General features: G+C 43.1%; 1 protein-coding gene across 1 annotated transcript; it reads left to right on the forward strand.

Annotated features, from left to right (window-relative positions):
* The first annotated feature begins 32,132 nt into the window (after positions 1-32,132).
* Positions 32,133-57,675, forward strand: PXDC1 (PX domain containing 1). Its single transcript, XM_039549347.1, has 5 exons — positions 32,133-32,786; positions 45,612-45,703; positions 45,991-46,108; positions 49,845-49,956; positions 56,041-57,675. The coding sequence occupies exons 1-5, from the start codon at positions 32,531-32,533 to the stop codon at positions 56,156-56,158; spliced, it is 696 nt and encodes a 231-aa protein (XP_039405281.1). The 5' UTR covers positions 32,133-32,530; the 3' UTR covers positions 56,159-57,675.
* The last annotated feature ends 3,273 nt before the right edge of the window (positions 57,676-60,948 follow it).

Below are 60,948 nucleotides of genomic sequence, written 5' to 3' on the forward strand. Positions count from 1 at the left end.
GGAAGGCAAGAGGGTGGAAGCAGGCAGTGATAATCATAGAACAGGTGGAAAAAGCTCAGCAGCAGGAAGGTGCAAGTGTCCCAGCCTGCTGGGAGATGCATGTTTTGGGGTGAGGCTGTGACAGCTGGTGGATAGCATGCAGCAGCCGTGGTTTGCTAAAGCAAGCTTCCCTGGCAGCTGTGGTGGGCAGCAGGGCTCTGGTCATTGCCTGCAAAAGGTTCTTTAGGAAGCTGGTTGGTGCTGAGCACCTTCTGCAGGTGTTCTTACAGAAGAAAACCCCAATGGGGAAGTCACTGTTTTCTTCTTTTCCTCCCACAGTTCCCTCACAGACAAACACTGGTTTCTGGAGGAGCTTTTTTCCAGAGAGCAGCCCCTGTGGTGTATTCAAAGCCACGGCCAAGAGACTCTCTCTGCTTGGTTCCAGCCAGCAGCACCAGGCACTGCATTTCCTTCGTTCACCTTCAAGATATGGTTCAGCAAGAGAAAAAGGGTGGCACAAAGACATTATTGAATGTCATCTCTTTTGGAGGAGAGGTGACAATCCCCATTAATCCCTTTCCTACTAGCAGCTTCAGTGCCACTGCAGCAGGCATGGTTGGCAAGGGAAGGAAAATAAACTCATGAAGCACTGGGAGGAACTCTCAGGAATGAGAGTTTAAAGTGTTTAAAACCAGCTTAATTAAAGCCTTATCTTCTGTCACTGTAGGCACATGTTCAGATTACAACAGTAATGTTACTGCAAGTATAAGGCTGAGGAGGGAAATGCTGTAGCGATGGAGGGCTTTCTGTAGGGGTGGGAAGTTGTATTTTCCCTTGGGAGTTCAGAGAGTTAGCAGCGGGAGCAAGTGAGCACTGTCATTGCAGCAGCAGCCAGTCAGAAACCACTAGACCTTATGTGGGTTAGTCATGTCAAGTCACAAGATGTGACATTGACTGGTGACTCCAGAACACACTGCAAATTGCTTATTTTCATATGCTGAAAGCACAAATAGAAGCAATTAATTTCCCTTTTTCTTGGTAAAATAAACTGAGAAAACAAAACTGTTTTGACTGGATAAAATATTTTGGCAGAAAACAAGTTTTGTTAAGGCATTTACATTTCTTCAAAACTCATTTAATTCCTTTCAAAAATTATATTTAGAAAATTTCAAAAATATAAAAAAACCCGGACATTTGAGGATGTAAACATAATTGTTTTGGCTATCCTAGTTCTTCCCCCATTGGATTTAACTTCAACTGTCCTATGATCTTGTTCCAAATTTGTAGGTCACTTCCTCCTTCCACAAAAGTTCGTTTTCCAGTGAAGTTTTATATTATATTATATTACATTTATTTATCTTAATACACTTTGGCTATTTTAGCCCCGAAGCACGCCCAGATCCAGTGTGACCAAGCAGCATTGTTATTCCTCTGCTTTAGTCACTCTTTCCCAAATAGGAATTCAGACTGCTATACATGCCTTTATGCGTAATTTGTCTTTACCAAAATCACCCACTTTGAAATTCTCAGGAACACCTGTCTCACTTCTTAATTTTAAAAGTTTGACACTTTGCCCATGGGTGGGTGTCCACAGTCCCAAGCCCTTTTTCTTCTCCATGAAGCATAGTAAATAAGGCTATTTCTAATAAAGTCTGTGAGTTGGCACTGATGCCAAATTTGGATCTGTCTGCAAAATCTGTTTCAAAGGAAGCCCTTCAAAAGCAGAGTGATGCCAATTATTGTTGCTATAAAATTCATATGAATGCTTTGTTTTTACATGAATTGAAGGTCCAACCTGCATTTAAGACCACGGGGTGGTGTTGATTCTGGACATTTTGAGTGGTGTTACATGATACAGCTTTAAGGGATTTGTCTAACAGCACTTTGTAGGGAGAGCCATAACTACCGGGGGAAAAAAGAGAAGCAAATAGTTATTTTGCATTTGAATCCTGCCATCCAAAAGGAACTGGATTTTGCCTTGAATGCATACATTATTGGAGGAAGTCTGCTCTGAGTTAAAAGAATAAAATGTCTTATGAAAACTGAAGAACATGTAGAAGTTTCTTGTATACCACAGTGTGAAAGAGAAGGATGGAAATTGAATAGTTCCTGTGTTTTCAGGCAGGGTCCTAATAGCTCAGAAAATAAATGACTGATTTAGTGAAGGTGAAGTTGGTTGCAATGGGAGAATAATTGTAATTACCAGTAGAATACAGAGCTTTCACACAAGGCCAATTAGAGATGTCTCATAGCACCACAGCTATTTTTAATTAGCCATGTATGTGGGAGAGAGAAAAAAAATCTTCTATTTAGGTACATTGTCTGGCAGCAAAAATTCAAGAAGCATGAGCTACATGGCCTTTAAGCCAGAGGAGTAGTTTTGATCCTTTCCCTCAGACAGCAGTAGGTGGCTGTAATTAATTTCCTCTGGTCTGGGTTTTTCTTTGTAAAGGCATTATTGATTTTTTTTGTTGGTGTCAGCTACAGGTAGCTTCATTTTCATCCCAAAATGTCCACGTCCTTTAGACATCCTCTATGTTCCTAAAAAGCCCATACTTGCTTCTGATGGATGACGCGCAGCATCTGGCTGAACCCAGAATGTGGACAACCAGCTCAGACACCCCAGACCTAAGATTCTTCTCTCTAATGAAAATGCCCATGCGAGAACCTGGGGAAATTTTGTATGGGTGATCACTCAGAGGTATTTTTCTTCCTCATTTCATTGGTTCATTCTGCTTCCACAACCTGTTCCGGGAATATTCAGAGAGCAATTTTACTGCCTTGAGTGCCCATGCTGTAATGCTGTCAACAGAAACAATCAGGCCCATGAATTAAAATCATAGAGTAATATGGATGTCTCAAGAGCTTTGCCTGAAACAGTGGCCATTTAATGGTCTAGATGAAGATCTACCCACTACCTTTCATCTGTCTTGACCAACTTGAATTCATGTATGCATTCATTCTGAACAGCTATACGAATATAGAGAAAGTTATTAAGAGTGTTTGAAGTCATGTTATAGGACAACAATTCCCAAGAAGTGAAAAGATGAATGCAATAAAAAAATACTCCAACCATTCTACTTCCAAAGTATTTCATAAACACTAGCCTGTTCTCAAAACACTTTGGTCAATTAGAGAAACTTCATCCACAGTTTACAAAAGACAGATCTGAATAGCAATGAGCTGGAAATTTCAATGAAGCTCCCACATATTTTCCTTGGCTCAATACAATTTACTTTCCTTCCAGGCACCTAAATGTTTGATGCTTCCTGTAAAAACTACACTGTAGGCCTTTTGAGTGCATAAAACTGGTGTCTCCAATGCAACCTTGGCTATTATAAACATACTGACCTTTTATCGGGTCTTGACAGCTGCTTAAGAAATTTTTTTTCTCCAGGTGGTGGTGCTTGATAGGCTGTCTGCAAAGAAGAAATCTGTCTTCTTTTCCATGTTGCAGATTCCCCAGAACCTTTGTGCCAGCTGCAGAAATAACCTCCACATGGGCAGAGGCTTCCTAGGCTGACTATCTCCATCCCTTCTTGCCCAGCAGTGTGTTGCTCACGATTCCCACTGCAGATCTGACTTTCCCTTGCATGCACTGGTATCCTTCAGCCTGTAACCATAAGTGTCTTGTGAAGAGAAAATGCATTTGATTCAAGTTACTGACATGTTTGGAGTTGGATCTATGTTGTGAGTCCGTCTAGAAATGCGTGGAGTTTGCAATGTGGTATGCCTATATGGGAAAGTAGACGCCCAGATTAATTTTGCCAGCATTTTTTCAGGACCAGAGCAAAGTTGTGTGACTGCTTCTTTTGGTCTGGCCCGTGTGCCATATGGAAAATAGCTGCTGTGGGGCTGGGAAAGTACCTGGAATCTTCTAAACATTCATAAAAAGTTCATTTCCCGGGGAAATAAAATATATGCTGGCAGCTTCAGATTTTCTGGGTATTGTTTGGTTTTTGTTATCAATTTCCTGATAAAATTACTCCTTTCCCAAAGCATACAGTACCTTTCTCATGTCACTGCCATTACCAGGGTCTGCATCATTGCAGCAAGTGGCCTTTATTCAGGGCTTCGGGCATGTGCTTAAAGCAGCAGGGTGCTTTGAAAAGGACCTGAGCCTTTATACCTGAAACCAAAGCCAAATTATATTGCCTGGCTCTTGTACTTCTCTGCAGGCCTGCACTGTGTGTGTCCCCACCTACGGCTCCCTCCCATTCCCTGTTGCATGCTCTTGGTTGGGGTGTTCCTCTTCAGCAACAGCCTGCATCTCTCAGGGACTGACCTTTTGCAAAGGATCTCTGTTCTAGCAGGGGTTTCATACAGAATGCTTTCAGGGAGTCTGGCCTGGAAAACTGTGCAGTTCTCCAACATTTCATAGCACTGTTGGGAATCTCAAGGAATCATTTTATCTTACCTCTTGCTCCTTATACATGACCCACAGTAGAAAAGCCATGAAACTGCAACTCTCATGAAAGCACTGCCTCTGAAAACCAGGACCAAATACCTCCACATAGGTAGCAAATTTTCTGCAGTCTGAGGTTTTCAAGGAGATTCTTTCTCAAAACAGTTTAAAGATTCTTTTACTAGAAATCTCATGCTTTGATCATATTTTGATGTTCCTATGACTATTTTTTTTAAATCTATGAACACTTTCTTAAAAGAGGCATACTTTACGTTGCAGAGCTCTCCTAACATTCCTGAGGAGTTCATGTTCTATTGAATAACCTTATTGCCTGAGTGATTGTGTTATTTCTTGTGTACCTCATTTTTTCTTTGATCCAGACACATAAAGGAATGACCTCCAAGGGGCTTTTGGAGATGACAGGGATATTTGAAGATATTTAAAGGATATACAAAAATAAATTGCATTTCCTTCCCAAACAGTTGCAGCTCCAAGGTAAATACTTTGTATCATTACCATTTGCTCATTATCTGAAAAGACTACTCTGCCTTTGTGTTTTGAAACAAACTGGATTTGGTGGATCATTGGACAAATAGCAACAGTTTATCTGAAGTACTGTCTGTACCCTCCTGCACTTAATCAGCTCTTTGCTCCCTCTGCTATGGAAGAATAAAGGGGTGAATCCCTTAGAAAAAAAATAAAATGCAGATTGCTAAGTTTAATAGTGCTGGCATTGAACAGGAGCCCAGCCTCAGATTTTACAGGTTGTTGTGTGTCCTCTCACTATTTGCATGTCCTGTGTGTTATGGAGATCTGAAATTCACCTCAGGCTGTGACTCGGCTGAAAGCCCCTTACAAATCATTGAGAGTTTGCTTCACAGACATAAGTTACTTTTGGAAATTACTTTTACTGCTTTCAGTGCCATGGAAATATCACGTCATTACCTTTAAAAATTTGAAGTGTGCTGCTTTTCTCTGCTTTGTGCTCAGTCCTCCCTCCTGTAACTGGATCCACTAGAAGTTAATTAAGTTCTCTGTGTAAGTTATGAAGCTACCTCAAAGTTTGTATTAGGCTAGCAAATAGCAGCTGGAGTAGGTAACATTTATTGATGACTCCTTTCTGCCAGAGGGGAAGATGTGTTTACTACCTTCTGGGAAGGCAGCTGAACCCCTCCAGGAGGTACTGTCACTCAGCACTGCTCACCAAACTTGGCTCTCCCACCTCTCCTGAGCAATCCCTGTGGTTACCTGTGCAGGCTCTCACTGTGTGCTTGCTTTGATGCTAAAAGACAGTGATAATTGCAGCATTGTGAAATACTCAGAAGATTGGCTTGGCTGAAGGACATAAATCTAGGAGGGTAAATGCTGGGATGATGAATGAATTCACAGACCAAAGGATTCCCATGTTGACGTGATAGGAATAAAACTTCTTAACTCCGAGCACTGCAATCTCAAGTGAAAGGAAATCTTGGCAGTCTTCCATGAATGACGTGTTCAGACCTTGTTGTTTTCCCTTTGCTTTGTGATCCGTGCGGAGGACGGAGACCGGGACTAACCCTCTTCCACATGAGTCAAAACAAGAGCTTGCGTGGTGGCTAAACCTGTGAGATCACGGAAGGGTGCAGGAGCAGCTTGGGGTTATAATTTCATCCAGCTGGCAGTTGCCATAAAGATCACACGATACAATTATCTCAGCCTCCAGGAAAGAAGCAGACACTGACTGCCCACTCTTGACTGTGTAGCAGAAACACTGGAGACAGTCTTCTCTAATTTCTTTTTTTTATTCCTAATAATTATGGTGTGAGTTCTGCATCCTGATGAAACTTTTGGACTAATTACTTGACACTGAGTTACTGAAGTCGATTGAAAACAGTGGGTAGAGAAACAGAGAACAGAAGATGTTCTTCTTAACTTGACAGCTGCTTCCCAAACTAGAGTAGCATGGTCATGAAGTTTTCTGCTCGCCTGCAAGCCTCAAGTGAGGTTTGAGGTTCTTTGAAACTTACATGAACTGCTGATGAGAGACAAAGCACCAAAAAAGTCACAGAGAAGATTTTAAGTGATCAGACTAAAAAAATTGACTGTACATCATGTGGGTTTTCCAGCAGCTGTTAGCAGTGTAGCTTACATCATAGGATCATAGAATTGTTTGGAAGGGACCTCAAAGATCATCCAGTTCCATGCCCTCTGCCACAGGCAGGGACACCTTCCACTAGACCAGGTTGCTCAGGGCCCCACCCAACCTGGCCTTGAACACTTCCAGGGATGAGGCAGACAGAGCTTCTCTGGGCAACCTGTGCCAGTGCCTCACCGCCCTCAGAGTAAAGAATTTCTTCCTAATATCTAATCTAAACCCACCCTCTTTCAGGGTAAAAAACAACATCACCCCATGTCCTATCATTACACGTCCTTGTAAAAAGTCTCCATCTCTCTTGTAGGCTCCCTATAGGTACTTCTGGGCAATGTGTAGAGAAGTTAAACCCAAGTACACCTCATAATTCTTCCTGGAGTGTATTCTGAAGTCTTTATAAGTTGCAAAATTCAGCCTAGCTAATCCAGGAGTCTGTGCTCCCAGTTTTTATTATAGTTGTCCCTGGTGACTCTTTCAATTACAGGATTGCTGTTGCTACTCTAGCATTATATTTATCACCATCATAGGGTGCTCCCTAGATGTTGCACTAAATAATATAATGGTAGCCAACAAACTCCTTTCTCAGAGGGTTAGTGGTTTTGAATAAATAATTTAACCAAAGTGGGGAAAAAAAACAGCATATATAAATATTTAGCCAAGGCAACAGTCCCAAACATAGACATTTCTCTCCTTTCCTGTAGAGCAAACAAGCAATTCACAGGTCTTCTGAGAAGGTGCAGGGTACAATTAATCATGTATTTTGTGTATGAGATAACAATTCATATTAATGAACCATTCAAGTAAAGAAAGTGGCTTTGAAACTCTTTCTATGCTGGTGTGACTGATTTAAGAAGCTATGGGTGACAAAATGAGAGGCTTCTTTTAGGTTTCATTTAATTTGAGAAAAATTTTGGATGCTATTTGTTCTTGGTACCCTTGAGTAGTAGTCAAAGTATTAATATAGACTATTATTTTCCTCCCCTGTGGAAACACTGATTGATCTGTGTTGGAAAGGCAATGTTCAGGCTCTTGCAAACCATTCAGGAGCAGGGAGTAGTTGTTAGTTTTTCTATAAAGAAAGCATGTGATTTTGTGCTTGAATCCAGAGCTGCACAGGAAGGGTTCTCAGAAGTTAAAGATGCTAAAAGCAGAGAAACAATAAAAATTGGGGGCTGCCACACCTCACTTTTCCCCTGTAAAGATCACTCACAATGGAGAGCACAGTTCAAAACCAGTGTGGCTGTACAGAGCTGTGACTACGTAGGACGTCACTGCCAGCCCTACCCTGTGGGGTTCACTTTGGGCTGAGTCACTGCTGAAACTACAGTGGCCTCTGGACTGCTGGAGGAAGCACCTGCCTCCCATAGCCCATGCTGGCTCTGCAAAACAGAAAAAACTATGAGGCTGGAGGGCAGGAGTCCAGGGTGAGAATATTTCCATGAATTAAGAAAGAGTTTTGAAACCACACAGATCAGGAGAGAAAGCAGAGAACAATACAAGGGAAGAAAAAATGAAATCAAGGTTTTGCCAGAGTTTAGTTCTCAAGTATCTATTTCATGATTATTTTTTTTAATGTCATGTGAACTTCTTTACACAAATTTGTATTACCTGAATGTTAACTGTATTGATTTGAATGTGCTTATAAATAAATCATGAAGATGTGAGCAGGCTGGTGTCTGGCTCTCATGGAGGAGTCCACAAGAGAGGAACCACCTCAGCAGGCCCACAGCAAACAATCTGAGAAGGGTATAATCTTGACTGCCTGATCAGAGGTTCATGACAGAGGGCGTATGCCAAAGGCTGCTGACTGTGTGATGAATGTTTCTTTTGGCTTTCTCTGTGGAACTTGATGAAGAGATGTGTTGTAGCTCTTGATCCAAGAGTTGATAATAGTGAAATTTGTGGAAATACTCACAGATTTTTACCAGCTAGGCTCGTAGTTCAATGCCTTAGAAAGCCTTGGGCAGCCTAGAGAGGTAGCACGGGCAATCCAGCATTTCAGTAGCTCTGAAAGCGGCAAAAGGTAACAGCAAAGCTGATACCACCAGTAGAAGCAAAGAGGGAGAAATATAGCCTTCGGTTTGCCTAATTCCTGCAATTAGAAGCTTTCAAACAGAGACAGAGACAGATGTTCGCAGAAGGGGTGCAAAGACAAATAGGGCAGGCCCCCTCTCGGGTCCTTCTTTTATTCAGGGAAGGGTGAAGGGGCGGACTGGGGGCAGACCCGGGGTGACCGGCCAATCAGACACTGCTGAAGAGTTTGAGTTACATTTGATTTTGCCTGCGCTTGGAACAAAGGGGTTCAGAGCACATGGCAGAGGCAAATCCTGGCTTGTCTTGGGGAGGGGGAAGGGAAGCTCAGGACAGGCAGCAACAGAAATTATCCAAGTCAACTGGCTGCAAACCAGAGGAGGAGGGGAAGGGAAAGTATCCTGTTGTGATGTAAAACTTGGTTCTGGTTTTGCCTGGGGTAGAGTTAATTTTCTCCCTACTGGCTGGTACAGTGCTGTGGCTTGGATTTAGGATGAGAATAATGTTAACACACTGATGTTTTAGTTGTTGGTAAGCATAATTTACAGTAAGTCAAGGACTCTTCAGCTTCTCACCTAACTCACACTGGCCAAAGAGATATTCCACACCATACAGTGTTGTGCTTGGTATATAAAAACAGAGAAAAGCCAGTACAACATAGACAAGCGCTGTTTCAGAGGCTTCAAACCAAGATTTTAAACGAATGTGGGAGTTTATCTTTCCTTTTCTGCCTCAGTGCAGGAAAGCTCCAGGGGAGCTATGCAAGAAATGTTTTTCTGATGGAGGTTTATTCAAGAGATTACATTGCCTGGGGTGGGATGAAAGACCCCTAAAATAAAGATATTTTAGACCATGGAGGACCAAAGTGAAATTGACTCTGGAGACAAAGGGAAGGCTTCTTGTGGACTTTGCAGGTTGTCTTGAAAGACAACCCTTTTGGGCTGGAGATATGAAGACATATGAAGACAAAATCATGGCTGACTTTCTCAAAAGAGAGTAAGCAAGCAGCTCAGGAGAAAAAAGGAGTACCTCCTGAGGATGAGGAGGCACAGCAGAAAAGAGAGTTTCAGAAGGGCTGCTTCCTTTTCTGTGAGATTCCTTCCTGCAGTATAACGAATAAGACATAAGAGATGTTTGGAAATCAATCTTTAACAGAGACCTGAGATTTCCAGGTAACACGTTGCAGCAGAAACAAACTCTATGAGGGACTGCTAACACAAGCGAGACATCCACTGAGGTTATCAAGCCAAAGTTAACCGTGGTGTGAAGACTGTTCCAGCAGATGCAGGGGAAGTCACACAAAGGCTGTTATTTACCCTGGCATATGCAGAGTCCTCATTGTGCCTTATTCAGGAAACTTAAAATGTCTCAAGGGAGAGGAAAGGCAGGAAGTTCCACGCTTTCCTTTGCAGCTCAAGGAAATTACCAGAGCTTGCCCTAAAGAAACCTGCAGCGAAGGCTTGGCTGCACTGAAATTAGTGGCAAAACTCATACAATTTTGTGCTGCTTCACATCTGGTGGTTTTTTCCTGGCAATTAACTTCTTTGACTACTTCTGTCACACCTTGAATCTTGCTCATGACTGCATGTCTATTGCTGCCAAACTGGAAAGTGCTTCTCGTGGGCCAATAGATTCTTTGCAACCACCTCCTTCCTATTTCTTACTTATTCTTCTTGCCTCCTGTTATTTCCTTTTCCCCAGAGTGAAGTTACAGTTGCATATTGTGCTTTTCCCATGTTGCATATGTGTGTATGCTTTCCGGGTGTCAATCCCCAGGTGCACATGGTAGTTCTAGGTGGGATCTGAAACTCTAAGAAGGTGGCCCACCTCTTATTGGAGTTGGGGTCTGACCTAAAAGAAGCCTTGTGACAGCTCTGGGAGCTGTTGCGCAGTGACTGTTGCTGTCATGGAAGAATTTTCTGGAAGTTTTTGTAAAAGATGATCTAGAACCATATTCAGATTTACTCCTTGGTTTCCAGCTCTACAGCTCTGTGGCCTTTGTGAGATGAGATGGAGTGCAAAGGCTCACCCGAAAAGCCTGTTAATCTAAACCTCATCTGAAACAAATGCATTATTTCGAAAAGGCTTGTCATTTTATATCCAGTCACTGGGGCTGGCTCTTCCTTCACACAAAACTGTCTCATCTTGTTATGCATGCATATGTACATTTAAGAGGTCACCTACTAAGAACTGGCATAATTTGGTTTTTCATTTGACCAACACGCTTTGTTGATCCCATAGGCTGTATTTCCTGGGATTCAGGAGGAATTTTGCAATGAAGTACTTATTGCAACTACAAACTTTCTGTGTGTCTTACCATCCTCCTTTCCTGAATGCCTGTCCCGCAGCTGCCTGGCAGGTGCTGCCCTTTGCCCTGCAGCAGTCTTCTGTCTGCTCTCACTTGAGGGGAGCCTGTGTCTCACTGCTCTTTTCCTCTCTTCCCTCTTCATTTTGCCGGGGGGATCTGATGTGCCCCAAACTGTCCAGTTCTCCCCTATTCCATTTGGCCTTTAAGGGTGTTTTTAAGGGATGTCAGGAGACAAGCAGAATTCAGGTAGGTAGGGGAGGAGAGACGTGGCAGACTGGAGTACTAATGCCTGCCACTGTGTGATCTGCACAACTGCAGAGGTGGCCCAGGCTGCCAAAAAGGTACTGGCCTTTCTTTATGTCACTGTCTTGTTGGGAGAGGACATCAAACCCATTCCAACTCAAACCAATAGATGTCTCTGGATTTTCTTACTGTGTTTGAACTCATCATACTCAGCAGTGATGGAAGTAACAGAGTGCCCAAGAACATCAGCTTGTTCATAGGAAAATTGCTTCTGTGAGTCCTTCTGCCTCAGTAGCTCTCAGTCAGTCCCCATTACTTAAGGTATCCAGGGCCTTCCCAGAGACCCTTTTGGTTTTAAAGCAGCAGTAAGAACTGAAAGCATACGGATGATAGGTCTCAAAAGAACACGCTGGATGTATTACAATAAATGCTTTCTGTTAACAAAGTTTTCAGAGAAGGCATTCCTATGGTCTTCCTCTTGTATCCTACAACTAGACTGTCCTATTTATGTTTGCAACAAAAGTGTAGAATGTTCAGGTACCAAGAATGCCTTTTCATTGGCTTTGTTAACCTTTCATGTCGCATTTCTAGGAATCATCTTTTTCTTACATTGTAAGCTCTGATGCTCGCTTGCATTATTAAATTCACCAGGGCCGAGTTTACAGTTGATGGGTTTGCAGTTTTGCAGGTTGCAGAACTCCCCAAAATCAGTTGGCCAATATACAGCGGTACAAAGAGATTTTTCTTATCTTTCTTCCTTGTTCCAATTCCCAAAAGTACCCACCAGCAAGCCCAGTGCACATTGTCTGGTATTTTCTAATAAAAAACAGCTTAAGCTTATAACTGAAAATGATCTTTACATGATGGTGTAGTCATGGTGTCCCCTTACGTGATAGTATAGTGGTTATGTCTCCTACCATTAGACTTAGACTTTCAAAAGAGCTGACCTGTAAATAAGCTCTTTTTGGATGAAGTGTCCAGAGCTGAAAGCTAAGTCTGCCACTGATGCAAGCCCCAGAGCACCAACTGTCTTTGGTGGCAGCAAGCTCAAGTTGAAATACTAAAAGGTTGTTCTTAAAAACTTAAAACTTTCCACGTTATTTTATTGTTATGCTGGTTTAAATTGTATGTTATGTGATGGCTGTCTAGGAATTATCTGAGTTGTGAGTATGAGTTTGTCAAAACACATCAATTCATATTTTGCTAGACAAGAAGGAAGTGACATAGCAGCTATCAAAAAAACTCCCAAACCTGTCCGTGCAGAGTGTCCTCAGAAGAACCCTTCTCAAAATACAAAAATGTGATTTGTATACATGTGAAGAATTTCCTTTTCCTTTCCTCCTCACAGAGGTGTTTACTATGTTTCAGCATGCCGAGGTTGGTTCTGTGCTGGGCTCATCTTGTACCCAAATACCTCTCTTGTCTCCAGTAACCAAGATTCAATTTGAGAGTATTTTTATTGATGTACGAGGACAAAATCCCGTCACCCAACATGGGATGTTAATGCAATTAGAGGGATACGTGGCTTTCCTCTGGATTTGCATTCATGAACTAAAGGCTGAGCTTGACTTTGAAGATACTCCAGATTCGTTTCTGATGGCAATCGTCACGCTTGGCGGGAGTGAAATTACCTCCTTTTTGGTGAAGGCAGAAGTCACCCACAAATCTTGACTGAACACACACCAACCCATGAAATGTGAACTCTTCAGTTAATTTTATTCAAGAAAGAAGCAATGGGCAAAGTTTAATCTTTCTTTTCTTATGGGTCTGCTTACAGAAGAGGGCTGCACTGTGACTGAGAATGCTGTGTCTGTCTCCTGTGAACAGGAGCAATTTCTCATAAGATGTTCTGCCAAGCAATCTCTTAAAATGCTTTTGCACTTATACAGTGCTGTCTGAAAATAGACTTAATTTTCTGCAAACATGAATAAAATCATGAAAGGAAATGAATAGGATAGTAAAATGATCTTGAATGTCCCAGATTTCTAATGGAGAAGATAGAAGAGTAAGTGTATATATGGGTATAAAGAGAACATGAAGAGACCATTATTTCATCTTTATTCTTTTTTTTACATCTATTACTTTTTATGCTCTTTTTTCTGGAAAATATTTTGGATATGGAATTGAGGAGAAAAAGCTTTTAACTGGTTTCAGAACAACCAGCCAAACTGAGAAACTTGTTTTTCTGCTTCTTTTTGTAACATATCTCAAAATGAAAATGTAAGCAAATGAAAGTGAGAAGAGTTTAAACAAAAATTAATTTTAAAATATTTTTCTTTGGACCTGCAAAGAGAGGGGAGGCTGCTTCTCTGTGAGGAAAATGCTGCTTTTATCCTCCTTTCAGCTTTTGAAGGGGAAGGTCTTTGTAGTATTTACCACACAGGAGGGATTTATTGCCCAAAGCTCAGCACAACTGAGAAAATAATTTTGACCTGATACATAGAAGTAATGTCTAGACAGAGAGCATTGAAGTGCTCAAGGGGAAACTCAGAGTAGGAACCAGTTATGACAAACTGAGCTTTTGAAGTGACAAATAGAAGCAAACATGTAAAAACTGAAGATCTCATAAAGTAAGTGTGAGATTTGCTGCTGACCTAAATGAAACTGGACCAGCTAAATTAGAGTGTATTTGTTTCTGCTGCCCTCCTCTTCCAAACAGGAGCCAGAGCAATTGCTGGTGGGGCCATGCTATGCAACCAGAAAGGTGAAACCACCTTTTTCATTTGAGATGGGTTTCTGAACAAAGCCAAAGCTTCCTTCTTTTACCTGGTCCGGTTGGAAATCTGGATTGATCTTAAGAATCATTAGGATGACCTAGAGGTTAATGAACTGCTTTGTGTGGGAAAGTAATGTATTAAACTAGGCTGAGCTCTGCAGGCAGCTGAAGGGAGCTGTATTTGTGGAGTCCTGAGTATGCCATTTTTGGGGGCATTTTGCCTTAGCAAATCTAAACACTTATTTGATGGTATTATGGGTTGTAAAGACACCAAGTTAAGTATCACCTGCTTCTGCAGGAATTGAACTGAAGAGTGATTTCACACTATCTGTGCTTCTGAAATGTTACAAGTGAAAATCTGTTATTTGGACGAGAATTTTGATGATTACAGAATAGAATTATCAAAGGCAAAGACCTATAGCCAATTGTCATTTGCACCCCCACAAAATATCCTGAGTTCTTGATCTGTATCAAAGCATTCAGCCTTTCTCTCTGCTAATCCACTGAAGAGCCTGTGCCACTGAAATTGACTCCAGAATCACAAACTAAGGAAAGTTACTGAAATACTGGAGTTTCTTTGACTAGAGAAAAAAAAAGATGAGGAAGGAGCAGGGAGGTTGTTTATCTTCAAATAAGCACAGCTAATAGGAACTTTCTTTTCTATCTTTGTTTAGGCTCTGATGGTTTTGGGGTTTTTTTTGATTTTTTACTAGAACATCTAAATGTTTACTAAGACAAATAATAAATCCTCATGATCTTAAGTAAAATGGCAACAAGAAGCATGCAATATATGCTTCTCAAATTTCTTTCAGACCATGTTTTTCCTGCTGCTGCATGGTATAACAACTATTTAATTTTGAACAGCAGTAAATTATTGAAGTTCTTGAGTTCTGATGCATTTTCAGATATCAGCTTTAAGACTATGTGGATGTATTCTACACGGTGGAATATCTTGCGCCTAAGCTTTTTGATGCCTTTACTTCAGAGGGAACTAGAGCAGCAAAGGGAGTGCATGAGTCTGGAAGTGTTAGGTGATCCAGCGCAACATCCTGTAATAATATCCTATTATGCTTGTCTGAAATGATTTGATCTCTCTTTTTTTTTTTTTTTTTTTTGGGGGGGGGGTTGGGAGAGGAGGTGGGGGAGTGAAATAGATGTCAAGAAACTATCTTCTTTCATTTATTAGGCCAAATGACTCTAGAAGAGTTAATTTAGTCCAAAACCAGGATTGACTGACACTTGAATGACTGCTTTGTTACTCACAATCAATGACCATAAGAGTTACACATCACTTGAAGCATGACAATAGTTTTAACAGAACATGTTTCCGGCTCATACTGTCTCATGCTGACTTTCAAGAGAATGACTCCATCATGTATCACATGACAAGAAATGACCATAAACATGGCAGAAGAGAAGATGATGATATTGCAGGCTTTCATATTTCTGGTATGTTTAGTTTTGTCTGCAAAAAGGACATTTTAGGTTTAATCCATTAAAGTAGGTTTGTAGAAAGTAGAAAATGGAGGTAACTTATGGGGCATGAGAACCGCGCAAGGAGAATGTCTGAGAATAAATCTAAAATGGAAATGTTTGCAATGTCTTGCTTAGGGCACAATCAACATAATAAGAACATAATATTGCCTGTTGCAAGAGTATGTAAATTACTTGGCAAGTGCAATGCACTGTATTGATGTATTGGTGCTCTTGGGTTGTGCTAGAGTACTGTATCAGAAGTGATGAGAGATAAGAAGGAATGGCCTGAGATACTTCTGAAAAAGCTTTTCTAAAAGTGTGTTATTTTTGGACAGGTCTTGGTAACAATCCATGGCAGAGGATCTGATCCAACCAGAATTACAGGGTTACAGGCATGATAAAAACACAATTTGCAAGCAAGGTATGAATGCCTAACAAAATATATGTGATAAGACTTGATAGCAGTAGCATTAAAGTATGCTTCCTTTTGAACCAAGTGGTAAATATTTATCACGTCTGAGCTGTATCAGTGATCTCTAGTGTATCACAGAGGATGCCCACACAGCCTGACACATGATGCTACGTAGGCATGACAATACGTTGTCAGGAGGCATTGCTCAGGAGAGTGTTCACTTCAAGTACAATGAAAGTGAAATTGCTCCTAAATGCAGTTGTGAGCAGCTATTGCATCAACTCTATGGACTGTGTGCAAGGGGTTGCCAGCAAATACACTGTAGGTTTTCTGCTTCCCACCACGACAAGGAAACCATCTCTTTCTTTTTTGATTTCCTTTGTCTTCCTTTACATGCAGTATGGGGGGGTTTTGCAGAGAAACAAGATTTTACTTTTTAAATGTTTCATTTTGTTTTGTTTTTTTCTGTTGCTGGTTGTTAGTAGGAACACCAAAAATTCACACTGGAAACATTACAAGAAAGGGAAAAATTAAATCCTTCAAGTGCTAATAGTTCCTTCTTACATTTGTGAGGATGTATATACAATGTAAAAATACTGTTTTTCATTTTTGTCTTAGACAATTGTTTGTGATCATTTGCCTTCTTTCCCATTATAAACACTAGATTTCTTTCTGGCACATCTTTCCCTGTCTGGAAGGATATGTTTGAGACACACAGCACTCTCCTGAAAAGCATGCAGGCCATACATATAATAAGTTCTTCCTTAGCCCCGTTTATAACTTCGGTTATAGTGAATGATATCACATTTGCTCTGAAGTAAAAAGTTAAATTATCCTTCTGTTTTACAAGGAAAACCTCTTGTAATTACAGGCTGCTAAATATTATCTAGCATTGAAATTTATTCTACTTGAACACACAAAAAATTATTTTCTCTTTATTGAAAATTCCTGAATTATTTACTTAACTAAAGACTTGAATGCTTCTTTAAGTATGAGTGAAACAAAGGAAAAGAAGACTTTTTCATCCAGAGATTTTCCTTTTAAATGTGGGAATTGTGTATAATTGCACACCAACATTAAAACGAAGCCTACACTAGAATAAAGCCAGGTTCAAGCCCATGGAGTAGAATTTTAAGTGTGAAACCTTGTGGTAGAGCCCTTGATAAATTTAGCAAAGCTTAAATCTTATCCTAAGGCTTCACCATCTCCTTCATGGTCATGACCATTTCAACTTTAAAACTCATAGGAGCTTGAGCTTTTTATTCCCCCTTATTTTGAATGCTGGAGCATAATTACAGTCCCTGTGCTCCACATTCAATTTTTTCTATTTTGCAAAAGTGCTAAGACTTCAAAGCAGAAAAGACTCATGGGCAGGGCTTTCTACCACAGAACTGCTGAAGAAAATGCCATTTTTTGAATGGCTGGTTTCTGAGAAGGCATTATAATACTTTAATATTTTATTCTTTGTGTTGTAGTTAAAGCTCTAATCGTCCTACAAATTCCCCAAGGCATTTTTCTTGCAGGGTGGAGGGGGTTCATTTTGGAATGCTTTCTAAAATACAGATGTGTATGAAGGAGTATTTAAACTTGCATGACCCAAGCAGGAATGGGAGTTAATTTGAAAACAGAGTGTAGCATTTCAAAGCATGGAATGAGGTAAGTTTTCAGCACTGAGCTTGCTCATCAACCCTGTAAGTTGCCATATAAATGGTCTTTCCAAATCCAAAACCTTTCAGTACACCCCGGATCTAGCTAAAAATGCCTCTTATGTGGAAACTGATCCTGCACATCTTTCTTGAGTTGGTCATCAGCAATCTAGGCCATTAGGAAGAATAAAGCCAGGCCCGTGGGTTTGGATGTTGAAGGAGCTAATGGAACAGCATGAGCTGCAAGTGGTTTCTGACTCTGTTCGTTTAGGTGAGAAGGCAGTACCATATCTGGCTCTTTGAAGGGACATGCAATAAGCACTCCAGACATCTAATGCACATCCCCATACAGCTGAGAGGACTTCACAAGTCCTTGTGCAGATGGTGGAGAGCAGCCTTCCCTGCTCAGGTTTCAAAGCCCCCTTTGGTCACCTTATGGGACACATAAATTTAGGAGCTGAGAGTGTTATGAAGCTTCCTACCTATGCCAACAAAGAGTGATATGCACTACCTGTTTTCTTTTGATGCCTTTTCATTCTTTGTCAGCCATACCTAAGTTGATTGCTTGTTTTCCCCGTACAGTTGTTTACACTGCGATTCAGCTGGGCACGCATTTCTCAATCCTTACGGTGTAGATTCAGAGGAATTTCTTTCTTGGGGAGTTTTTCGAACTTGGGCCAGTGTAAACAAGGTTAAGAATCTCCCTGGATGACACTAGTGGATTTAGTCTGGTTTATGTTTGTAGAGCAGATATTTTCTTGGAAGAAACCGGCAGAAGTTCTATTTCAAAAGTTTCAACAGCAGTTAAGCTTTGATAATACACTCCCTTCTTTGCTTTGCTATGAATACTGGCTGGAAGAAAGGAAAGGGTTTCTTTCTTCTAAATCCCAAGTACATTAATCTCTGAAGTGACTGATCAGGACAAAGTTGTAGTGTCAGATAATGACATCTGAAGTAGATTTTAGTGTAATTGCTCAATATTGCATGTCGTTGGGGAAGATGGGGGAGGGTTGGTTTTGTTTTTATACATTGCGTATGAAAAATCCTGCTTCCTAAAACTTTTCAGTTCTTCTGTGGCAAGGGGTGGTCTGGGGTTTTTTAAATTTTTTGGGTACACGTCTTGCAAATTTTATTGCTTATTAATTTGTTGCAAAGCGATTTAGGTTAGAAGGGACCTCAGAAGGTCTGTAGTTCAACCTCCTGCCCAAAGCAGGTTTAGCAATGAGATCAAACCAAGTTGCTCAGGGCTTTATGCAGCCAGGTCCTGAAATCCCCCGAGGGCTGAGATTGCACAACTTCTTGGCAACCGAGCCACTGCCTGACTGTCCCAGTGGGGGATTTCCCCCTTCTATCCCTGTTTCAATTAGTGGCCATTGTCTCTTTGCTGTGTACCTCCCTTCTTATCTCTTCTCAAAAGTGCAGGATGTCTACTCTCAGATACCCAAAGCCACCCCTTCTCAAGCCTGAACAAGCCACAGTCCACCAATGTCTCCTCACAGACCTGTGTGACAACTCCTGGCCCTTCTGGACTTGTGTTTTCACCCTGGGGCCAGAACTGGGTGCCGTGCTCTAGGTGCAGTCTCATGAATGCCAAGTAGAAGGAAAAAATTGCTGATCTGTTGCCCATGATGCTGCTGGCCACCTTGGCTACCAGGCAGGCTGTGGCTGGTGCCCAGGTCACTGTTCACCACCACCCTGAGGTCCTTCTCAGCAGCACTGCTCCTCAGCCAGCACTGAAATCAGAGATTTTTACTCAGACTATTCCTCCCTGGTGCAGAAGCAAGCCCTTGAACTTTCTGAAGCCTATTTCTTTATGAGTCAAAAGCTCAGGGACCCTTTCTGAGCACAAGACACCTGTGACCTAATAACTGTGATGAATTCCTTCCCGTGGTCTTTCCTCTCCTTGGGAGCAGAAAGTTGGTGATGATGCTTCTGTTAAACACATGCACTCCAGTATTGATCTCTGTGGGAGACCGATATGCACAACAAGGGTTTCTACTCCACACTATGTTTCTTGAATCCTATTAGGGAAAGCAAAGCAAAGCACTACTTCTATTTCTAAAATTGTAATTAGTTGTTAAAGCCACTGTCACTTTTCAGAAATACCATGGTGCTATTAACAGGGCAAAATGTTCGGCAAAAAATGCCCTTTAATTAGTTATGCAGAGATGAACTCTTGATTCTGTAACTGCTGTCTGTGCTTTATTTTGAAGGAGCAGGAAGGCTGCCTGAGAAGGAATGAAGAAGAAAGAAAGTCTGAATTCTGAGCTCAGTTATGCCAGCTAGTATGCAGGGCAACTTGGAGCCAAATCTGTTTTAGGAAGGACTTTAAGATTTAGCTTGTTAAATCTGTACAAAATGAATTACTGCAACAAAGGAAGAAAGCAAGCCTTGTGGTGATAGGACAAAAAGGGTTTTATTCCTGTTTCTTCACAGAATTTCCTTGGTGATCTTGACATTTTTAGGCTGTGTGACTTGGTCAAGCTTGAGCGCCTGTGGGTAGGCACCAGACATGCATGTGCAGGGATGCTTCCAGTAAGCAGCCTGATTTTTTAGAGGGTTTGATCATCAAACCTTGCAGTTCTCAACAGGATAGAGGATGTGCTCTGCTTAGCCTCTCAATTTATCTGATGTGCTGTGGTCTGACTGGATGTCCCCAAATAAGCAGCTGATGCTTACACAACCACATCTGTTCTTCATGTTTTCTTGCAGGAAAGAAGGACTGATTCAATGCATGGTTCTGCCTTAAATCCAGGATTCGGGCCTCCAGTCCTGTTCGCTGTTTTCCGAATTGGTTTTTCCAGTTTCTGCATCAGTGGACACAGCTGATAATTTGGATTATCCAAGTCCTGAGTGGGAGAATCAACTGAGTGTCAGCAATCTGAGAGAAAAATAAAAGATGACACTTTATATTTTCAAAGAGGTCAGCCTCAAATCTACTGATTTTTTTTTATGTCCCTTGGCATCAGAGGAAATTGAGCATGATTTGAAGAGGAAGACATTTATAGGGAAGGTCTTACCACATGAATCGGAGCAATCTGGAAAGCATTATGTATTTTTAATAGTTTTATACTGACAATGGTGGGAAGTAAACTGGAGGCAATGGCAACTTTGTATGTTTTATGTATTCTGATATTTATTTCCCTCAGTCATGTGCCTTCAGTCTCTTGTCTGGTAGTGGCAATCATGTGCAGGGGTAGCTACTCAGGCTCAGTCTTTCATGCTGGACAACTTTTTCATTGCTCCAGCAGGCAAAGAGGGGATGCTTTTTCTGGGAAAATTAAGCCAACTCATTTGAGTACCGAATGGCTTTGGAAAACTACTGTGGGATAGGTAGGTTTTGGGCTTACACTGGAAGAAACTGCTTATCAGTTTTGAAGGTTGTGATATAGCATTGAGAGGGTTGTTAAGAATAATTACTCTAGGGCCAGCCAGTTTTGCCCTCTTGGGTGTTACGGCATCACCAATCCTTGGAACTAAAAGGAGGATGAAAAAATACATTGTTGGAGAAAAATGAGCTCTTCTATTTTAAAACACACTGTTCTTGAGCTGTACTGTGGTAAATTTCTTTGCAGACCTTCCACCCATCTGGTTTTCTTTTAAAGGGAGATAAATCTTGCTAGCAATTGTCAGAGAAGCTAGAAGATAAATTAGTGTGTGATTTTCAGCACTTAGCATTACGAATACTTCTCTGCTGTAACTGTTATGTGTGGCTGTTACATACTGGCACCTCTCAGCAGAAGACAGCAATGCAAACTCGTATTTTAACAAGTCTCTGCTGCAGCACCATTGATTGTAGCCAGCTATTGTCCTCCTGAATCCTGCCTCAGACAGGGAGAGAGAAGTTGCCTGGGATTTTAGGCCCAGACCTTTTTGACGGGAAGCCGGGGATAAATTAGGAGGCATTGAATCTCTTCCCCCCCACACATACACTTTTTTAAAATTGTAAACTGTGGAGATGGGGAAGTCAAAAGAGTTTCCCTTGTTTTACTTTGCTGCTGTGCAAGGGGCTGGCTATATATACCATAGTTATGTTCTGAAATGCTTTGTAGACAGGGGTTTTTTTGGCATGGGGTGGTATCAAGCCACTCTAAAGGGAGAAGTTGCTCAACTTCTCACTCAAAAGAAGGTGACATTTGTGACCTGTGGCAAGGCAGGAACAAAAGCTTGCTGATGCCTCACCTGCCATGACAGGCTTGCATCCGTCTGTCACCTATCGGAAACCACAGGACTGGCAGCTCCCCACAAGCAGATGGCTGACACTTATGCTGTTTTGCCTTTGTGCTCTTTCCTTCCTGTCAGGACTGGTGCATACAAGGCCCTAATATTGATTTTTCTGTGCAGCTAAAAAGACATGAAAGCTGCTGTGCTTTTGAGGGCTTAGACTGTCAGTTTTCTTATTCCCTGTAGGTCTTCCCAAGATCTCTCATCTCTTTTTCATCTCTGCAGATGCCTCTGTCTTCTCTAGATCCTTCCTGGTGACTCCTTTTAGGGAGGACTAGAAAGCTGAAATTCTGGTCCCATTAAAACATTTTGCTATAAAGCTCCAATTCTGCGCTTAATTCTGCATGGGCTTAATTGGCATCTGTGTTTAATTGTGCTGACACATAGTTATACATGGGAGTGATCACAGCTCCCCAGTGATTTGCACCAATGAATCTGTGCTTATGGAGCTACATCACTCCAAAATATTCAGAAAAACATTCAAGTTCATGGGGAATATCTTTGGGGATGAGTGAGAAGGTGTCCCCCATTGTCTTTAGTCCTCACAAAGACTGTTACCCCTCTATTCCCATCTAGCCCCCCAAGCTGAATTGTAAGAAATTTCTTGGACCAACTAATGAATCTTGCTTTGCATTTGGGACCCTGTCAACAGCCAGTATCCTTATAATATTAATATTGCCTTTAATTCCAGATGTTTTTGTTCATTGCACAAGCAGCATTTTGAGGTTTTGATCACAAATGTTAAGAGAAAGCAACTTAAAAGCAAAAAAAACCCAAAACAAATCCTCACAAAGCCACCACCTGTTTTATTTTTTAATAAACAGAACATGCACTGGCAATATACACTGGCAAATGAGTTTCCAAAAGTAAATATGATTCAAAGAAAACCTCACGTAATAGTGGTATTTAACTAACTGTATATACCTCTCATTTAATCTGAACTTATTTTTAGTAGCTCAAGCTGCAGTAGTTACTATGAGATGACATAGGACTGGGATTTAGGTCTGGACCTTTTTTGACAGGAAGCATAGGATCCCCATAACATAGGAAGTTCACCAAAGATTAGGCAAAAAAGAAAAAATAATACTAGTTTAGCAGCTACAAGTAACCATTCTAGGCAGTTTTTGTCATCTCAGCTTGAGTTAGAGTAATAGGAAATAAGAAAACTGAGAAACCTAAGTGGTAGGAGTGGAAAAACAAGCCTTAATATTTGGCAGGCAACAACAGAAGAGAAGCAGCTCGATCAACAAGCTAGCCCATAGATGCATTTTTTACCATATGTTTAAGATAAGATTGTATTATCCTATCTCTTTGACTTATATAATTAAATCATTTGATGTTAGTGATGGCACTGTTAGGTCTGGCATAAAAGAAGAATTTGGCACCAAGATGGTGTTCCCACAAAGAACTCGTTGTTCATGCAGAGGTTCCTATCTGCAGAATTTGTGAAAATGTCTGATAATTAGGCCCTGAATTGAAGTAAAGTAAGGTTTTCAACCCTCATTGGTAAATTCCCTACTAAAGTTCTTCAGAACCTTTTTCTTTTATATTTAGATTCTTAAGATTTCTTCTTCTGGTAACTTTTTCTTCCAGTCAGACAATATGCATTTTCCATCAGAAGTCTGTATTTCATAATTTGTTGCTTACTCATTGTATTGAATCTATTTTATTTAAGTCAAATTGTTTTTAACTACTCCCATTAAAACCTAGTTCCTCTCTGGGAGGGCTCCTTGAACTCTCTTAATGGCCACTTGTTTTCTGGGGTCACTGATTGTATGTACAGCTGCCAACTTCTAATGCTATTAATTTCTATTTGTTGTAGTTTCACTGAAGCAGCAGAAGAGATGGCCTTGGACTAAGGACTGTGTTGGATCATATAGTGATGACAAGGGGTAAATCTTTGCTGGGCAGGCCTAAAGAAAACATGCATTGCATTTACAGTAATCCTGTGGTAGGATATTGCAGCAATTCCTTTTGCATAGCCTTCGCTTTCAGCAGAAATTGAGGATTTGTACTTCTGACATTGACTGTAAAGACCCTCCCTCTTTCACAAGATGAGTTGGATTGGTGCCCCATGTTGCAGTGTTTGTTGGCTCTGACCCATGGGATATGACAGCATTGTGTGCTGAAAACTGGAGTCCTCTGTAGATTTTTTTAGCTGGTCTAATTTGGACCTCACTGAACTTGAAAATTAAGGTGGTGTCCAGGGAGATTAGCACTGGAATACAATGAGCTTTCACCTGCATGGTATGGAAACAAGAACAGACACTGGCTTTGCATCCCATCTTCTCCCAAATAAAACAAACAATAAATCATTAATGCTGAACCTAATAGGTTTTTGTACTTGAAGCATCTGTGCAATGTCCAGAGGATTTTTAACATGGGTAGAGGTTGTTTTTCCAACAATTTACACTACAACCTCTGTATGTCTTTTGCTTCATTCTTCATGATTATCTGAGGCTTCACAGTGTTTTCAGTTGAGAGTCCTTGGTTGATGTTCCAGAAAAACCATCACTGTCCTATGCAAACACAAAAATTTAGTAGGTTTTTTCATTAACCTCATTACATTGAAAGTGACAAGAGTTGTCCATCAGAACTTGTCTTTATAAGGAGAAGGTGCTGTGCTACCTTTTGTGACCTTTTTCAGTGCGTGTTAAGTGTACGTGAACCCAAACCACATGAATGTTTAAGGTCTCTGGCCTCTATAATGTGACAAATCATAATAAGGACTTTAGGGAAAATACTTATCATATGTCTGCTTGGAAGGGAAAAAACCCCATAAGGCCAACACAGTAATTGACTTAGAATGTTATAAAGGGAAGTATCTTTTCTCATAGAGAAAAAAGGCCTCAATTCACACATGAGCTGTGCCAAGTAGAACTGATGAATGTAGCACGATAATCTTAACAGATTCACTACAGGCCTCGTCCTGAATAACGAGAAAAAGAAACAAAGATGAAGGAGGCAGGGAAATGGTTACCTTCTTGCTCTTGGGAAGAGTTAAAAAATAGAATGCTAAGCAATATAGGGAAAAAAGGAAAAATAGTCACATATTATTCATGCTTCACTTGTGTTTGCTACATTCACACAGGCATATTAAGCATGAAAAGAACTCTGAAATGTAAATAGAGACATTCATTGTGTGGTTTTACTTTATTTTTTAAGGAGGAAGGGAATAGAACGAATGGACTCCCCACTCTGCTCTTTATCAAAAGAAATCTCTTCTGAAGCCATTCTGATGAAAGCATAATTAACCTTGTTTTCATTAATGGGTCTTTCCTTTGTGGAAAGAATGGGGGAGAGCATGGGCCACCCTTGGCAATCAAGGAAACATCATAAAAATTTAGGATGAGGTTGTTGTACACAAACTGAACTATCAAAGGTATGATGGGCTTGAATTCAATTCCCGCAGTTATACTAATGATGCAGAACGTAGCCAGGCCAAAATAACTCAGGTAATTACTTAGCATATTGCTCTAGTTTCTGCAGTGGCAGTCATTGTTTACATCTCTAATTATGCCGTGTAGACACATCAAATCACTCACGCTTGTTTTGACTTGAAGCATTTGAAGCAGCAAACACCGATGAGCTGTATCTCAGGGATGCTGCTATGTGAATGAATGCAGTTGTTATCAGGCTCAGGGTCCAACTCTGCGTGTCTGTCATACTCAGAATTCCTGTTGCTGTGACTCCCTTATGTATTTCATTGAGAACTTCTCCTTGCCTTAAGCAGATGTTGAAGGGCTCCTTATTCACATAGCTGAGCACTTTGTGTGCCCTTAATTTTAAGAGCATGAATAGACCTACTGCAGGTCAGCAGGACTGCTCAAATGTTTTACGGAAGAGTTACTGCTGGTTAGGATACTCTCAGAGTTTCAAGCATCTAAAATAAGAGCAATTTCTTCTCCTGGGGTAGTGGAGCAAGAGCAAAGGAAGAACTCATTTCAATTAACTAACAACAGCAGAAAAAAATACCCCGTTTGAGTTTGTTACCCACCACCTACCACTTTTAAACCGAGTGATTTTTCTCCACAGGAATGAGGGGGGGGCGGGGGGGAAATGGAAGAACATTGGAACAGTTTACCCTTAAAAAACAAAGGAAAAAGATTTGTTAGTGTGTGCACATGGCTCTGGTTGGGCATTTACACCTCTAGTGGTTATGCAATGTCATTGGTTTCTTTCCCCCGGAAAACAGTATGTTCTCTAAGGGCTGTATACAAGTTCTCATGCCAAATGCTACAAATACTTCTAACTTTAGGACGACCTGTTTCTGCACTCTTAAGCAAGCTGCCTTCTCTGCTCTGTGTCTCAGTCTCCCCTTCTGCAGACACGGAATAATAATGCTCATCTATTTTAACACTTTAGGACTTCCTATTTCAAAATGCAATGCAAATTTGCAGTCTTAGACCACTCAAAGGATCATTACACACCATACTGAAGGCCAGCATTGTGGACATTTTTATTGCCCAGATGGCTGATTGCACTAGGCTAAGAGTCCAAAAACACAGATAAATTTTGTCTTGCTTATTTTTATGCAAATGGTTTTCTTAGCAACCTGTAGGTATATTTACTTTATTTTGCTCTGCTGGAAACATAGTGAAGATATACTTTCTATGTTGTCTCCGAGAAAAAGGCTCATAAAGGGTAAATTGTTCTACTAGAAATACTCTCCTATTAGATGAAGTTAGTTTACCCTTTGGCAGGAATATACCTAGCTTTCAACTGCAGTTACAGCTCCTTGAGCATTTATAATACACATTTTAATGGAAGGAATTTCAGGCTCTACTATTAAATGCAATTTAATGTCAACTCTGAGGGAGAAGAAGGGGTCTTTCAAGCATTTTTTTACCCAGAAAGCATGTTACAGATTCTAAAAATAGGCTGTGCATACATTAATGGCTGTATTATGAGGTAGCCAAAACTGGAAAGATGTTGAGCACTTTTTAAACTCCCATTGGCTCCAGGAGGGCTCAGTACTTCACAGAATCCGCCTGAGGGAGAGGGAAGGAGAACAAAGTGAGAATACACAGTCCCAGCAGTGCTCTGGCTATGCATGCAAACCTTTTGCAGTCAAAATGCCCCACAGGAGCATGAAAGGATGTTTCAGTCTGTAGCTCATTTAATCAAGGACTCCCCCTAACCAGAGGTGTTCAGAAGGAATGGATCTTGTCATGTGAACTAAAGACTAAAACAGGAGAGGTTGCTTTGACTTTGGATTGTACATTGAAAAAAACCTTTTAGCAGAATAGTGCATGTTGCGGGAGAACAGAAAAAACCCCCATGGCCACCCCATGTTGTTTGCAGGTATTACAGAGGAGAGGGCTGCTTTTAAAGCCCATTATTTCCTTCCACTTCTTGAGTAAGTGTACAAAGCTTCAATCCCTCTTGCTTTACAAATTATTTTGTTGAGCAGCAGACGAAGGTTTTAGTTACTCCAACACTGCACTGGTAACAGAGCCAAACGAGCTAACTGAGCTTCTTTGCAAAGACTCTGGTCTCCTGTGTTTCCAAATCTGGTAGCTGAGGATGGAAACGTTACCCTATTCTTCAGCGGAGTGTCTGGGACATCCATGTTCTCATGGCAGGAAGATTTTAAAAAGCACCAGACAAGAGCTGATGGATGACTCCAGTTGTGGTGGCCTTTTGACTTAAGTGACTTCGGGTGTTGAATAGTAAGGACCAATTTTTAATGAAGCCAGGTACCTTGGACACAACTTTTTCTTCCTTGTGCAAAGGAAGCCTTGCACAACCAGAGAGCCTCTTAGCCCATGGCAGGCATTGTCACTCTCCTGCCCCTCCTGGACACTTTCCAGGGGGATGCACCAAAGCTATTCAGACTGATTTTTAAGATCAGTTTTTTCCAACTCTTGAGTTTTGGTGGCAGTATCAGGTAAGGGAAGTACTCCCTTGTCTGCCCCTGTCTGGTTATTCTTACTCTGTACCTTAGTACTGTGGTTTTAAGCCTGATCACATGGCAGGGGTAATCACTGTGGTGCAGAAAATATCACTCTGACAGTGCTGCCAAAGCCAGGCTGCCTGCAGATCATAGCCAGCCTCCATCCTTGAGTTTCAACTTGGCTCTTCCATGAGAAGCCTCACCTTTAGGTGTCCCTGCCCCAGAGACACTCACCATGGTTTCAGGTGGAAATGCATGTTGGCTGGCTAGTGACTGCTACTGTTTCAACAATCTATTTCCTTTAAAGAGGTCAAAGATCTAAACTGAAGTAGTGAAACCTGCCAGCTTCACTGGTCATGCTCAAAAAATATACGTTTCATTTATTCCTTATGGTGAAAATTTCCTTTATCCCCTGTTTGCAGTGGTGGATACTCCTTATTACTCAGCATAAAGCCTACTGCCAAAAATGAGGACTTAAATTATGAAAATAGTAGAAAAGCCTCTTCCTCTCTTGAGAAGTAAATAGTTCCTGGATGTGGACAGAAAGTGGGTGAATCATCCTGCCTCTGTGCTAAGGGTGTTGAAGCCACAATGGTTAAAAGGAGCCCAAAATTACTTTGAAACCATGACAGGGAGAGATCTTCTTAGATATTTAGATGACATTCCTCCTAAATGTAGATACAGTCTGGGAGACAGTAATTCTTGAGGACTGTAACTGGTGAGGGCAGAAGAAAATGCTGCAGTGGACTGTAAGCTGTAGGATGTGGAGAAAAATGTAGGTAGTACAGAAATAGCCTTTAGAATTCTTCATAGCCTACTTCTATATGACAGAATGCAAGTATCCCTATAACTTCCACTACACTGATGAAGAAACCTGAAAAAGCAGGGCTGACATGTCACAGCACAAGGTTAGAGCTACAAGCTCATTTGACTTCATTTGTGTTTCTAGCCATGGTTCATACCACAAATATAAGAGCCAAGAGTTACCTGCCCTTGAGCTTCTTAAGCACCGTGATTTGGCCCTGGCCTCTTTTCAAATCCAGGCAATTTTGCTGCATCACCTCGATTGTGTTTGCATCGGTTGAAGATCTGAGGATTTTCTTTGGCCAGAGCAACCTTTACAGGGCCTGAATCCTTTCAGCAAGCTTATTAACAGTATGTGGTAGGTACCCTGCATGTATTTTAAATGAATGAAATAGTTTACAAGTTTGTGAAAGTAAAATGCAAGACCATAAAATTGATAGGTTAAAATCAATCTAATAAATGGCCAAGCAAATACATGCATTCCCATAACCTTTTATGACTCCAGTGAGACAGTAAGATGACAAAAATGCAAGTGGATAAAACATAGGCTGTTGGCATCTTTATTCTCTAAAGTGCAATTGCCAGTAATGACTCTCAAAACTTAAATATGGAAAATAGTAAAACTGCATGTCATGCAAGAAGGAATAAAATGTGTTTTAATAAAGCACATCTTTCTACTTTATTTAAAGTCAAATACATGTTCCTATTTTCTGCTGAAGAGGAATCGTGGCACAGTGCCTGCATACACGTAAAAAAACTTGTCAAGTGTAAAGGCCCAGCCTCTCAGTATTTTTAAAAGTGCACCAGAGATACAATTTATGCTCTGACAATAAAAAGAACTAATAATAAAAGATATTTTCACCTGGAAGATGTCTATGTCCTTTGGGACTATCTGGCCTTCCTGCACATCCATTTTACATTCCATGAAGCAGATAAGCTTGTGAATTCCACCATCCTCCTCAGCACACCACTAGTCTAATGTGAACTCTTTTTTCCTGTGTGTAAGCATTTTCCAGGAAAATTTTTCTGGAGCCACACAGTAACAGATGTTTATTACTAACCCAACTTTAATGAATAGCAATTGTGCCCAGATTTAATGTCTGGTCAACATTACACTGCTGTAATAGGGGCACTCCTGACCCAGGAGGGGAGAGGACATGTATATGCATGTCCTGCCACCTGAGCTGAGAATGAGATTAGATTGTGGGGGGCTACCAACTTGGCCCCAGGCAATGAGTGCCAGAAGTGCTCAGTGGCAGGATTTAGAGCTGTGCACAGTTCTACTTTTCACGGCAAAAGGGGATGTTGTACTTTTGGACTTACTGGATTAAGGGTTTTCTGAAACAGGATCATACTCACAGGGGAATAACAAACTGACCCTGCATGTTCAGCCTTACGCATAGGAGTACTTCTACCTTTCATACTCATAAAATTCAGCAGGATCTGCCATCAGGATGACTTTTTCAAGCCCTTTAGGTATAGAATTTCCAGCTTGGGCTCAATTCCCATGAGCATGAAGTGACAAGCACACAGGGGTGTGCATGATTTGAATATTTTAAGTAAGTTGGAAGCATGGCACCTGTCAGACTAAAAGAGAAAAATAGGACTAAATATTTAATGCTTAAACCTACAGGATGGCACATGCCAACTTTGGCCTAAGTTGAGAACCCCCAGGCAAGGCCTTGCAGAGTCCAGCTGAGGCCAGTCCTACACAGTGCTGGGAGCCTCAGAGGTTTATTGAGTGACACACAGGTCGTGGGAAGGCCAACAACAACAACGATCATTCTATTGCAAAGGCAGAAAATACCAGTCAGAATGAGCAGAAGTCAAGTTCTTTCATTGCTTAAACAGACGCAGTGCAAGGCTGACATCTTTGAAAAAGGGGGGGTTACTCTCGCGGTTCTCTTCCTAGAAGTTTCACTTCCTTAGGGTATGTGGTTATTTTGAGTCAGCACAGCAAGTGCCAGAAGAGAACGCATTTTGTTTTCTTGTTTTATTTTTATATTGAAGATCAGGCAAGACCACCATGTACTGGAACAAAAGGAGGGATTACAGAAGCCAACCCTGAGAAAAAGGAGCTGTGTGGGTATCTTCCAACAGTACAAAGTTTCACGGTAATTCCTTTCCTGTGAAGCCACACTGGGCTCTCTGAACAGCTAATATGCGGTACCTGGGACATGTCTAGCCCAGCAGTGATGTGAAAACTCTTTTTGTGGTAATCCAAGGTGAAGTGTGTGGGCCTCTGCCACATGCTTTGCTCTGTGAAGGGCTACACACCTCTGTATGGGAAGTGAGTGCCTTCAGGTTGTTTGCCTCGTCTGTTTTGTATCACTATGTGCCTGGCACTGTTCTCTAAGAAGTCGGTTTGGTAGGAATAGGATCTGCTCTGTCATCTTGAGTATCACCCACCTGTTTTCAAAACCACAGATTTCTCAAAAGAAATGTCTGCAGGTGTTATAGAACAAGGCTGCAGCACACAGGCACATGCCTTTCTGTTGGGAGAGATGGGGCTCAGTTGTTTGCATTCTTTATACATGACTGTGCTTCAGAGAGAGCTAAACACAGTTTTGTTATGTAGAAGCAAAACAGAGAAAATATACAATTGGGACATCATTGCATTTGTTGGAGTTGCTTTAACATAGAGGCTGCTGGCACTGAATGATGTAGGCAGCTACTTGTAATGTTATCTATTGAAAAGAGCATGATTTAGTTATTTAATTACGCATTTTAGAGAAAAGTATTACATATCTTTCACCTTTGTGCCACCCCATCATGCTTATTTGTGCTACCCTAAGCTGATCCAGCTGTGATGCTCCCCAAGCACTGGTTTTTGGCTGATCCTTGTAACAGTGGTCTTGCCTGTGGGCTCTGCTGGTTTTTCTGAAAGGTTAAACAGCACCTGAATTGTTACCATGGGAATTCCTGGCCTCCTGAGCCACAGATGTCACTCTGGCAGAAACTGGCTTAAATTTTACAATACATAGTGTGAATGTAATGACGTCTGACCTCCCCAAATTATACAAACAGGAAGGGTCTCCTGCCCTGGGCCATGGCATGACCCAGGGAAGTCACTCACCACCTGCCTTGGCCCTGCCGAGCCACCCTGCCTCAGAAAGCCTGGTGCCGGAGGCCACTGCCTTCCAGCAGGATCTAGTCCTGGATGATGCATCCTACATCACAGCACTGTCATTTGCTTCACCTTCAGTGTCTACATCTTAACCCTGCAGCTTGAAGGCATTTGCAGGTATCCAGGCATCTCCCACACACTTCCTTGCTCTACAGTGCAGCTCCGGTTTTGCCAGATGCCTGCTGCGGCCCCCACCAGCTCTCCCCGTGCCCCGCTCTCTGGGCGTTCGGGCAGTGCATGGCGTGGGGTCCCGGTGGGAATGAGGGACTATATTTGCAGCACAGACCTCCCCATCTCTCTCCGGTATGGGATGCTGCTGGAGGCTCCTTCAGGGATGCCATCCGGCCCGACTATTATCAAAATGCCGAAGGAGTTCCAGGCACCGGCTATGTACTCCCTTCCTCCTGTTTTTCCTCTCTGTGCTGGCCGCCCTCCCCGCCGGAGGTGCAGGCTCGGTTGCCGGGGGCTCCATCGAAGTTTCCCGGGCACAACAGGGGCTCTGGTCCGCCCTGTGCACTGCTGGCTGCTGACAGCCTGGCAGTCTCCCTCTTCCTCCCTCAGCTGGCCGGGACGGAGGCTTAAAGAAAAAAAATAAAAACAGAAAAAAACCTTCGGGGTTACTGGGAGGGGAAAATAATTCCTCGTCATGTCTGCGGTGTCTACGAAAACGTCCCGAGAAGGAAGAGGACGATCCCGCCCCCCAGGCTTCGGCGGAGGGGGTGGGCGCTGGCTCCGGGGCCGGGACCGGGAGTATCCCCCCGCCTTGGACGGGAGGGACCCTGCCTTCCTTCTGCGAGGAAGAAGGGGCCGAGCCACCCTGCTCCCCGCCCCGGAGGGGGTGAGAGCCGTCCTGCTCGGCGCCGGGGGCTCGGCGGGGCAGGGTGCCCGGGCCGTCCCCTCGCTGCGGCCGCCGTCTATGGGGCACTAGCGAGCCGCCCTCCAGCGCCGGGAGACGACGCAGCCCCGGCGGGCAGGGCTGGGCCGGGGGGGCCGTGCGGCGGGTGGCACCCCCCTTCTCTCTTCCTCCTCCTCCTCCTCTTCTTCCTCCTCCTCCTCTTAACTTGGCCACGGCGGCGCGGGGCGGTGCGCTTCGCCCTGCGCCGGCGGCGGGGGATGTGCGGGCGGCGCCGGGATGGCTTCGGCCGTGTTTGAGGGCACCTCGCTGGTAAACATGTACGTGCGGGGCTGCTGGGTGAACGGCATCCGGCGGCTCATCATCAGCCGGCAGGGCGACGAGGAGGAGTTCTACGAGATCCGCACCGAGTGGTCGGACCGCAACATCCTCTACCTGCACCGCAGCTACTCCGACCTCGGCCGCCTCTTCAAGCGACTCCTCGACTCCTTCCCTGAGGACCGGCCCGAGCTGTCCCGCTCCCCCTTGCTCCAAGGTTTGAGCAGCCTCCGCGGGCCTGGCACTCGCTGCTCCGCGGGCGGGCGGGTTTCGGCCGCCGCTGCTTCCCCGGGGTGGCGGTGGCAGGGGAGGACGGGCGGGCGAGCGGTCCCTCTCGGCAGAGGGAAGCGGGGTGAGGAGCTGGAGCCGCTGAGAACCGGACGGGGTGGGGGGGCCGAAAAACTGCGGGGGCGTTTTGCGGTCGGAAACTCCTCCCGGGATGTTGAGTTGTGTTTCTCCTTTTTTTTTTTTTTTTTTTTTTTTTTTTTTTTTTTTTTTTTTTGACTGTACGGCTGGAGCCGAGGGCTCCCGCAGGAAGGAGACTTCAGTATCGCTGCTGCTGTCTCCGGCTGCGCGGCTCCGGGTTAGGTTGGGCTCGGGGAGCAGAGGGGTCCCCGTTCGCGCTGCTCCTCTGCGGTGCCTCTGGGCTCCCCGAGGAAGGGCTGGGGGGTGGTTGTCAGGAAAAAGGGTGTAGCTGAAAAATCTCCGCATGTTGGTATGTTGTTTGCCACAAGGAGAGGGGAAAAAAAAAAAAAAAAAAGGGCTGCGGCGCTTGCCAGGGGAAGGAGCAACTCTGGGAGCTGGCATAATTCCTCGCATAACTTCTGTGAAACGGGAATTGCACCAGCGGTTGTAGAGACCGTTCTCTTCCAGTTTCTGAAGCGGATTAACCAACTCGAGGGATGTTGCCCATGCTCAGGCCTTGCTGTGCAGAAGCAGGATGTACCCAAGCTGTCTTGGGGGTTTGGTTTAATTTGTTTAATGTTTGGGATATTTTTTAGATAGAGTTACGTGTTCTACTCTGAGGTATTTCAAGTATGTAGAGTGGTGAGGAGCATCCAGTCATCTGAAAATGGGTGTATGCCTGGCACTTCCAGTCTTCCCACTTGTTTGAGTTACCACGTAAATGGTTTGATTGAACAGGAGCGGGGGAAAGCCGATATTCTTTCTGTGCCTGGTTTTTTTCTGTGAGAGGATGGGGAAGTTTTCCCCAGCTCTCACTTAGCCTCTCACCTTGCTAGTGGGATCCCCCTGCAGAGGGTCTGCTTTTTGCTGTTCTCGGAACTGGGTCTGCACCGCTCATACTGGTGTAAACCCACCGAACTTCATTCCTGGGCCGTCCCTGGGTGACAGCGGGCTCTGTTCCCTGCCGGTGGCGATCTCTCCCGGGCTCACTCCCCAAGGATGTTTTCTGACAGGTGTTTATAGCGAGGCAGGTCTTTTTCCATGGTCCTGCCAGATCCCTAACCTCTGGTGATGGGCTAGGTCTGGGTTTTTTATATGCCTCGCATGAAAAAGCTCGTACCTTTCCCTCTCCCACGCTTCCTTGTGTCGCGGGAGCCGCAGTCCGCTCCTGGCCTGTGTCGCCCGGCGCTGGGCTTTCCCGTCCCGCCGCCGGGAGGTGGCAGCTCGGCCCCGCCGGCCCCGGGAGCTCCGCAGCCACTCGCAGGCCCCGAGTGCCCTCTGCAGACGGCGGGGATGGGCGCAAGGGAGCCGGGGCGGCCGCAGCCCCGCAGCCCTGGTCGCCCCCGGGTGCGAGCGGGAGAGGCTTGCAGGGCTGGGTGCCGGAGGGGGGCTGTCTCCTCCCGCTTGGGTGCAGGCTGGGAATGGGGCTGTTCCTGAGGATGCCGGACTCCACCTCTCAGCCCTGGTGTGTGCCGGCACAAACAGTGCCTCATGAATTTCTGTTGCTGACCAGGGATCTGAAGTACTGCAAAAGCTTGTTACCCACCGAGTGTGTCCAACCCAAAGTACTGCAAGTGTGACTTTTAGTAGTGCTGAGTGGCAGTAAATTCTAAGCAACATGGCCTTCAAGTGTATGTGGCACCTGGGCCACGGCTTTTGAGGATATTTGGGTAGGTTTGGAGCGAGCCTGCCTGTAGTGTGCAGGGCACAGCACCTGCCAGAGTCACCGTGACTTAAAATTGACCTCCCAGGGTGCCGGTAGTCCTTCTTGTTGGCTTTATTGGGCTCTGAAGAGTAGCTTGGCAGCTGGGCTGGGGTGTGTGCTGTGTCTGGCTGCAAACAGACTCGATCCTTGGCCTCCTGCCCCTCCCAGTGCTCCTTCCCCATGTACAGGAGCCACTCCTTATCCTAAAGCCCATCTCATTCCTCAGCGCCTCTCTCAAACAAGCATGGTTCCTCTCCTGTCTCAAGGTCTGCCAGAGCTTTTGCGAAGTGTTAAACTCTTTTCACTTCTCTGCAAAGCATTATTTGTGCAGTTTGAGCCAGATGGGATTATAGTCCCTTGCACTGGCTTTACTTGACAGTCCCAGGTAGATACACCATTCATGCATGAACAACTGAAAAAGATTAACCATCCTCAGCCTGTCCAGCTCAATCCCTGCCTAAAACCTAGACCCAGCAACCTTGACTTACCTTTATCTCAGGAACAGGTGCACTGACTTCAGTAGAATTGGGAATGACCAAAGCATCAGTCCAGGATTTGAAAAATCAAAAGCTAATATAAGCAGATTATGATCTGTTTAGCTTGTTGAGGGGGTGGGGGTTAACTTTGCAACAGAGACAGAATAAAAATCAGGAGTAGTTTCTAAGCAATTACAGCGTGCGTCACAATTTCAGCAATACACTATTTAAAATTATGCTGCTCCTGCTCTAAAGAAAATTACTTTGCAGAGTATGCTTCTCTGCCTAGAGAGCACTTCATCATATCAACATTTTAAATTGGCTGGCCACAGCCTTTGATAACTTGACAAAGTCGAGTTTAACTAAGTGACACTGATGCAAAGCTTTGTATCACAGATTTGTATTTGCAAGAAAAGATTGCATGGGGCATGTCCAATCTTTACAAAATTCATGGGGTAAGCATGGTTAATGTCCTGTTTAAAGGCAGATGTCCTGCTGCTTACAGTGAAGCTCAATATATGGAACAACTGACAAAAAAAACAACTGACAAAAGCCCTTTCTTGTGTGTGTTAGCATTTAGTCATATACATTTGTGTGTATTTTTATCTATATACAAAGATATATGCATATGTATGTGAGTTTGTATATATGTGTGTGTTTCTTTTGGTCTTTATGAAAGAAGGTGAACATCAGCTGTGCCTTTTATCTGGAGGAAGTGATAAAGTGTTGCAAACCAAATTTGCATTGCATTGAAGGACTCCAAAGTCCCTACAGATTAGCCTAAGGAGCATTAAAAGGTCTAGCATTATCCTACAGCTCAGTCAAGCTGCAGTGTGTTACATTTAAGGGACACGGTGAGAGTGGAAGCTTGAGCTATTTGATGTTGTTAACTTTTTAAACGAAGGCTGGGGTTTTTTTTATTTTAAAAAGTCAGCAATTTCAGAAAGAGTTGGTTGTTACCTTTATTGCTGGCTTCAGCACAGCTCATGCTGAGCAGGAGTGTGCTCCTTTTCTTGCTCAGCACGAGGAAACCATCCTCTACATTCCTTTCTTGACCCCTCATCCTCCCGGACTGGCTTCCACAATGCTCTCCCCTTCCTTATTTGTTGGAACTGCTGAGTGCTTTGAGATTGCAGAGGAGAGGATGGGACGTGTAGCTGTCTGCAGTGGCTGTTCATCTTAGACTTTCTTTGATGTGAGAGGAGGGGAGGTCCCAGAAGGGAGTATGGCATTCACATAGTCTGGTCTTGTCTTTGATAACTAATAAGAGCACGTGGTAGAGTGCACTCTCTGCATCTGGAGTGTACAATGATGCTAAAGGCCAAGGACATTCAGCAACACAAGGCATCTCACTAGGAAGCTGGTAAACAAAGTTAGATACGTGCATACCTGCAGGGTGACTAAGGATAATTCACTGTGATGTTACCAGTAACTTGCTAGTATTTTATTTGTCTTTGAAATGTGCCTGTCCCTTGCTCTAGGCAAATGTACAAAACAGGATCACAAGAAAACATAGGCTCGTTCACTCCTGCAGTGAACACAGCCTAATGTTACTAAACTGTCTGTTTCTCTATGCAAAGTCTACCTTTGAATTTAAATCAGTTTTCATGAGAAAGGCAGAGTTATGGACTTAGAAGCTGACTTAAAATTGATGGAAATAGAAATAGTTGCAACAGACCAAATAGACAGCAAAAGTGAGGTATAAATCTGGAAAAGGACTCTTTCTCTTTTTTCCCCCTCCTATTTTCTCTAAATACTACTTGTGAGGAGGTCTCATCTAAGATTTGTCCTAGAACTTGAGCCAGCTTCTATGCAGTCAGCAGTCACACACCTCACTCACCTCTGACTTCAGTGTGGGCAGAATCAACCCCTTAAGGAAGCCAAAAGAGCAAATTAGCAGCCTTTCAAAGTTGGGATTTGTTTTGCCCTTGGAGTGGCAGGGTGGATTTTGACAATCCTCTGCACTTGTTTGTTGCCTGTTATCAGAACAGAGGCTCAGATGCTCTTCCAATGTAACTTGTTCATATTGTACCTATGTGTAGTGCCTGGTCCTGCTCTGATACTCTGAGCTGCCAAATCAGAAACTCTCTGACAGATTTCTTTTATTACTAGATGGGTCTCTCTTCCCAAAGTTCTCATTTTCCTCCTTTCTGTGCCTCTTCTGACTCATTCTACTCTGTCATGGCCATTTTTCCCCTTGATGTTCTTTCTGTTATTTCCTCTCTGCTTCTCCACTTTGCTTTCCCTGAGCTGCTTGCTGTTCCTTTTCTTTGCCTCCAGGTTCCCCTCAGCGGTGTGCTACCATCCATGGTTATCTATGGCTCTGCAGGACTCCTCTGTTCCCTTCCACCTTTCTGTCGCTCAACCTCTGTCCACCCACAGAAGTTTTCCAGTAGTGGTGGAGATTTCCTATAGAAACCTTGCACCTACTCGTAGCATAGAGGCAGTCACTTCATCTGCAGCAGACCTGAGCAGCCCCTCACAGAGGACCATTTTCAGCTCTAGCTCCAAGCCTTGTGCCTGCCTCTGGGGTGGCTTCTTCCTGCGGGAAGCAGGTGATCATCTGTTTTTCATGTCCCAGTGGGAAGCTCCTCCAGGGTTGCCATTGGAAGGACATGCACAACACAGAAGGCAGTTCCCAAAGAGCCAGCCCAGGAACATTGTTTGCTTGCAAATGTTGCATTCATAACTTAGTTTTCTATATGCTGCATTACAGAGTTGTTGTTGTTTACAAGGCCATTTGGGAGTGTGATTTATGAGAAGAGGGAGCTCTGCAGAAGCAGCATCGTGGTTTCTACAGACAGCAGCTGTTTCTCGGTGCTGTGACAATACAGATAAATACATTGCATCTATTGTGCTCTTTTCATTGTTGACATTGTCAACAGTTCATTAGTGGAGCTTGCTCAGAGCTTCTGTCTGGCAGACAAAGGATGCAGCTCTTGGTTATCAGGCTCTAGCAGAACTGTATAACCAAAATTAAGTTTGTGGCTTCTGGGTTTGTTTTTTTATCAGCTGAATTTCATGGTTCATTTGTAATGATGGAGATAAATGAAGCTGGCTGTGTTGTTATAAAGCTAGACACAAGTTGCCTTTTTGTGGTGAACAAATGTGTCAGGGAAGTTTTTGGTGGAAAGGAATGGAAACAAGGTGTGTTTTTCATGACATTTCTCACCTGATAAGAAACCAGCACTAAAAATGGTTGTAGAAGCTTGCATTTTCCATCAGGTTTTGACTGCTTTGTTCACTCTTATCTCATGTGTCTTTGACATCTTTTTCTTTCTTGTGGCTCATCAGGCATCAAGACAGGGAAGTCTGTGGGGAAAGCCGGTCTGCTGAGCTCTGCCACCAAGATGTGCCATCCCTTCCAAAGGTCCTGGGAGATCCCATAACTAATAATAGTGTGGAAACCCCATCATCTTGAGGGTCCGGATTTCTCTGCTTTTACCTTGCCTCTTTTCTTTGCATGGGTGCCTAAGTGTGCCAGAGTCCTCAGGTGATCATGGTGACAACTTTCACTCTGGGGCATCTCAGTTGGACAGTTGTTTGGACAGGACTTTTCCCCATCCTGCATCTGCTTCATATGAACTGCAAAAGAAGAAAGGTGTGGGCAGGGTTTTGAAAGCTCTCCCTCTTTCTGCATCAAACAGATTTATCTCAGTATCTTCCTATTTTGTTCCTCATCATTAAGAAGGGCAGCACAATGTGATAAATGTCAAAAGTCCACCTCCCTACACCCACCCCTCTTTTCAGCTCTGCTGTATCCTTTTAGCTGCTCCCTCAGTAATGCCACCAAGATGGATCTTGTCAATGATATTGCATCAATAGCAAATCCTTTGTAAAGCCTGTAGTGACTCCTGTCACATGAAATGGATGAACTTCCCCGCAAGGGGAAGGGGCAAGTGTGTTTTCCCCAAGAGAGGGGTGTTGTAGAATTAGGAAAGAGGCATCAGAGAGGAGTTGCTAGAGCTGCCAGACTTAAGCCGGGCCAGTGCTGTAGCTAGCTCTAGGATTCTGTCCCTGGTGATGAGAACCAGATGCTGCAGAAAACAGCATAAATAACAGGCAGAGACCAAAAAAGTGACAGTCCTGGTCTCTAGTAATTGAAGATCTAACATCCCTGATTGCCCATAATTATCTGCCCTTCTCTGGATCTTATCAAGTCTTTGGACTTGAAGGGATTTCTGTGGTGTTACTTCTGCAGTTATTGAAGAAAAGTTGTGTGAAACAGGCTTTCTCATCTGCTGGTTTTTTTTTTTTTTTAATTTCCTGCCTTTACATACCCCTGGGTATTTCTTTGCCCTTCTAGCAACCTTTTATCCTCGTCTCCTCCATCAGAGAGGAGGCAGCTGTTAGTGGGAGCTGGTTTGGCCTTTTCAGAATCCAGTCTGACGTAGCTAATGCCACAGTTATGCCAGGTGGCAAGGTTGAGGGAACACGTGTTTGCGGTGAGGAGGGATGCTACCTGGGCAGCTGCTAGGACGAGCAAGGTACGGTGGCCATGAAGCAGGGGAAAATGACAGCTGAAATGGTGTTGAGAAGAACCCAGTTCAGCAGAGGGAGGAAATAGGAAGCAGTGCAAAGGACCAAAACAGCAGAAAAAATGGGGCTGAGCTGTCTGTCACCTTTCAGCCCTGATCCATGTGCCAGATGAGTGGCCTCAGTTTCTGCATGTTTCTGTGGAGTATCTGTCTGTGGGTCTCTTTAGAAGTCAACTGGATATGGTCCCCAGCAGCCTGATCTAACTTAGGATCTGGCCCTTCTTTGGATGAATCAAATTAGACTCTTTTATTTAACATTATTCTGTGATTCTGTGTACCTTCTTTAATGACTAGGACCTTCCTTCTATTCCTCCATCTACCTCCTGGATTGTGTGTGTGCACAAGGGTTAGAACACATCTGAGGGGAAGGAGGAATGAGGGAAAAGGATGAAAAAGTTTTAACATTGCAGTGTTGATAAATACTGTAACTGGGGAAAAGGGGGCACATCTCCCGTTGAAGTCTGGTCAGGAGAGAGAGCAGAGTAGCAGTGTCCCATGCAAGGCAACTTGTATGTCTTCCCTAAAGATTTGAAATCCTTAACTGCTGCTTGGGGTCTTGTGCACAGAGAGAAGGATGGACTCATGATCTGAATCCATAAGCCTCAAAACTTTCTTGGAGTGTAGATTAGCAGAACACAGTAGGATTTCTCTCTCAATTTATTGGTTACTCCTTTTTTCCCTTTGATACCTACTCTGCAGTATTCCTATAGGGAATGGAGAGAGGATTAGATGAGAGGGGCTCAATGCAACTTTAATCTTCATCTGCGTACTAAAACACACAGCATTTAGGACTATTGGCATTCCATCTTGTACATATCTTCGGAAAGTACACCTCAGCTTCTGCTCTTGCTCAGCTTTCTGTACATATAGAACTGATTTTGAGAAAGTAGGGTATCTCTTCGACATCCTTTGCTCCTGTCCCTGACCATAAACAAGAAGTGTAAACCTTCAGATTGGAGCGACAGGGTTTGCCCACAGTTTGAGATCATGTGTACATAGTGACTTGTACATAGCAACATATCTCCAGAAAAACAGACTTCTGTGTGTCATCGTTGACATGACATAGGAGACTTGACTTGGGCATGAACTTACCCTTCCTTGGAAGGCACTAGAGGATTTTTGAGACAATGCTCATCGTGGACGCTGGCTGTCGGGACTGCTCTGTGATTTCATGATGAGCCATGAAGCACATGCAGCAATTCCTGTCCTGCTTCCTGTGCTAGAAGGACAGGGTGGATTATCTGTGGTTTTTAGGATGTCATTAGTTGCAGATTTGGTGGCTCACGTGGCAGTAATAGGACAGCCCTACCAAGGCTTGTGTGTTTACATCAGGAGTTGGCTCTCAGTTCGTTCTTCTCTGCTGCTGAGCTCGTTTCCTGCCTGTGTGCAGCTCTGGGCCCCTCTCCCACGCTGTGAGCCAGTGTGCCAGGTACACAGCTGCTGGCCTGCTCCCCCAGCCTCCTGCAGCTGCCCCGGCACCAGGGACCCAGGGCAGGAAGAATGTTACAGGCCTCTGGTGCTGCTCGTGCTGTACTTTTCCAGACAGGCTGCTCTGTGCAAAGTTGCTACCTACGCTTGGTCTCGAGCTGAAAGCAAATCCTTTTCAGTCTTAAGGACTCTGCCTGGGGCTCTTGATCTGGAAAGGGGCAGAGAAAATGTCGAAGGGATTGAATGAGGTCACTGACTATGTGGGCTGTGTACACAGCAGAACCCTGCTAAAGCAATGTTCCAGGCACAGGTGAGTGCCACCCTGGATTAGGCAGTGTCATCCCTCCTGTCACCCAGCCTGTTGGCTCCCCTGTGTGCAGGGTGAAGGAATCTCAGAAGTTTGTGGTATTTGGCAGCAGGGTTTGTGGTAAAAAAAGGAGCCAGTGGGACTCCAGTTTACCTCAAACTCTATAAACATAGGTGTATATAGCATTTAAATCACTTGAAATAATAGCTAATTGTCCGAGCACAGTATGGGTAACAAGGCAGAGAGCAAAGTTTTCCTGGGAGGAGTTTATGTGTGTTTTCCATTAGCAGTCAGACAAGGGCCAGAGCCGAGGAAAAGGTATGAGAACAGCTTTTCACCATGACCTCACTAACAAATTTCCCAGCTCTGAGCTCAGCTCTGTTGCATGACTGAACAAGTGAAGAAAAGACAACTGGTTCCAGGATACTGGTTACTTTACTGGTATTTTATTTTTATTTTACAGGAAACGGAGTAAGGGTTCTTGGGGAGTAAAAGCCCCAGATGGAAATACAGGCTAGACATGTTTTTATGGCCCATGGGCAGAGACAACAGCCTCGGGGCATGTTGTAGCTGCTGTATGGATGCTTCATATGTGGCCAGGGTGTCCCATGCACTCCAGATGCATCCACCTTTTGGTGTATTTGTGTCAGGGTTAATGAATGGAGGCAGTGCTGGGCTCTGTCTGTGGTGTCAGCTGGCATGTCTGTGTGTCTGTTTGTTCAGGCGTTTCCAGCGTCTGGAGAGCCCACATCAGTCTCTGGCTTTTTTTCCTCTTTCTTTCTGCCTCGACAAATATTCCAAACAGGAGAAAGAAGACAGGCAGGGGAGAAACCCCCACAAAGTGAAGAATAGGCCTGGAAACTTGGGTGCGGTTCTGTGACCGTTTTTTACACTAATTCAGATTCCTCTCAAACTTAGTATACTGCCTGGGTGAGAAAGGAGCCGGTATGGGGCATCCTAGCCTGCAGTCTCTTGCTTTTTCTGTGGAGTCTGAGGTTTCCTGAGGTGAAGCCTTTGACAGCAGTGGTTTGAGGTATTCCCTGCTGCTCGCCTAACTGTGCTGGCAAAGCAGAAGCAGCTCTCTGTTGTGGTGTGGGAGAGGAAATGAGGTGCAGGGGAGGGTGGGAGCACCTTAAGCCAGTGTTGACACTAGAGACTTTACCTTGCGAAACCCCAGTGTTTCTCATGCACGTAGGTGCTGTGGTTGATGACAGCAGCCAGTTACAGAGTGCTGAAAGGGATGGAAAGGAGGGACCAGGACCTCCACTCCTCCTGGCTGCTTGGGCAGGCAGTGCCTCACTCTGGTTAGCATGGCTGTGGGGTTGGGAGCAGTTCCTCGGGTTGTGGGATCATGGTCTATGACTAACTGAAAACCACAAGAGCATCTGTTAACTTTTAAAAACAGAGACTTGTAGAATTAAGATAAATGAGGGCCTTACAAATTTCATGGAATTGCAGAAGAAATTACAGGTTTAAAAAAATGTGTGTATATAGCCAGTCAAGTGGTTTCTGTGTGCTTGGGCTGTAGATGTACGAAAAGAAAGGCTTTAGCCTGGCCAAATTGAACTCCCTGTATGGAGAATTCATTTAAGGTCAGCAGCTTTACGCCCCAAAGCTGTGCATCTGTAATCATTAAGCACAGATATAGGAAGCTGTCCAGGCAGATGTATCACCCTCCTTCCTACGCTGTCTGCTTTTTGGTTTTGATATTACTGAAAGCTTCAGTAAGAAACAGTTTTTATGGTGTCAGATGTTACAAGTCTTCTGTGCCAATTTCCAAGTTGGAGTGTGGGTTTGCATTCTGGTGTCTTTCCAAGAGGTGGAAGGAGATAATATACCAGGGCTGGAAATTCCTTGTGAATGCAAGAAGCTGTAAAACCTCCCACAGGGTGATCTGTGACAGTGCAACAGGCTGACAGCCTTGTCTGACTTCTTGGTGAAGCATAAAAAGGCCGTGTGGAGCTGCAGATGCTTTCCCTGATTACTAATGAGAGAAATCCTGACCGCTTGGCTGGTTTTCCTCATGGAATGAATGCTCAGGGTTGTTGCTGAGGTGGTTTAGGGTTTTTTCTTTTCTTTTTCTCCACCTCCCAGTCTGAATATCTTCATTTGTTTGAAAGTATCCCTCTTCCTAGTAAAATGAATTCCTGGTGGATTGGCAATGAGGTCTTCGTTTGCAAGGTGGGAGCCACAGCGGGGCAGTCTCTGCTCTGACTATATCAGTGTTTATGCAGAGTGGATCAAGACCAGCAGGAGAAGTGGAGGCACCCTATGGCAGCTGGCATCAGGGTGGCTGGCTCTGTTTCCTCTGATGTGGGCTCCAGGAGGGCCAGCAGTGTGTTTCTAACATCATGGGTAGGTGTCTGAGCTGTGGGACCATTGGCAGCTTTTTTTTTTCTTTTAGGAAAGGTGAAAGCACTTTCATTGAAAATTTGAACTTGATTCAAATGTGGGATGGGAACATATTTGTGGAGGGGTGAAGCAGATCCACCTGAGCCTGCGCACACCCTGGAGTTAGGAGGATGAAGGGTGCTGGTCTGCAATTCATCTCTGTAGTGTCAAGCACAGCCCAGCTGATACCCAGTCTGTGGACCCATGCAGATGAGTTTATTCACATTTACACCCTTTCAGAGAATTTCCAAGCAAAGCTACCTGACTGTAGTGTACACCAGCCAAAGCAAGACACACACCACCTTCCTTACATGCTGATATGCATTGCTCTGCTGTCAGCAGAGAGGCAGAGTTGTGCTGGGGTGAGGCAGTAGCCATGCTGAAAATACAGGCAAAATGAAGGACTGCTGAGCAAGAGAAAGGCTTATACAAGCAGGCAACTTTTGTGGGACAGCTGTCAAGTAAACCCGGTTGCTTTGGAGACAATCTCTGTTTTATTTAGAGCTGTAACTGGAGGAGAGCTGACAGCTTACAAGTCACACTTTTGTCTGGGAAGTTTGTATGGGATTGTATCTCGTTGGTAGCAAACAGCAAGGACTGGTGCAGACTGAAACTGTTTGTGGATGTTGTTCCCACACTCTGCATGTTTGATGGCTCTGTGTTTGTCTTTTGAATAGGGAGATGAAGATACACTTACTTTAACACAATTGTAGTATATTGAAGTGCTTTCTCACAGACTGCTTTGCAGATTTTTAATTTTGATGGTTTTGATTTATTGTGTCTTTTCCTTTTCCAGCTTTTTGTTGGGTTATTTGTTTGGCGTGGTTTGTTATATATAATAATTTCTCTTGTAGGTATTTAATTTTCATAGGTATATCCTGCTCCTTGGAAAAGATACACAAATGTAGAGGTTAAATGATAATTTGGTTAAGAAAAAGTAGATTGCAAATATCAGCAATAAAAGGCCCACTAGAGGGATGTGAGATTTTGAGGGTTTATTTCTCCTTACATGCCCTGTACATGTATATAACCTGTGCTGTATTTCCTTCAGTCTGCTAGAGGTGGGGGAAGTTACAGGTGCCCTGCAGGTTAGACATACAAAATATGGTGTTAGTGTTTAAGATCGCCATTCTGAGAAATTCAATATTGCATTGTAATGCATCATTCTGGATATTGGACAGTAAAATTTTCATCTTAATCCCTCCTGCAGCACTGATAATTCAGTGACTGATGATATGAAAAAAATCCTAACAGTGATCTTACACTTGAAGAACATGACACTGACCACTCTCCTTGGACCACTCATTGGGGCTTACAGTCAGAGAAATACAAAACTGCCTTTTGTTTAGCTTGTGTTTGTTTTTTCTCTCTTATCTGTAGGATGCGTCTTTCGGTTTTCTTGGGTTTTCTTTTGCTTTTTATTTACACACACACAAAAAAAAAGGACGGATAATGGTTCTTGCAATCAGAAATTGGGCTGTTTATTTATCACTGCTGGAAATGCTGTGTAGTGAAACTGTGGGTGAGGGAGTAGGTGGTTCTACTTCTGCTTGTCTTGCAATTCCTACATGTGGTCATAAACAGCTGAGTTTGTGTCAGGCTTGCAGCTCTGCTTGTAAACTACACCCACCTCAGTTTGGGGTGCACACTTTACCATCAGTTGCTTTAAAAGACGTTTCTGGGAGGGATATTTGAGGTTGTTCCACATCTTCCTGTGGGGCTGCTTCTGGCTGCTGAAGTGTGAGTAAGTGTGCCTTTGTTTATGCTTATGATCTGTTTACTTTGTTTCTAGGGCTCATCACAATAAAAGAAGCCCATGATATAGAAGCCAGACTTAATGAAGTGGAAAAGCTTCTGAAGACTATTATAAACATGCCCTGGAAGGTGAGTTAGCCAAGTTCCAATTTAGCCCAGCTTGACTCCTCCCTCATGGTGACATGCACTCTCATGCAGATTAGAATGTGATGGGCAGGGTTGCCAAACTCTGAAGGAAGCAGCAATTTATTAACTTGGAAAATGTTGAGTGCCAGAACTGTGTAATGATGCCTCTAAGCTGTCGCTTGTAGTAAGTTTTTCTGTCATACTATGAAGGGGTTGAAATGGAGAAGAGGGACAAAACAAACTACAGGTTAAAAATGGATGTCTTTTTTTTTTATTCCTCTCTTTTTAAGTATTCAAGGTCTGAAGTTGTCCTCACATTCTTTGAAAGATCTCCTTTGGACCAAGTTCTAAAAAATGACAATGTCCATAAAATTCAGCCAAGCTTTCAAAGTCCAGTTAAAATATCAGGTAAGAGTTGTTAACTTCCTGCAGTTGACACAAGAATTACAGAATGAAAATTAATTTGTTTGCTGTTCCCATTATTATTTCTCTATCAACAATACAAAATACAGTTCTCAATAGTCTGCTTTGTGATATAGAACATATAATTAGCCTTGATATACTATGCAACGTGCATTCAGGCACTAAAGTGGCAGGTGAAATGGGAGGCTGACAAATGCAAAGCAGTGAATGTGAGGAAAATGCAGTCCTTACTGCATATCATCACTTATGATAGTGCTGTTACCACTTAAAAAGGAGATTTTGAGGCTATTGATACAGCTCTGTGGAAATGTAAGCTTGGTGCCTAGCAATGGGCAAATACCAGCAGTGAGACTTAGATTCTATTACTAGAAAAGGAGGGGGGAACAGAGGAGAGGAGCACAACCCCATCTTGAATACAATATGCACAATTTTGGTTTGTCTACCTCAGGGTATAATAGAATTTAAAATTCTACAAATAAAAGGCGAGGATCTAAGTTGTAGAACAGCTTCTCCAAGAAAGAGGTTAAACAAAGAGGGACACTTCACCTGTGAGAAGAGATGACAGACAGGGGTATGATGGAAGTCTACAAAGCTGTGAATAGAAGGAGGTCAGTTACCCTGTACTTCTCATGAAAAAAGAGCTATAGTTATCCAATATCACTGACAGACAACAGGCTTTAAACAAACAAAAGCAAGGTTATAATATTGTTTTGTTTCCATACAAAGCATAGTTAAGGAGTGGAACTCATTGTCATAGGATATGGGGAAACTGAAAGCAGAAGTGACTTCAAAAGGGAGTTAGACAAGCAAGTGGAGGAAAAGTACACTGAAACCTGTCACAGGTGGAGACGTAGGAAGTTCCAGAACCACAGATTGCTAGTGGGCAAAGTGCAGAGCCTGTCCTTGCCTATTCTTTTAGCCTTTCCCCTCTTCATCTGCTACTGACCGTTGTCAAAAGGCCTGTGAACTTCTGGTGTGCCTGGTTTTGTATTTCTATACTGAAATATTTTGTTTGAGCCTAATGGCAACTGCAGGTTTTGTGTCACCAGAAGAGCTTATTCAGAGTTAATTAAAGTGAAATACTACACAGTCCTCCAAGGTTTAAAGTGTCTGGCAAGGAACTGGTATCAGTTTTCTTTGATACTAACGAAGTATCAGTTAATGGCCAGTCAGTGTGTCAACATGCCAAAGGTGTAAACAGTGGGGTTTAAGGCTTGATGTCATACACAGGGTAAACAATTAGTAACTGATCCTTAGCTCTGCTTCTAAATGAATCTGTCTTCTGTTAAAAAAATATTCCTTTAATTGAATGGAAGATGGTTTATGAGTATTGTGTAGCACAGAGCCTCAGTGAGAAGTGTGGTCTTGCCAGCCTGTCTGGGCTGGTGCCTTCTTGTAGGGTGCCCCAAGCCCAGGCTGCAGTGCAAAAAACAGCCCCCAGGGCCACATTGCAGGTTTGATGCAGGTTTGACTTCCTGGGTACAAGAAACAGGAGCCAACATGCTTATCTCGTGTTCCACCTGTGGCTAGGGAGGTTTGGATGATGTCTTCAGTCAATGTGGAAACCTTGGGTAAAATTTCTCTTGTGTATGCTCTTGCCATTAGACATCTTCCAAAAGCTGCACATGGTCATATATTTTACTCCTGAACCAAGAAATGTTCTCAGGACAGCCACTTGAAAGCACATTCATGGGTTTTGTCTGAAGTATGTTGCTACTCTGTGAGACCAGAGCTGCAAAATGGATCCTAGATCCTGCCCATTATGAAATGAAGGAACTACAAACTAAATACTTAAAAAATGTTTCAAGAGGTGACTGCTGTTGGTGTTTCCTTGCTCTTGTTGGAAACACCAAATACCAAGAATAAATGTCTTTGGAATTGTGTAGGTTACATGCTGGAGCACTGCTCTGGTTTGGGGCTTTTTGCTGTGTGGAATGCTTTCATACACTTTTTGGGAGGGTGTGCATCCCATCAGGGGACATGTACTCTGTGTGCGCATGACTGAATATGACACATGGTGGGTACAACAGAGAGAAGACAGTCAAGATGAACCTCAATTCAGAGCAAGGGGGCCTGTCTGATGGACAGAAGTTAGCAGCAAAGGGAGCCCTCCTGACAGCCTGTATGTAGAGGAGCTGTGGAAACTATCTCAGCTGAATAATAGCATGTTTTAATTCTAAATTATTGTTGGTAGTGATGAGTAATACCTAATTAACTGGAGGAAGATTCTCCTACCTATGCAGCCATGCAAAAGCATCTTGTGGTAATTAATTTTGTCATTCAAGTGATTGCTGCCATTAATGCTAAGAACATAGGTGGAAATTTGATGTTAATTGGTATTTGCCTCATCTGGATGTTGCACACTGGAAATGGTTCAGTATCTGGCAGTGCTGTCAGTAGATGGCAGTAAATGATAATGGGTAAGGCAGTTCATGCAGCAGCGAAACGCTGTTCCTCTTAGGTCAAGTCAAGGACACTAGGAAAATACTGGCATTCCTGCTAGTGCAGCTTTCTACCTGGCTTGTAGTCTTGGAAAAGCAGGCAAAAATGTTTTTTATTCTCTGAAAAAACAAATCCCACATGGTCGTGCTCAGAGTGGAAGTGATGGAGAAGAGAGAAAGAACTGCCCTCTAAGATGAAAACTGAATTTGAATTTATGGTGTAAATCTTATTTTACCTATATGCTGGCTCAAGATGAGTCATGTGAAGTGTGATTCTGCTGGGGTTCAGTGTTTTCACAACCCCCAAATGTATTCTGCTAAAGTGAGTTGCAGTAAAATACAGACTGAAAGTCAAAGATGGCTCTCAAGAAAAAATATGGAAGTGAGTTCTGGCTTTACCTTAATGTAGAAACATGTAAATGTTAAAAAAAATTACCTCCTCTCTGCTGTCTCATCTCGTGTTCATTATATGAACTGTATATGTAGCAGAAATTTGTTTGTGTGTTTTCTGCCTACCATATTTTCTGCCACAGACTAATTTTTTTGTTGTGCTGATAATGCAAGGCTGTAACAGAGGGTCATAGTGCCATGAGGCAGACCAAGAGTTATCCTACTTAAGTCAGTACTGATTTTTTTAAAAACGTGCATTTATTCTATTCTGGTGGTCCTAGCTTCATCTAAAATTGTGTGACTGAAAGAAATCCTTGTGACTTGCCTAGTTTGACTTTCCATAGCACAGATGTGGATTAACTTCTCATTTACATCAAATACTATTCTTTAATTATTAATTCTCCCCATGGTAGTAAGTAAGTGGAATTAGGTATAAATTTTAGATATTCTGTATTGGAGGCTTCTAACACTGTGAGAAACAAAATAAGCAGGGTCAATGGCAGTGCAAAACATGGTATTGCTTTACATGACTTAGAGTTGGTGATTGAATTATCTTGTAAGGTCACTTTTTATTTCCCTTTTTATGTCTTCTTTATTTTTGCTTAACTGGCTTAAGCCTGGGACTGTCTAAGAAAAATACAATTATGATTTGGTAGTGGTAGTTGCTTCAGATGCTTTGTGTCATGAATTGATTAGGTGAATAAAATTGCTTGAGCGCTGGCAGCTTGCAGATGTAAGAAGCTGTGAAACCAACCCTTCATTCCTGCTTTCATGTGCAGATTTTCAATGTCATGCACACATCTAAGTTCATAGCCATGTCAATTACATATGATACACAGTTGTTTTCCAGCTTTTTTTTTTTCATCTTGTTTTCTTTCTTTTCCCGACAGAAATCATGCGATCAAATGGATTCTGTTTAGCCAACACTGAAACCATAGTCATTGACCACAGTATACCTAATGGAAAAGAGAAGCACCTGGATGTAGATTCAGCAGAACATTTGTAAGTGGAGTTTGAGCAAGAGCAATGCTGTCACCTTCAGATAAGCTGTAGCTTTCCCACCCCCCTAGCAAAATGTTATTGTCTGTCTAGGAGCAAGACTGGTACAGCTGTCATCCTGGCTGGTTAAAGGTTACTGAGCCTGATTGCTTACACTTCACAGCAATTTCCTGTTAAAGTGGATAAAATGAGATAATGATTGATCCCAAAGTGCTCAAACCTCTCTGTATGAAAAAAGAACTGACGCTGCCATAGGGGTGCTGCCAAGGGAGAACAGAGTTATTTTGTCCTCTCATGACTGTGATGAGAGCTGGTTTGAGGCCAAACTTGGAAACTCAAACATCCTAACAAATGGCATATCCTTCTACAAAGGGTAGTGGGATGTTTGGGAAGCAAAACACTGTCCTCAGAGGGGAACACATCCCTGAAAGTAATTGAACAAAGGTCAGCAGCTGCTCACCTAGGACTTTGGGTAGCATGTGTATTTCCTTAGGGGAAAGGCAAGTTAGACTGTTCTTATTGGTAAGTTCTGCTTCCTAATATATGTAGGTATTCTGGGCAGGAGGGCTTTTATGGCTATAAACTAAAGCACAAGAAGTTTTACCTCAACATGAGGAAGAACTTTATGTTGAGGATGGCAGAGCACTGGAACAGGCTGCCCAGGGAGGTCATGGAGTCTCCCTCTCTGGAGACATTCCAAACCCTCCTTGATGTGTTCCTGTGTCACCTGCTCTGGGTGACCCTGCCTTGTCAGAGGGCTGTAGTGGATGCTGTCCAGAGATCCATTCCAACCCCAACCATTCTGTGATTCCTTGATTCATGTAGGTCTTAAGTCAGTGACCGTATTCAAACACAGGTATTGATGGAAATCTGCTCCTACAGATTTCTGTCATACCAGGTGATACTTCAATGAGCTTCAGGTAGTGAAGCATTTAAATATTTTTGGTGAGGAACATTAACCTACTTTTTCATTAGACCAGTAAAATTAAGGAAACAGAATACTATAAGCCTTGATCTTTGAATGCAGTGATCTGTCTTGCTATATTTGAAATGTGGTCATTGCCAGTCTGTAACAAGGTTTAGAGCTTGGCAAGACTTTGTCAGGGGCTGGAGAGTATCTCTGGCTCTGATATAATTTCTTGAAGTCTTTTTATTAACTTATCACTTAGTGTTTTGAATCTTGACCTTGCTAACACCATTTAAGCTTATAAGCTTGTAATAATGAGGCTGAAATGGCACACTAGAGGTAATTCTGTAAGGCCAATACCTGGAAATTATTATATGTTATAGTTCACAGTGGATCAGTTTTTGTACTGAGAGACAAATCATAGGAGAAAATTACCAAAGAGAGCCTTTTCCTGCCTTAATTGACTATTAAAAAAAATTGATTAAAAAAGTATTTATAACTAGCTTTGATTTTAAAAATGTGCTCCAGCCCAAGCAAAACTTACCTGGCATCAGAAACTGCAATCATCTAACTGTCATCCCATTAAAGTCAGAGACTTTTAAGGCCAGAAAATACTAATGTGATGAAAACTGAATGGTAGGCATAGCTTCCCAGAAAATGGTGGAAGAAATTATTCTAGGGTAACAGCGTGACTTTGTGCATTTGTGGTTTAACTTTCCAAAGGATGTGAAGTCAAGAGTCAAGAAGCTAATAAATTGCATGTGTGTGTTTTATATGGTGCCCTAAATTTTCCCATCCTGCAGCTGTATTTTATAGCCAAGCGGTAATAGCCAGGAGATAATGGAACCAGTGTAGCACAGCTGTTTTGTAAAAATTGAACCTTTTTCAAAAGCAGAAATTTTCTATACTGTTGGTTTAAATGTATGTTATTAGCCCAGAAAGGAAACTTTCAAATCTGTCAAATCCTATGCTATTCCTTTTTGGTCTCAGTAAAATTGGATTTATGGTGTGTTCTACCCTGAAATCAGAGTTAATTCCTTGATATCTTCAGACGGGAAATTTTTCCTTTCAGCTGCATTAAACTCTTTATGACTTCAGGGTTTTGGCTGCTGCTGAACTTGAATGAGACATTTTGCAGAGCAAACCTGTATTTTTCGGGAAAAAGTGCTTGAAGCTTCAGCAGGAAGTGCTCATTCCCTATACTGGTTAGCTGTGGTAGCCTGCAGTGCTACCTGCCCAGTGATCCATCAGCTGAAATGTCTCATATTTGTTGCAAAAGAAACCACAGCACTTTTCCAAGTTGCAGTTGCTTACTCTATTGTTCTGAAGTAGGTATTTTCTGCTTCCTTCATTTTCTCTCTGATTTTAGTTGGCAGTACACCATACTGTTGCAAAATGTGGTGAAGCCAGTGTGCTCAGCATGCATGTAGCATAAATAGTCCTTCTCTGTGTGGCTCTTGGAGAGTAGTCTGAAGTTCCTTTGAAAGAAAAAGGTGGTAAATAAATGCATTTGAACTTCTGCTTTGGTATTGTTACAGAGGTACCTTTCTCTGCCAAGACTGTTTGCAATTCCATCTTCTAGGCCAGCAGCAGAGTCTGTGGCATTGGATAAGCTTCCTTTTAGGCAAATTTGCTCCAGTACCTGAAGGAGGCCCGCAAGAGAGATGGAGAGGGAATTTTCATGGGGGCATGTGATAGGATAAGGGGGGAGCTGAAGGAGAGTAGGTTTAGATTAGATATTAGGAAGAAAATCTTTAGATGAGGGTTGTGGGACACTGGAACAAGTTCCCCAGGTTGTGGATTCCCCATCCCTGGAGGCGTTCCAGAACCAGGCTGGATGGGGCTCTGCACAACCTGGTCTAGTGGAAGGTGTCCCTGCCCATGGCAGGAGGGTTGGAACTGGGTGATCTTTAAGGTCCCTTCCAAACCAAACCATTCTATGATTCTATGATATGTATATCTTTTAAATACTTCCAGTGATGCTGACTCAACCACTTCCCTGGGCAGCTTGTTCCAATGCTCGATAACCATTTCAGTCAAGAAATTTTTCCTAATGTCTAGTCTAAACTTTCCCTAGTACAACTTGAGGCCCTTATTTCTTGCCCTGTCCCAGGTTACCTGGAGAAGAGTCCAACCCCCCACCTGGCTACACCCTCCTTTCAGGCAGCTGTAGAGAGTTATAAGGCCTCCCCTGAGCCTCCTCTTCTCCTGCCTAAAAAACCTCAGCTCCCTCAGCTGCTCCTCATCAGACTTGTGCTCCAGACCCTTCACCAGCTCTGTTGCCCTTTTCTAGACATGCTCCGCCACCTCAATATCCTTCTTGGCTGTGAGGGGCCCAGAACTGGACACAGGATTTGAAGCGTGGCCTCACCAGTTCCAAGTACAGGGGGACAATCACTGCCCTGGTCCTTCTGGTCACTATTTCTGATACAGGCCAGGATGCCATTGGCCTTCTTGGCCACCTGAGCACACGGTGGCTCCTGTTCAGCCACTGTTAACCAGCACCCCCAGGTCCTTTTTTGCCTGGCAGATTTACAGCCGCTCTGCCCCAAGCCTGTAGCTCTGCATGGGGTCACTTGTGATGCAAGTGCAGGACCCAGCACCTGATCTTGTTGAAGCTCATGCAATTGGCTTCAGTCCATCAATCCAGCCTGTGCAGATCCCTCTGGGAAAGCCTTCCTACCCTCCAGCACATTGGCACTCCCACTCAGCATGGTGTCATCTGCAAACTGACAGGAGGTGCACTTGATCCTTTCGTCCAGACCATCAATAAAGATATTCAGCAGGACTGGACCCAAAACTGAGCCCAGGAAAATGCTACCTGTGAATGGCTACCAAATGGATTTAACTCCATTCACCATCACTCACTCTTGAAGCCCAGCCACCAGTTTTTTATCTAGCTAGCCTGTTCAAGCCATTAGCTTCTATGGTTGTTCCCTTTTCTTCCTGGTGAATCTGAGTAGCAAATCTCATGCATTATCAGAGGCTAAAATGATGAAGAATTTTGTCTCACAACAGAAGAAATAGGCTCTTGCAAAAGATGGTGTGTCTGTCAAGGTACTTTGAGGAAAAAATATTAAGGGCAGCAGTTTGGACATTTAGGAATCTGCAGGTCCATAATAGAGCTGCAGAGTTTGAGAAAAAGACCTGTTGGTAACAGCACAAAAACATCTTGACTGTTGGTATTGTATACAGCTGCTGACTGTAGTAAACAGTCCTGGTTTATTGAGTTTGGTTTTGTGTGAGCACTCTAGAGCAGTGCTTTGCAGACTGCTGTGCACACACTTCGTTTTTGGTGGCAAGAAAAGCTTCCTGCTGAACCACAGCATCTGACTTCCACTCCTTTGGGCCTCACATTCTGCTTGTAGTAACCTATCAGTGAGGCTGGAGAACCACAAAATCTGTAGGTGATTTCAGTCATGATAATGTAGCTTTATGCTGACAAGAGCAAAATCTGAATAGCCTTCTTGACTCCTCTTCCGCTTTCTTCACTGTCTGCCCCACTGGTATTTCATAATCTGTTGTTTCTGGATCACTTGAAGTCCATAAGACAGCACAACGTGATCTGGGAAGTGTTTGCAAGATACCAAGTCAACTCCCTGGTGCACACGTTCCCACACACGCAGGCAAGCAAACAGCCTGGAGGGACTGGAGGAATGAGGGTAATAAACGTTCAAAGTTCAGTCTCATTGCTGTTTCATTTAAAGTGAAGAGCAAAGCATCAGCACCACAGGAGAAAATCCATGAGTTTCTGCTCAAAAAAATGTTTTCTATTTTGGTTCTCATAGTTAAAAAAAAAAGATGAGAAGGGCCAGGAAGGAATATGGAAAAGATAGAACTGTGGCCATACATTGCAGGATGTATAGCTTAGGCTATCCAATAACCCATGATGCTTCTAAATAAAGTTTTGGGAAGAGATGGGAGTGGAAGACTTATCTGTTTACCCTACCATTCTTCTTCAGGTCCTCTGAAATACTTCACTCAGGAAACCCTCAGGGTGAGGTTAGAGGGATGTCTGCAGTTTTTTCACTTATCTAAAGAGTCTAACTAGTTTATGTGTAAGTGAGATGCAGTTTTAAATATTAATTCTTTTAAAGCTCATCTGTTTATCTGCCATTCAGAGAGCCGAAGTAGGCCAGCTAGGTTGATAAAGGTGTTAGAGACAGATGCTAAAAGTCACACTAGGTTATAATTTCTATTTCTATCTTGTGCAATTTTTCAGTTTCTATTTCCTTTTATTTCTCACTCTATCGTAGTGAATGAAAGTTCTTTTAAAGTATTAAAGAGAAAGTTTGAGAAAAAGAAACTTTACAATTCTTTAACCCCCTTTTAGAACTGAGCTGAAATTTAGTTTTTTGCCTGCAGTGACTGCCTTTAAGTATTAGGCTATCTAGGAAGAAGATGATGTTTCTTACTGCAGAAATTCAAGCCTTCTTGGAATGGGAATGTGTGTAACTGAGAAAAGTGTAGATTTTAACAGCTTGATGCCTTCTGGCTGAGAGTAGGTAAGAGACAGTGGGTAATCCTTGCAAGAGTTCAGATTATAAAACAGGTGTTGGGAAGTGGGGAGGAAAATACCAAAACAAGTGAAACTAAATTTGAGAATCTCTTTATATTTCGAGATCCTTTGCTTGTCAAAACCTAAGTCTTGTACCATGGGAAGGATAGCAAGACCTGGAGGAAGGACGCTATAGCCATTTTTCCTACCTGTGTTAGACACTTGGCCTCTTACAAAAGCCAAACCCAGAGAAGGTGCCTGTGAAGTGAAAGGCTGAGGGTCCAAATTCAGATGGGAAACAAAGGCAGATTCCTTTTCACTTTTTAAGTGAGAACTGAGGCGTTTTGTGTTGTTGCCACATGCTGTAGGAACAAAATAGAAGGATGTGGACTTCAACTGCGTGATTCACTCTTCCAAGACTCACTTGCTCGCTCCTTCCTTCCTTCCTTCCTTCCTCACTAGTAGCTTTGAAAGTCAGGGGTGACAAGATTACTTGCTTGTGTGCACCATGGTTCTCACTGGCCCATGGTTTAGTCATAGCCACATGATTCTAGGAGGAGAAGGAGGTGTGGATGGGATCAGCTCCAAGTACTTCTCCTACTCCCTTAGTACTTTTTTTCCAATTCCATTGATTTTCTAAATGACTTAATGCCTTTTGGTGGTTTTTTTCATCTCTCCTTAGGTTTGAAAGTGTTAGTGACTTTACCTCAGAGCTGGAAGACAGTGATGATCCAACAGCTTATGTCACCAATTTGACATACTACCACCTGGTCCCATTTGAGACTGACATTCTGGACTGAGGCTGCTCAGTGGTGCAGTCAGCCAGCGTCCAGCCAACCTCTTCGTCCATAGGCTCTGCTATCTTGGCGTTGCATCTCTGTGTATAAGGCTGTGCAGACAAGACCAACAGCAGGGAAGCTGCAGCAAGAGCACCACAAAGCTGGTTTTGTAGTGTGGTCCTCTGTTGTGTGTTATGGAGACATCTAGTAAGGAGTTATCTGCTTTGCTGCTGACAACAAACTCACTTTCTGTGAAAGCAAGGCAGTAGAGGCTTCCTGGGGATCAAGGAAATCTCTGCTATGTCCATGGGAATTGCCACCCTGATGCAGCTGTAGCACACTGTCACCCGTGCTCCCTGTGGTGCAAGTTGAGACATCCCCTTTTAGGATACCACCAGGAACTTCCTCAGATGGCGTGACCACACTTTTTATGCTTTGTAAACAGGAAGACAAGCAAACCAGCTGAACTTTGCCAGTTCCCTCTGCAGTTGCTTAATGGAGGTCTCGTGGGTTGCTTTTTGCTCAGCTACCGGATGATTGGTGCCTTACACGAGATGTCAGAAATACCATTGAGTGCCTCCAGGAAACAGAACACACGAGCTGACAGCTTTACTTCTTTTAATCATGGGCTTTTGTATAATCACTGAAAGGGCGACTGCTCCTTCCTGGAATAGTAAAGCAGACAGCAGCTGGCGTTGCAATGAACTGTGCATGATGTTTGGGTACCCGGATGATTTCAGAAGTCTGAAAGCTAATGGGAAAGCTGAGCTGCTCTGCTAAGAAGGGTCAAGGCTATGGCAGGCACTTCGATAATTTTTTTTTTCATGTGGACCAGCGTATGTGAATGGTGCTTACAGATGTTTACATCAGAGAGATAATTCCCTATGCATATTTCTTCCCAGAGGATGGGAAGGAAGACACTGAGATTTATGTTGTGTTTGGACTGAAAAGGAATGATAAGCTGCAGTGTGCCTACAGTGGTAGGAAAAACAGTCTCTCCATTGCCACCCTGTCTCAAGGAGTCTGTCCAGCTTTCTGAGATCTTCCTGGAGGGGTCAGCTGCAGGCCTCGTTGTTGTGTAATGCCACAGATTTCAGCACAGATAGGACAGTGGGAGCAAGAGTGGGATTGGACCCTGCAGCCTCTTGACTGTTGAGTAGTGCAATGTTAAAGTCTCCTCGGGGTCTCTCCCTGGCAGAGCACCCCAAATTCCCGGCTCTCATTGTGAGTGCTCAACACTCACCAACATGACCTTTCATCGAGCTTTTTGCCATCCTTTTGCAAATATTAATTTGAAGGGATTGAAATGGGAAGAAATGCATTTTTGGACATGTTTCCTGGAAAAGAGGCTTGCTTGGTCCTGAAGAAGCTGATATAACTCCCTTCTGCAGACTTTTTGTTTCTATCTATAGAATAACAGTCAAATGGAATTTGTTAATGTAAATAATAAATTATTGAGAATCCTAATTCTTTTACACAGTATGTTTTTAAAATATATTTTAATGAAATGAAATAAAATATAACTCACCTTCAGTACATTTCTGCAGCTTAAAACAGTGCCTTTTTTTTGGTTTTTTTTTTTGGTCTTGTTTTGAGTACACTTTCCCAGACATGTCAAATCCTCTTTCTTTTCCTCCTAGTTTTTGAAACATGCTGAGTAATAGCAATTTCTATGCTCCACATGTTACTCATACTGGTGTGTATCTATGTGAAACTTCTCTGCCTAGCTGTTGATCTTGGGTCTAAGTGTATGTGGTTTAATGCCACTAAGTTTAGTGGAGGATTTCTGTATTTTCAAGATCATCAGTGAAATCAAATCTGGCCATTATTCTGTTTGAAAATAAAGCAAATTCTTATAAGGTAAATTTCTGGAATAGAAGGGAATATATTATCACTCACTCAAAGACTTTCTGAGCAGCCTCTTGTATTAGAACTGGGAAGGTTTTTTTATTTGTTTTACTCCCGTTAGTTTTAATTCTTCTGCCAGTGCTCTTAGTTAACTGTGATGAAGTAGAAATAGCATCTGGTAGATGTGTATTGGACTGGATATTGGAATATTTTATTTCAGTTCATAACCTTGCTGTCAGCCTACCATGTTGCTTTGGGTAATTCTACTTCATCTCCCTGTCACTGAGTTTTCCTTGACTAATATTTTGGAGAACAGCATCACTGGCTTTTGATGCAATGTTGTCCCCATCATTCATTTGAATTTTCCTGTGAATTATTGACCACATGGTAAATACTTCTCTTTTAAAGCACTTTAAATTGCATGAGTTAAAAAATAAATAGGTAAATACTGCTAATTTTAAAAATGTACAGCCACATTCCTCAAATGAAAGCCAGCCAGGCTGTGTGCATTTCCAGTTTCTCAAGCTGAATATCAGGGCCCCATGAGGGTCAGTGGAGCAGGGGCTCCTATGGGGCTGTCAGGGCAGAGCTGGGCAGCTGCAGCCTGTCCCAGCACCCTGCCAGGAGCAGGGCTCCGGGCACTGGGGCAGCATCAGGCACCTCACTGAGGATGGGAGTGGGCCAAGGACAGGCCAGGACATGGGTCTGCTCTGGGGAACGGGAGAGCAGCCCTGCTATGGTATTTCTGGGGCAAAGCCTGATGGGCTGGGAGGGCTGACATGGGGTTCTGGGCCATGAGTAAGTGGGGGAAACCCAGGGGCCATTAGGGACCTGGAACCCACAGGCCCAGATGCTGGATGGCCAGGATTTTTGTTCTGCATGTTTTGGAAGTACGTTTATTTTTGCCAGGTACCCTGATATTCTGGGGACATAAACCAGTGCAGAATTCAGTTCTTGCTGCATTATGCACGCAAAAATTGAACAAACACACACCAGTCTTTCATAATTTAAGAGAAATGTAGCTGAAATAAGATTCCATGTCTTAGATTTCTAAACAGGACCTCTCCCCTGTGCACCCACTGTAGCTGGTAAAATCCCCTGTGCCCAGATCTGCAGAGCCCTGTGAGAAGTGTCTCAGGGGATGCAAAGTGCTGCCATCCAGATCTGTGCTCTGTGTGGTCCTCCAGAAGTGTGTAAAATTAGCATCGTTACTCATTAGTTAACCTATTGATGATTCTAAAGGAAGTGAGTGGCACAAGGATTTTATCCCCAAACCCCTCTCCTCTGAATGCAAAGACACTTCCTATGTAAGGCTTGTTGAAAAGCTGGTCTGTGTTTTCTCTGCAGCTTTGGCTCCTGCCCTTGGCACAGATCGTGGGCATCATGTGTACCAGTCCTTGCTATGAGCTGCCTGAGCAGAACAGAGCTGAAGTGTGCTGGTATCTAGGGAAGGAGCAGGAGGTGTGTGTCTCTTGGCAGGAGCAGTGATGACAAAATCATTTGGTTTTTATTTCTCGAGTCATGAAATATGCTGACTTTATAATGTTGCCAAATCTTAGGAGAGTTAGGGAAGACAAAGAGTATTTTTACATTATGCTATGTTTTGTCCACCAGTCTCTTATTTTTTTGTTACATCCACTACTTTTTGAAAGCTCAGTCTTGGATTCCAAGGCCATCCTTCATAGCAGCAATAATGTGTAGCTCAGTATCAAACTCTAAAATAAAAGAGGAGAAAAGAAAGAACATTTTTTAATTGCTTCCTCTAATATCCAGTCCTGCTCTAGTCAGCTATCTCTGAGCTCCCTTCCTCACACATACACAAATTATTCAGGCTATTTTACCGATCAGCTTTCATCAACGTAATTGCTTTCTTGTGGAAATATTCACACCCTGAAGTGCAGTTCTCAAGTTTTATAGCACACAGAGCATTCCCATTTTCAGTGCTGTCAGATAATTTCGTCTTGCGCTAAACCCATTCTCATTCTAATTAACTTTGTTAGTAATACATACATTGGGAGATTTAAGTAAGGCAAAATACCAAGGTAATAAACATAATATATCTAGATCTAAGAAATGGAGAATTTCTATTTACCTAAAAGCAGCAGTGAAGATTGGTGGGATGCATTTACAATTGAACTGTATGAATTCAAACTTTCCTGGGCTTTCTCAAACCCTGTTATCATGCCTCTGTTTCTTACAACTAATGCTTCTAACCCTGCTGGGCTCTGTTGAGAGAAAGAACAGCTTGAACTTCGGTATCACAGAAGGGAAGATGGAACACCAAGATCTGGCTGAGACAGAATTTTGGAGCACTTAGTTTTTGTCCTAGCAGGACATCTAGCATGCAGATGCCTTGCACTGCAGGATAGGAGTTGCTGCAGAGGTTTGGGTTGTCATTCTTCACATGCTGCTATTAAGGGAACCTACTCAGGTAAGGATTTGGAGAAAATCTCTTTATTCTCTAAAGATGCCTCTCCTAACTTTTCAGAGTAGTAAAGTTAATTTTCTGTTGTCCTGTGAGGCTACCTGCATGACTGAAGTGAAGAACTGGCTGGTAAGAGAAAATTTCTCAGCATCACAAGTGTCCACTTCTGCCAGAAAGTACTGGATTAGAGCCCAGCCCTGACCTGGACTGTGGAGATGCCTTTAACCATCCATCTTTTAGTCCTCAAATTCTGCTAAACAATTTTCAGAAACTTTTGGATAGAAATGACAGCTGATATAGTGGCAAGAAGAAAACCCAAATGTGAACAGTGAATCTTGATTAAAAGCACCCCAGCATCAGCTCTGTGTATGTATTTTGAAGTCAACTTCAAAAACTGGAAGATTGGAAGATTCTTCGCTAAAATCTTTTACCGCATCTGTTGGCACTCCGTGTAAGACCTTGCACATCCCTCTGATACAGCTGTTTCTAACACAACCTGGCAAAAGTCAATGCTTGGCCACAGTTGCAGATGTGTGTT

Source organism: Corvus cornix, chromosome 2, assembly GCF_000738735.6.
Source record: "Corvus cornix cornix isolate S_Up_H32 chromosome 2, ASM73873v5, whole genome shotgun sequence".
NCBI lineage: Eukaryota > Metazoa > Chordata > Aves > Passeriformes > Corvidae > Corvus > Corvus cornix.

Coding starts and splice junctions, on each gene's coding strand:
- PXDC1 (XM_039549347.1), top strand. CDS start 32,531: ATGGCTTCGGCCGTGTTTGAGGGCACCTCGCTGGTAAACATGTACGTG. Junction 32,787..45,611: donor CCGCTCCCCCTTGCTCCAAG/GTTTGAGCAGCC, acceptor CTTTGTTTCTAG/GGCTCATCACAATAAAAGAA. Junction 45,704..45,990: donor TTATAAACATGCCCTGGAAG/GTGAGTTAGCCA, acceptor TCTCTTTTTAAG/TATTCAAGGTCTGAAGTTGT.